Below are 70184 nucleotides of genomic sequence, written 5' to 3'. Positions count from 1 at the left end.
TGCAAAAAAGCAAGCCTTACATACCTTGAAATTTCTATCACATATTCTACTCGGCTCAACTTTACTTAAAACTAGAGAAAGCATATAAAATAATTACATGATTAGCTTTATACTCCACAGTCAAACAATTGAAGAACCTCATAGACAAAGTGGAGGAACCTAGAACTCGCGATCAGGGAAAAGTAAAGGAGCCACAAGGGACCAAACATAGAATGCAGCAGTAACCCATTCTGTGCAGATTCGGACCCAAACCGACGTCCAGCCAACGTCTATCAGGTCTGAGCTCTCTGATGAGTTGGTCCAACCCGAAAGAAGCATTGCTGAATACATGCTAGCCAATGCAAATATCAGGTGGAAAAAAGTATAGGAATAACTAACTGGTTTTGCTTCTTTTTCCTTCTTTTCTTTCCCTTCTTCCAACTCCTTGCCATCAAGAAGAGGTTTCTTTTCAGCTGCCCCTGCGCCACAAAATTTAACAAGTTTGTTAATATGTAATTAACAAGAAGCAAAATAGTAGTTTTCATGAATTGCAAATTTATCTTTGTTATTTTCCACTGAATATAATACAAAAATTTGTTTTGGGTACCTGATCTGGGTGAAGAGGGCGGTGATAAGAAAGTTGTTGAAGATCCAGCACGAAATGCAGAGTACAAAACTGAAAGAACGGTTGTCGCCAGCCCAAGAAAAAGGGTACTTACAGAGACTGCTTTGGAATGGTGAAGACCATTGCAAGCGTAGCCACGAGGTTCACAGGAAAGAGCTGTGTAACACACATATGCACTATAAACAGATATCACAGAAGCAGGAAGGAGGCTGCCATTCACCTGTTTCAAGAGCATCAGCAAGGCATGGGATTCAAAGTTCACACAACTTACATAGCATACAGGAATAAGTATAACGCTTGATAACATATGGGGAATGCTGGACACTTTACATGACACGTGATACAAACCAATGAAGTTGAACATTTTATCCTTACCGTCGGGTGTAGTGCAATAACAGCAAATGCAAATGCGAGAATCATGGTCATGACAATAAAGAAGACATTAAGGCCACAGTCTTCACCAGATGGGTTGAACCAAATGAACAGAATGCCTGAGAACGCAAATGCTACAAGGTAGCATACAATTGATACAGCAAGCAGAGCAATATACCTGAAATATACACATCCATACAGTGAGAACTCAAATTAAACCAGTGAAAGGGAAAATGATATATGAGTACTTAAACCAACCATTTCTGTTCATCTTTCTCTACCCATGCATCATTCCATGAGTGGGTAAAGTCTAGTAAGATAATGACTTGAACAAGTAAAAATAAACCGGCCCCGAATTTTGATAGAATTCCTGCAAGCACATATTATAGAGATTAACTATTCACTTTGGCACCAATTCACAGGGAACAAAATAACAATTTTGCAATTAAAAAGGAGAAATGGTGACAAGATAACCACCATGGGAACTAGATTCATGACTGCCCAAATAGTGTGGTAGTTGGCCTGATTACCTTCTATTTAAAATCTTTATATACATCATATACCACATAAACCCAGCCCTGAAGTTCCAAAGTCCCACTAATTGAATAACTTTTGTAGCTATATTCAACTAACAACATATTTGACTTGATTTCATATAGTAAAAATGAAGCCACGAAAACAGTTTTTCCATACTTTCATGAAATTCATCAACTCAGTGCCTTTAAAATAATGAAATGTTCCCAAGTAACCATGGAAACGGTGGATTCTAACACCCAATCGGTCCTATGTATGTTGCAAATCTCAAAAACAACAATTTCATTCCTCGGAAAACTGCACAAAAATCAGGAATGACAATAAGCATCCAAACTTGTATGAATTTCCAAACACACATATTAAAACGAAGCGTGAGAGGGCGCGAAGAAGGAAACGCCAAACACTTCGGCCTAACGGGAATGAGCAATGACGAAATGACCATATCATAGTGCCAAGAAAATGCTCGCTGAGGAAATTTTAGCTGCTATGAGTAAAAAGTTTATCAACATTCAAATCAATAATTATTAAATCAGGACTAACAAAAACCATTCATATTTCCATAAAGTTTCAAATAATAGAGACCTGTCCTAACCCGTCTAAACCACCTGCACCCGAGCCCATCCTCTTAGTCATATACTGCACATGGGATAAACTCTATCTCAGCTACATAACAACTCTATCCTATCTAAAGTACTCCCATGTTTTGTATTTCGAATATATAGAGTTTTACTTGTGCACATGTACTGCTCTTCTCATAAATACAATGGATTAACCTCAGATTTATGAGGCTTTCAATCACACTTATGTTCACTCTTATATCAAAGACACGTGTTACATATCCTAGTGAAAAGAATGTGTTTCTCCAACAGCACCAGGTTAAAGAAAAGAAGCATGAAATATTGATGGCTAAAGTTAAATATATTGGTTAAAAAAAAAGTACTAACCATAGATTGAGATGACAATGTCCGGAAGGAAAAACACGAGAATGACAAGCAAAAGCCAGATCAGCATCTTGGCAATCCATCCACCATGATGCCAGGAATCTCGTCTGTCATTTTGGTCCTTCACTCCAATCATTATAAGGGCAAGTACAGCAAAAAACAAGAAATTCCCTAAGCTCACGCGAAGAACTGCTTGTATCTGGTACCATTCCTTGGAGTGAGTCTCAGATGAGCTTATCCCTGCAAATGCCAAAGGATATCAAAATCAAATGTACAACAGTGGAAAATAATATGGGGAAATGAAACAGACTTTCCACAGAATCTCGGTTAATTATTAACTTCACTAAGGGTATCATAAAGCTAATTTGGCTTAAATTCTAATTCTGACATTGCCAGTTTTGCCATATCCATGGTATAACCTTTTAAATGCAACCGAGAATTCCCGATTCATTAAGACAATTAGATAGCTCAGATAATATGCATTCTATTCATCATCTTTATAGGGTGATACTAACCCATTTCTTTACACTTGGGCAAGGAATTGCAAACTCCAAAAACATAACAGTAGCTACAACATGCATCCTATGACCAATTGAACAAAACAAACCCAGTTCAGAAAACTCAGAGTCAAATACAAAGAAACCAAAATTCCAAACATTAAAAGCTTCAAAATTCCGATATAATTAACATACCCAATTGAAAATTAGTTCCAAAAACGAAAAGAGTTTGTGAAGAAGGGGACTCACATGGGATTTTCTCCAACAGAGGAGTTCCAACTTCTCTGAGAACCCAAGAAACGACCAAGGAAAGGCCGAAGAGACCACAATAAGCAAGCCTTGCTGATCTCTTGGAAACCCCAGAGGCCACGGACGTGCAGAGACCGCACGTCAAAGCAGCACAGCAGGACATCAAGCACGACATCTCTCTCTCTCTCTCTCTCTCTCTCTCTCTCTCTCTCTCTCTCTGCGCTTAGAAAGCGTTGCAGTAAAAGAGTGTATGACTGACTGACTGGTAGCTGTGGACCGACGAGGTTGGTTGGACTTTTTTTCTCTGGTGAGGTGTTGAATATTCGCCTATTTGCGCTCGTAATTTCAAACTTGATGTTCATGACCGTCGGATCTTTGCGTGATGATATAGATTTGACAAAGAAATAAACGGTAAAATTTGTCTTACTTTCTCAGAGTTTACGATAATTACGTAGACTGACCCTTTTGTTTCCGATTAGTGGTAAGTGGTAACCTCCTCTTTTGAACTTTTCATTTAGCATTTCTTATAAGGCTGTAAAAAATCGACAAAAAAAAAGGCTGTAAAATGGGCTGGGCCACAGCCCAGATCTACTTTTGTTGGCCCAGGCCTGGCCTATTTAAGGTCTTTTTTTTTTTTTTGGCCAAGGCCTATGTAAGGTCGACTTGTGTAGGGATGTGCAAAAATACTGAAAAATTGAGTTTCGAACTGAATCAAACCGACTGGATCGGTTTGGTCTGGTCTCTTTTTTTTGTTTTTTTTGTTTTTTTTTCTGATATCAAACCAAACCAATCCGAATTTTGTGGTTTGGTTTTGATTTTCAATATTGAAATTTTTTATTTTAACCGAACCACTACTAATAATATATATTCATTTTTATATATTAATTGGTTTATATATGATTTTAATACCTATTATAGAGTAAACCAAATTCTCTATTATAGTTTATATGTGTTTGTATATGTTTATTATAGTTTATAATTTATAATTTATAATTTATAGTTTATATTATACGATTTTAATACCTATTATAGAGTAAACTAAATTCTTTATTATAGTTTATAACTTTATATATGTTTATTATATTTTTTAGTATAGTTTATAGATTTATAGTATATGTTTATAGTATAGTTTTTACTTTATAGGATTAGTCTATAATTTATAGTTTGTATATACTATACTACTAAGGTATATATATATATATATATATATATATACTAAAACAATTATAGTTAAAGGTATATATATGGTTTAGGGTATAGATCGAGTATAATAGTATAGGTAATTGGTATAGAGTATACTAGTATAGGGTATATGAGTATATGAAATAAGGTATAAGGCATAGGGTATAGGGTATGAGGTTTAGAGTATACCAGTTTTTATCTGGTTTCTGGATAACAAAACCAACCGAACCGATATTCTCAATTAACCAAACCAGTCAATTTGGCCTAGGCTCCTCGTCAAAGTCAAAGCAAGGAATCAAACCCACAGACACCGGTTATGAACCCAGGTACGTTACCAAAATGAATGAGTAATAAGTGCGTCGATTCGTCGGGAAAACTCACTATATTGGTTTTGGTTCTCGAATTGGCCATTTCGAAAATGTTGATTTGGTTACGGTTATGCCTCTGTGGTTCAGTTTTTTGAACCATGCACACCCCTAGACTTATGTGTGTGCCAATGAACCAAAGCAACATGACCCAATTCTAACTTTTTAAGAAGAAAAAGTTTGATATTTTATGAATGTTATAAACTAGAAAGAAAAATATGGAAAACTAAAGTAACAAAGAGTGTTTCTCAATTAGCTTGTGTATAAATCTTTACAAGTTGATACCTATTTATTGGCTTACAATAAATGACTCTTTAACCACCCATAAATTTGTAGGTTACAAATCATTAATTACCATCATTAGTACATATCGAGTTTGGGTGCATTGTGGGTAATTCTACTGTTCTTCCAACTGAGCTACCTAACAACTGCATGATCATTTACACATTAAACCTTATGATTTATAACAATGAACTCATATTATTTTTATTTTCTAGCTTAAATTTTGTTGAGTGATGTATATTTTATATTGGTATTATAAAGTCTATTTTGGTATTGAAAATCTTTTAATAGAAGGGAAGAGGGTGCTATTGGAAAGTGGTTAAATTAATAAATTTCCTAGTATACTCGGATGATTAATGAAGCTAAAAGATGAATAGTGAAGCATTTCGTAGCCTCAATTTCAAACTTGTCTTAAATGCTGAAATGAAAATTTCAAAACTATTTCATTATGGGATAATTCGGAAATGGAGTACTGTTTATGTTCCAATTTTAGCATTTTAACAAACAAACAGAGGGACTTAGTTTATGATCTTAGTGGCAGTGAACGTTTAGTCCACATCTAAAATAAGTAAGAGTTTGAAACCCTTTTCTTTTGACCTTCTTTGAACTGAAAAAAAAAATACCGCAATATTAATTTTATACGAAGAGTCTATTGTACTGACGGATCCACTTGTATCATTGAGGACCAGGGTTAATTGACCCTATGAAGCTAATTTTTGTTTTTTTCCATTAAATTTAAGTTATTGGTTGTAATTTTCTTAATCAACAGGTAAAACTGTTTGATAAAATGTCTCCAAAAGATAGTTCCGGCCATAAATCATTAAGTAATGAGTCTTTTTCATCACGCTTCCACCAAGACAAATACCTAAAAAAATTGGCCACGAGTCTCTCTCGTACCACTACAAGCGCGCGCGGGCACTAAAAGTAGTTTATGATATGAAATCCTCCAAACCCTTGAAGACATATGATTGCCAAAGGAGAAGCTACACATAAAATGCTCCACAATATCTCTGAGTGCTGCAGTTGAAGAGTCACCTAATAACCTACAGATTGGCACGTACCCTAACTAGCTGCCACCATCTTTTGGTATGAACCCTTCTCTAGCTTTGACAGATTGACACTCTAACGCATCATTTGCGTGATGTTTCTTGAAAGGGAATGTTGTGATTGTGGTGTTTCAGTCGGTCACATCCTGAACTCAAGATATCAAAGGCCCCATCAATTATTCTTCTTCTCAAAGCCTCAACAAAAGAAAGTGATAGAATTAGAGCATCAAATCTAAAATCAATTGACAATGGGTGAAGAGACTCAAGACTTATAAGCACATATGTTAAGCTCTAGTTTTTCGATATAGGACATTGCTCTACATTACTCTCAACACGCCCCCACACGTGTAGCGAGATTTTTGAGCCTTACACGTGAACAAATTGTATTGGGTGACGTGGGAGCACACGTGTGGCCGTTGGACCTTACACGCGGATAACCAAGCTCTGATACCATGATAGAATTAGAGCATCCAACCCAAAACCAATTGGCAATGTGTGAAGAGGTCCAAGACTTATAAGCACATATATTAAGCTCTAGTTTTCTGATGTGGGACATTGTTCCACATTACTCTCAACAGAAAGTACCCCCAAGTCCCACCATGCAGCTTGGAGTTTTTTTTTTTTTTTTTTTTTTCTCTCTCAAAATTGAGCAAAGCACGACACTCATTGGTGTCTCCAAGTTGCTAGCTAACACATTCCTCCTGCCTCTTCTGCAGTGTGTGTACATGACCCTCATTGGTCTGTTCTAGGCCATCCGATGTGGACCCATTATTAGCTGGAGATTAATTAGAGGATCATTTTCACATGCAGGTCCACATGAGATTTAAATGGTAGATTAAAGATCTTATCCCTAATAGCTTAACTGTTTATAGAGATAAGGTTTGGGTCTTGGGAAGCATTTTCATTGCCACTCTTTTACATGGCAATGAGACATGATTAGACACGTGGAGTGGAAATATGATTGTGATGTTCTTGGCAAAACTAGTACTCTGTCGCAATCTTAGCCTTGTAATTGGAGCTAGCTAATATAATGGTCCAATACTCCAATTAATTGAGTATTGATAATAATGAGAACTCAGTTGAGGTTCTCATAAAAATCACAATACTGGGTCAGTTAATCCAACATCTCAAGATATTGGTACTGATAAAGATGATCATTATAAAGTTGATGTTTAGTACTTGGATCTACTTGTAACTTGCAAGAAGCTAGAGCGGAACAATTATGAATGGCAGACAAAAGTTATCTGATAAAGACGTTTAAGTTGGTATTTAGGGAGAGAGTTGGAGGAGTGCCACGTGACATGGGTGTGGTTTGAATAGGTACAAGTGGACCCTAGGACTAAGCATTGAAGGGTTGGAACTCAAGTCAATGTGGATTATATATCGATCATCTGGCTTCCAAAATGCCAAGACATGCAGTACCTCCTCCCCTTATATATTTTGATGTCAATAAATTTGGGTTAATTTAGTTGAAGGCAAAGGGTTTACATGTGAGATAGTGTAGACTGATATATTCATCATGGGAAACATAGGTAGGAGACTTTCTAAGTGGAAAAGAATGGTGAGACAACAGAGAGGGAAGCTCTATATTATGAGGGTCTGCATCTCTATGCTTCTTGGTTGCCACAAGTAGTACTCTTGATCATGATAATTAATTAGAAGCTAGCACATGCAATTAGCTAGCCAGCAAGCTAGTGTTGGTTTATAAGGAGTATTTGAGTCATTTAATTTGTGCAAGCATATGTTCCACTTCTCATCCCCTAATTCCTTGGTTTTATTTGCTAGCTAGCTAGCTTTTTCTGTGACTTGCATTTGCTTAATTTGCTTTGTACAATCAATTACTCTAAGAAGTAAGTACACACAAATATATAGGAAAATTCTGAATCATACGTAAAAAGTTTGATTTGCAAGATAACAACCATGTATGTACAAGAGACCACTCCGGCCACCTACTGATTGGAGATGGAGCGCGCTAAACTGCTCGTGTTTCTGTCTCGCAGCACGTACCTACGCCCCGGGTGCATCAGAAGATATGTGTATTCAGGTGGTGAAATGAGACCCATGCGGGCCATGCAGATTGTAGTCCCATATATAGGGTATTATAGTGTGAGTATGAGTAGAAATATTTGAGATAGTTAGGTTCTTGTGTGAAGAAGAATGTATGATTGAGGGGTGAGATATGCCCAGTGTACGTAGTGTGATTGTGTAAGGTTAATCTATATTCTTGTGTTAGTGTAACTTAATTAATTGCTAATACTGTGTTTAATTTTGTGTTTGCTGTTATTTTGTTAGTTGTATCTATTAATCTGAGGTATCACTCACCAGTCACCATCCATGTCTAATTAATATGACAATGAGCATCTAACAGATGGATTAACATAATATATCCTCACAAAAAATTAAGAAAACATATTTTGTGGTGCTAGACAGCTAAAATTAGGAAAAATCCAAGTGTGAAGTAGTATTATTTATGTAGGTTCTCATTTCTCACGCGTGCCGTCTTGTTTGTATTTACCTACAAATCTTGAAAATTAATTTGAACTGGAATATGATCCAAAAGCTTCCTGAAATCCAGGCAGCACTGGATTTGTTAAGCTACCCTAAAATACACGGTGGGACAAACTACAGCTCTCTTTGATAGAGACAGAGGGGGGTGAGGGGTGAGCTTGAGATTAGGATACAACTAGGTGATTGAACAGGGAGACAACTCGGACAAGCAGATGTGTCTCTGCTTTGTCATCTTTGATTCACTCGGAACCCCCCTCCCATATATGTAAACAAACCCAGTCACAGACTCATAGCCCCGAGCCAACACATGTCACCCTCCATGTATATAAAAAGCTAGCTAGCTAGCAAGCTCAAGTTCCAGGACCATATATAGTCCTTTGTTGCCTGAACTGGACTAGTCTGGTAACATGAAAGGAGAGTGGTCCAAAGTTCCAACACCAAAGGTGACCAGATCGTGGGACAAATGCTCGAGGCTGGTGCGGGAGCAGAGGACACGGTTTTATATCATATGGAGGTGCACCGTCATTCTTCTGTGCTGGGAGGAGTGAAGCTGTGAAGGAGACAACAGACTCTCTGATTTCATGCAGGGGATAAGCTAATGTAGATATTAGGGGAGTTAGTTGGCTGTTGAGAGGCAAGTATGTGAAATTTGATATGTGTAAAAAGGGGTCTACTGTGGCTGGGATGGCCAGACTGTGTAAAAGATAAGAGTGTAATGCTACATTTTTGTGTTGCAGAGTAAGATGATTCTATTCAAACAAAGCAAACTGCATGCCAAGGCAGTGTGTAACAGTTGAAATATACAATGAACATAGCAGTACCAACAAGCTGCACAAATGAAAGCAAGTTTACAGACCACTATCCTATAGAAACTTTAAAGAGATACATGCAGGTAAATAAGATGTCTGCTGCCCACTTTGATCCTAACAGAAGCCTCTGACCGAACCACTTTGCTCCGGCATTCGTTCTTTTCTCTGCAAATGTCATAAACAAGTCCTGTCCAGAATATAAATAGCTAATTAGCTTAGTCACTGTGCCAGAAAAACTCTTTCATTACAAGTTGGATGCCAGTAGAGTAGACCTCTTAGACTGTTGAGTTGTAGAAGATACAAGTCCTAACATTGTGAATTCATGTGGCCAGTGGGTTCCTCATCAATAGGGAATACAAAATTGAAGGAATCCTCAGAAGGGCATACATGTTCTTTCTTGTTCTTGAAACAATCTCACCGGTTAAGCTAAACTAGAACAAAATACAAATTCAAGCCGACAACAAGGAACAAATTCTCTTCATTTATTATTTCTCTTTTCCATAGTTGATAAGGGCAAAACTTAATTATTTGAACCGAGAAAGTTATATGGGCCATGGCATCAACCATAATAACCCTTACATTTCAATATTTTAGACTTTCAGTCAAATTCGTAAATAAAAAGTGTCAGATACAATTTTTCAACAAAACAAAAAGTAGTGCAAGCCCAAGAGGCAGCTCGAACCTAACACTTAATATGAACCAAAAAAAGGGTTTATATTAACGAAAAGCAAAACTACTCAATAAGTTACCAACGTACAATCATATCCTGTGCATCTACGTAGAACCCCATCTCTCCAGCTTCCCCACCCCTCCCCCCGGCGCCAAAAAAAAAAAAAGAGAAGAAGGAAAGAAAGAAATTTTTTTCCACATGCCAGTCAAGGCCACTTCCCTGAGGAGCAAAGGGATCATGATATGAAAATGAACCAGATGAATCATCTCTTATCGACAGAAGTCCCTTGCAACCTTGAGGTGGACGAATCATCATCACCAGATTTCTTTGGTGTCGTTCCTTGCTTACCTTGGCCTCCCTAGGGCATCATAACAAGAAGAGAAAACACTATTAAGCTTCAACCATTAGACATAACTTGAGCATAAAAAAATGCCTAAATGTTGGACCGGATAACAGCAGCCCAAGCCTCATAGTTAGAAGCCCGGAATGGGAAAAGAAAAGATTCCAACGAGGATACAAGCCAGTCACAAAGTGGAATCATAATCAGGATATTGACATGTTATATCAATTTAAATCATTAAGTTCAGTGAAAAGGAATGTTGTTCCAAAGTAGGAATGCATCATGATAATGGCCCACTGCCAATTATACACTATGCATGACATGACATGAATGAGGTGGCTATCAAATATCTCATTTTTCGTAAATTTTTCATTCCCAGCACTTCCTTGTAAAATCAATTGCACCACCATTGTCATATTGTGAACTAGGATTTTAATTTTGAGCAATTTAAATAATATGCAATTATATAAAATAAAAAATAAAAAACACATCCTGCATGGAAACTTAATTCTGGACACAGATGGTGCTTGCATGACTGCCCCCTCCCCACCCCGTCAATTTTTGCTATGCAGGTAAATGAAAAATCACAGACTGAAAATGGGTGATTCGTTGTGTTCACTCACTGGTCCCTTGTTGGCATTTAACCTCCGCATTGATGGAGCCCGTGCCACTGATGAAGCAGCTGCAGCTGCAGCAACACGTATTCTGCACACACAAAAAAAAAAAAAAAGATTAATCCACTTTCATATAATAGGTTTCTCTCATACATAATATTAACCAACTATTTACAGTTGTCACTCTATGATACCTTTTATGTACATCAACATATTCATCTGTTTCATCCACAATCTCCTCCTGTATTTTTCAAGAAAATCATCACTATAATATAAAGTGTGCTGTCAATTAAACAATCATAAACTGAAAGGAAGAGAATATAAATTGCATGTACTTTACCTGCAGGAGTTCTTCAAATACATCTTCCAGGGTGATGATACCAATGACTTCACCATCCTCGATATCCTCTGAAAACTGGTGCATTCCATTTGTAGCTCCATCATTATGGGCCAAAAAATTTTCCCTATTTACATTAGGGGGCCTTGGTGCCTTGTGTATGTCAACAACGACACTGTCCAGCTTTTCAGTCTTCTTGGATAGCAAAGGAGTAGTCAGTTCGGAGTCCATCCCAGTGACTTTGTTTCCTTCAGCATTCTGCCCATCAATCGTTGGTGGAAGAGCCTTACATTTCCCTTTAGCCTTCACCACAGCAGCCATATGACTGCTGCCCTTTTGAAACTCATTCAATATATCATACAGTGGCATATCTGCAGGAACTCTGGGAATATGACCCACAGATGAACACTTGGTATATCAAACTTACTAATGAAATTGAAGAAACATTAGCATATTTAAAGATGTTGAAGCATACCGTGGTATTCTACGGATGGAAACAGCACTGACTGGGGTCTCTGTTTCAGGTCGTACAGTGAGAAGACTTTTCACCTAATCCCCAAACAAAAATGGAGAAGAGGGTAAAAACATGAGAATTACCACATAAAGATTTAGTGAGTGTTTAAAATCTAGAATGGATACGTAATATAAAACTCCTAAAGATTTGAGTTTTATCACTCACCAGCAAAAGTCCAATAACATTCTTTGGATTACCAGAATAGACAGGAACTCGACTATGGCCCCGAGCAAGAACTTTCCCCATTGCTTCCCTGAGGTATTAATTTGAGATGAAGGTAAATATAATTAGATATATTGCACACGTTCTGCAAATTCTGCTGCAAATTAACTTAAAAAACAAATAGATGGAACAGTTTAAAAAAAACTAACAGAAAGGCACCATAGGATATGCATGTCTAGCATGTTGTATATGAAACGAAACTTATATAGATTTTTTTAAATCGAATTTTCTAGTAGAAATTGACAGACTGAACTGAAATGTCAAGTTTGTGCAAAGGGGTGTTTGATGCATAATCCAAATGTGATTCTTACTGAAAGCAATGGGACAGTTAAATTGAAAACGGGAAAGAAAAATTATTCCAGAGAACTTACCAGTCCAACTTCGAATTGACATCTAAGGAAAAGGTTGATTCAATAGGCGTCATTGCCTCCTCAGCAGTCTGTTGATAGGTAATAACAGAATAAATAGGTTGACTTTGAGTTTCTGACTTACATGATATCAAGTGTTTCAAGCTTTATATCACTTTGATACATTGAGTGGCTATATTGATACCAAAAAAAAAACTATAACAGTTATACATCAAAAGCACGCCAGTTTCATTATAATGTGTACCTTTTCAGTTAAATCTAGTGCTCCACTAATTATTGTTGTCTCGTCGTGTGTAAGTTCACCACCCTTGCCAGCCTGGATATGAAAATAACAGAATGCAATTTTAAGAAGAGAAAACAAAGAAATATTATCAGATGTTAGTATTTTTAGCTTCCTACACATTTAAATGGTTTTACCAAGTGATAACTTATTGATTCTATACGGATTCACTTTACCTCCTGGCTGTGGATGGAGACAAGGGCTTTTAACTGAGCTCGCCTAAATAATGCTTCATTATGTCCCAGTACACAGTCCAAGATCTGGAACACATAAATTTCTTAGTGCCAACAAGTAGATGCCAAATCAAGCAGCATCAGCAGTAACTCGTTATCTAAATGACAAGGAGCAGAATGACGTCAAAGAGAATATCCACTTTCTAGTGTTTTAGATTCTTTTATTTTATTTTGATTCCTTTAGCAAGGCCTTTTTCAGATTATGTGAGTGAACTAATATGAAATTAAAGCTTCATTGCATAACAGCTGAGTTTATTAAACTTTATAGAGGTACAAGGAGAAGAGAGATGACAAGAACAAAAACCAGGTTCAAAGGGAAAAATTTCAACGGGTAGATTAAAAAATTACACCATTTGGATGAAGAACATGATAAGCAATATGCCTCTCTCTGTGTTCCCATCCCGATCAATAAAAAATATACGCAATTCTGTTTTTTCAGTTTTTCTCTACCAAAAATATATATGCAGGAGTGCTATTTGATCAAAATTCATGATTCCTGACTATTTAAAGCAAGGAACATGACAGAGCAAGCAGAAGCATTAACTGACGAAACTTCACAATTAACTGAATAGCCTGTAGTAAAAGGGGAAAGAATAGCCACAACATTACAAAATCAACGCCCGAAGCAGGCATCACATCAAATTTAATGAAAATATCAACTACCCATCTGAGAATATACCTTGCCAATTGGAAAAGCAATGGGATAGCAAATAATCATTAAAATTCGCACAAGGCATACAAAGTTGGCACCTACGGCGAGTCCATATCTGGTACATATTGCTTGGGGTATAACCTGACAGATTAAAAGAAACGAGCAAATCAAATTCCAATCCAAGCCAGTCGTGTGCAATAAAGGTTAAAAGTTAAAACCAAAGAATTAAATCATGAAAAAAATTAGAAAATAACATACCTCCCCGAAAAATAGGACAAAAGTCACAGAGAGAATTATAGCAACATACTGATTGAATAGTTTATCCAAATATATAGGAAGAGCCTGCAGATTGTAAATATCAAAGTTAATAGCTGACATTTAAATCACCCAAACAAACACATTTAACCTTTCCACTTGTACATTTTATACATTTAGGCAAGCAAGCAGTGTGCTTTGGCATTCAATAACATGGAGATTCTTGTATCCAGAATTAAATTTTATTATTAAAAGGCCAAAACCAATCCAATAATAAAAGGCACTGGGAAGCAGCAGAGAGACCCCAATTCATCAAATTACTTACTTCCATAGCCACCGCATTACACAGAAGCAAAGTGACCAGCAGCTGGTGCTGCTTCTGAACCACCGGAAGTATAGCAGCTAATCAAACACACAAACACAAATTTCCATTACAAAAGGAATCAAATTAATCAGATAATTCGGTGATTGAAAACCGGCGAGAAATTGAACGGAACCTGCTTGCTTTTTCTCGGCGGGAGTGCCGCTACGTTGCAAAATCTCGAGGTCTACGAGGCCGAGGGACATGAGGCCTAGGGTTAGGCCGGACATTATTCCGGCGAAGAGCACCAAAAAGCACGAGATGCCGGCATAGATGAACCACGTGATCGTTCCGAAGGCGATATTTCCTTCCACCGAGTTCATGCCCCCCGAGTTCCGAATCAGCATCCGAGTTGCCATTACTGCATTTAACGGAAGCATCGCTGCTGTTATTGCTTCTTCTTCTTCTTCTTCTTTGTGATCGTGCTGTTTCTAACAGCGTCGATCTCTTCCAGAATGCTAGAATCTGAGTCCGTGTCACAGGGATTGTTGGACTTGAAGTTTGGGAGTGTGGTTTTAATTGAACCGACACGTGGCGGAATCGCAAGAGGTTCGGTTAAGATACTGATCTGGTAATAGGTTTTTTTTCGCCAAAGAAAATAAATTACTTTTGAGTTTCTAGATCGTAGATAGGAGATACCTTAGTTTTTTGTGGTAGAAGAAGAGGAACAAGAATGTTATGTATTTTAAGCTTTATGGAAAGCATACTATGTATAGTTCTATTATTACATTGACTATTGTGACATTGTATCACATATAAGACTAATATCAAAGAGATTAAGCCCTGAATTGCGGTGGAGGAGCCAAAAGCTGCTGTGGATGACAATTCTCAATCACCTACAGCAGTTTTGGTGTTTGGTAAAAAAATAAAAAACTATTTTTCCCCACAATTCTCAACTCCCCATAGCAAAAACAGAAAGCAGGTTTCTATGTGCTTTTGAAAGATGCAGTGACTCACAGCAACAATAAATATTTTATTTTACCCATAATACCCTCATTGATTTCTATAATTTTATTTGTTTATTTTAAATTAAAAAATATGTCCATTGTTAGTTATATTTTATATTGTGATAATTAATTATGATATTTTATTTATACGATTAAAATTATAATATACCTAGGAATAGACATACTTATTTAATAATGTTGTTCTTAGAAAAATTAATGCTAATAAAAATTTGTAGTCAAAAATTTCAAAAATAAGTAAAAAAAACATTTTATTTTTACCAAACAAATAAATGAAATGCACTTTCAGCATCATGTCTATTTTAGTAATTATACACAGTCACAGCATTTTTATATAAACATTTACCAAACACCTTGATACTGTTTTTTTCACTCACAGCACTTTTGAAAACATAGTTTACCAAATACTTAACTGCTTTACTTTACAGCTGATTTTACTTCACAGCTGTTTTACTTCACAACTGTTTTTTCTCACAGCAATACCAAACTGACTCTAAAGCTAATTGTCTTTGCTCAATGTTGCTACTAGGGTTAAGTTAAGCCTACTATAGTTAAGGCCTTCCTTGGTCTCCTCACTCTGTAGGAGAAATTCTTTTGTGTACGGTCTTCACACTTCAGGAGCGAAGTCATGTCCAAAGTTTAGGTGGGCTAAACTTTCGAAGGTGGGAATGTGGATTGTGAGCTAAATAAAAAAAATGAGAAGTTGGTTTAAGATAGAAGCTTAAATGAGCTAGAAATAGAGGTTGTTGTGGCTTAAGATAGAAGCTAGAGATAGAAGCTTTTGTGAACTGAGGTCTTTTGGCTATAGACTAGCTAGGTTAGCCAACTAGTCGCTTCACCACTGACAGTCTTTTTAGATGCAGGGTGAGACTCTAACATGATCGAGTCATATCCCTCTTTATGAGAAGTAGTCGTGCTCGAATCGCCCAATACAAAATTTGTTTTCTTTGTAAACATCGTTATATTAAAAAAGTAAATTAACAAAAAGTTACAAAAAAATTGTAAATTTTATTTATAAATTCATTTAAAAAATTTATTTATTTTTAAATCATAAAAAGTAGCTTAAAACTAAATTCTTGACGTCGTATGTAAATCTCACAGAGTTACACTTTATTTTGTTATGATGAATATGTAAAAAGTTACACTTTATTTTGTTATGATGTAATATGTAATTCTTGTAGAGTTATACTTTATAATTTCGTAAGTTAATTACACTTTGTTGAATAATGTAAAATTGTTTTAAGGCTTAAGCATTTATAATTTAAATTTTATGGCTTTCTATTTAGGATTTTCGCCCTAAATTTTAAAGATTGTACCATAAATTCTGCACTCTCAAAAGAATTCAAAAATTAATTTAACTAAAACTTGAGTATACTTGAATACCTTATTTGGGTATGCTTGAGCTTGAATATTAAATGCTCCGTACTTGATTTTTCTTGAATTGTCAATGGACCTTAATAAATTTAAGAGTTCATATTATACTATTCACACTCAACAAATATTAGGAATTCATTTCCAAGCATACGCTGTCGGTGGATTGGTTGCAAAATATCTTAATATAGCAATGCTGTGCTGTAGATAAGGGAACAGGTGGTAACAGTAGCCAAAGTCCAAGCCTTGTTGCTCTTGGACTGAGTCTAAAATGTGAGCCCCATTCGTTTGTACACGGATCCAGTCCATTCTGTGTGCGATGTAGGATTATTATTCGACATTGGCCCGACCCAAAAGAGTCATGACTTGGCTATGAGTTATGGCCCAAAATAAGAATTATGAGAAACCACTTCATATCACCAAAAATACTTTCAAATTGCACCAATCTCTGCGATGCCATTTGGAAGTACATATTTCTTTTGTGATATATATGAAGCTTAATTTCATGAATGCAAACATATGCCTAGAAAGGAAAATGTGATTTCCAGAGCTAAAAATTTTATAGTTAGAGCAAAAACATATAAAAGAAAATGTAGATTCAAATATATCATGACTATATATCTTGCAAATGCGAATATAACATAATAAAATTATAAAAATGTACTCAAAACAATTAATATAGAGTGTTACTATTTGCACACCTTTTTTTTTTTCTTTTTGCACACATTTTTCTCTTACACACCCCTATATTTTTCTAAAATTTAAAATTTCTCTTTTAACACACCCCTCCAATTACCTCAGTGCCCTCATTTTATCCAACACACCCAATCTACTCAAAAAAAAAAAAAAAAAACACACACACACGCACCCAATTCCTCTCTTTCTTTCTCTTTTTTCCTCTCTCTCTCTCCACTCCCTGCAACACCAAAAATTAAGAGTCATTTGGTTAATTTTTTGTATGTTTGAGATAATTTGGAGTGTGGGTTTTTCAGAGTTTAGGATTTAATTTTCGGGTGAAGAATTATTAATGTCGAATGTCGTTCGGCACTGCACTTTCGAAATTTTTCTCTTCATTCGGCAGATCATTGCCGAACATACGTACTGAAAGTGTTCGACACTGTACTTCCGAACGGTTTATTGATGTTCGGCACTATACTTCCGAACCAGTTACAAATATATATATATATATATTTTTGGTTGTTTGCTTGGGCGAGAGAAGAGAGGGGTGGCGTGGTGGCTGATCTTGACGGGGTGGTGCGCGCAGTGGTGCTGCAAGCAGAAGGGGAGAGAAACCATAGAGAAACAGAGAAAGCCAGAAGGGGTGGTGTGGCTGGATTGGGGCGAGCAGAAGGGCGTGCGAGTGGCTTCGACTGCACGCGGTGGCTTCGACGGTGCTGCGCATGGGTGGCTTCGACGATGCTACGCGCATGTGGCTTTTGACGATGCTGCACGCAGTGGCTGGAAGCTGCTGTGGAGGAAGGTGCGATGGCTTCAACGGTGCTGCATGCGGTGGCTGGAAGCTGCTGCGCGCGGTGGTGCTGCAAGCAGAAAATGGAGAAAAGCCAGGGAGAGGGGAGAGAGAGAGAGAGAGAGAGAGAGAGAGAGAGAGAGGCTGGGCTGGGTGGTCGCAGACAGAGATTGCAAGGCAGAGAGGGTCGGGCAAGGCACAGTTAATTGGGAGGGAAGGAAGAAAGAAGATGGGGTATGTTGGGGAGGGCTTTAAGGTATTTTTCCAATGGGATAAATTTGTAAAATCACTAATTAAGTGATGACGGGTGTGCAAAAAGAAAAAAAAGGATGTGTAAATAGCAACACTCTTAATATATTATATCCACACACTTCGAATCGAACATGTACTTCTATCCTATATGAGCTCGATCAATTAAGTTTATAATTGAAACATCGACAGTTTTTTGGGAACATAATTTGCTTAATTTACATTTACTTATTACAACATTCTCACCAACTTAATTTGAGAATAAAGATAATAAATAATATCAACTATGAAAAACCAAATTTCATATATGCTCAATAGAAAAGTCTACTGACTGTGTGGTAGCATGTGGGGAGAGAGACTACACTACAAGAAAAACAAGCAAAGGCAACCAATTTTTTTTGGTAGGCATAGAGGCAACTGCCACTTTTGTTTGTTTGTAATGTCTCTTGCCACACTGCAGTCACCATATATCATGTTGGAGGTTGGTGTTGGGGTGGCAAGGGAGTTAAGGCCACCCACATGTAAGCATGGTGGAAGCTTCTGCCAAAACCTGCAGTGTCAGTCTGACAGGTCCGGTCCTCACCAATGCTGCAGTTAGTGGGTTTCACTTGTTCACCATCTCTATTGGGGTTGCTAAATTGGTGGAGGATTGATATTATTAATTAATGTAATGCCATGGTTTCTTCTACTATCTTATTAACAGTGGGTATGAATGCTCACTAATAACAACCATTGCTTACTGCACTCCCACCTTATTGGTATTAGTTTCTGATTTGGTTTCAGAAATTAAATATCCTCCACCATGCAAGAACTTTGGTGACTATTTATATGAGATTGAGAATGCATTTTCCCACCAAAACGATTGCTGCAGTGGGATTGAATATACTGCAGTGTCCAATTAATCTTTCATTTGCAACAGTCCGAATATGCATTTTTCAGTTCTAGATGCTTGCAATTGTTGTTACACCATATTATTCATAAAATGTGGAAAGCCTACACTAATATTGGAGCAAGCAGGCTTAACTTTCAGTCCAGAAATCCCATTAATAGGAGGGGTATGTAGCAGAACCTCAATGCCATATCAGAAAAATAAAAAACCAAATAATTGACAACTCAAGTTACACAGTTGAACCCACACAGCCTTTCTTCATTGATGCAAATACGACTTGCTATATACATTGAAATTGCATGTTTAATTCAAGTAGTGGTTCAAGTGCATAGTTACAACCATTCTAATTAATTACCCCATACTTTTCAGAATTTCTAAAACAGAATGAAACTTAGATACCAAAAACAACAAAAGCATAATCACTAGCTGCGCAACACTTAGTCATATAATCCCAACAGAATATCCACACTTCCAAACTTGGTGATATATATCATAGTCTAAACCATAATATAACCCACCAAGTTTATAGTTCTATGACAAAAGCTGTTCAAAATACCAGCAGTATATTACTCAAAACAACAAAAAGTATTCTTACTGGTAGCCATGATTTCTTTTGCTATGTCGATCAGTTGTGTTGTGACCTTCCAACCCCGCTTCTTGAAGCGCCTGCATCTCTCACAGCATCATCCTCTGCTCCCATGTCATTCCTAACATGCTGTTGCGCCAATTGTTGAGGACCAGCCAGTCCTGCTCTAGAAAATGGCGTAATCACACCTGTCATCTGTGGAAGGTGGAAGGAATTTGTGCCAGTCTGAACTGGGGGCAGTGGGGGTGCCAAGTATGGAGTGTTTCCAGTGCTTGTGCCAATGTTGCCCCTTAAGTAGTTGTCTACAGCTGTGGTAAGCCTCCCATTCAAGTTGAAATCCATGTGGGACTGCTGCCTTTGAATGTTCAATATCTCTTGAGTGTTTACCATTGCAATCCTCTCCAATTCAACCCGATATTGCTCTAGATCACTGCCAAATAGGATTTCTATTATGAAAAAAAGTGATGTAGGACAAGAAAAAGTTTTGAAGAATGAAGACCGGACCGCCCCATTGAGGTCCGGTCCTCTAGAACCTCACCTAGTGAAAATAGAGCTCAAGTGTAATTTTCCCTGCTGGAGGTCCGGTCTTCCAAAGAGAGGTCTGGACCTCCCTGCATGAAATCTCCATTTCAAGCTGCGTCGTCTATGGAGGTCAGGTTCTCCCAAGCAACGTCCGGACCTCCCTTCGTGCAAATTCCATTTCACTGCTGCTACCTTCACTAGAGGTCCGGTCCTCCAGTGTAGGGTCCGGACCTTCTTCCCTCATAATTTTGGTTCTCTGTTTTTTTTCTTTTCCTTTCTTGAGCCAAAAATGCCTAACTTGGTGATCTGAAGCTTTTTCTCCTTATATATATATATTGATTAGGAAGATTAATTAAACTTCTTATATCTTTGAGTTTTTTTTTCTAATGTGTTGCTTCTTAATATATTCTAGAGCAAAGACAAATTATTGAAGGCATACAATCAATTAATCTTCAGAATATGTCATAAGTGCAGGGAATATGTCATACCTTACAATGTAAAGCTTCACAACCTATTCACAAAAGCCAGGATGATTTCCAGCTCCATTCCCTCCTTCACTTCAACTTCAGGTCGACAAAGGAAGATTTCATTACTTGATCATTGAGAACTCATGCGCTACCTGCTCTTTTCTCTGGTTTAACCAAATACAGTTGGTTTCCCAGTCAAAATCTGAGCTCACTAGGTGCTTTCGAGCTTTGATCTCTCTTCTGATCTATCCATAAATCAAAGTGTGCTTTTTCCATCTCTTGCTTAGCTTGGATCTGCACTTAATGGCTGGCTCTCCTCAGTACCAATGTGTAGAGCAGTAGAGCAGTAGATGCAGATGATATTCTCTCTGCAAAGTCTCTTGAGTGTAGCAGTAGGTCTACCTGCTTCACTGCAGCATTGTGAATGCTCTGCTAAATATCTTAAACACTTTATGGAGGATTTCCTTACTGTATATAATATCCCTTGAAGCCTGTCAGCAGCCACAAGTAGTTGACACCTTATCAAGTCAGTCATGGGTAACTGTGATTCCAACCTACTAGGCACCATTAGAAGGAGGGAAAATATTGAGCATGGGCGGGAGATGGGTTTTTAAGTTTGTCTCACTGACTGGACTTGCTTTATGATAAAAAATGGAAAAAATGGTTATTGTTTTGCACAATTTGGGTTGGTTATAGTACAACCCCAAGTAAATTGGTGGTGGTGTCTTTGTGTGCTGGCCCTGTTTTTAGTCCCTAAATTAACTAAACCTCTTTTTTTAGTTTAAATTATAGGGGTGCCACAATTTAATCAACTAATTAGAACCATTAGTTGCATATATCATCACTATTCATGTCTGACTTAATATGATGATCACTAATAATTAACATTAGTGAACAGCCACATTAGCAATTGGCACCCCCCCAACTTTAGTGGAAATTATTGGAGGCCTTAGGCCAAAATTGTTGTAGTGCTAATTTAGTAATAATATACATAGTCTTGCCGCTACGAGAGGCAGAAAAAAAATATATATGTATTTATAAATAATAATGTAACAACGTTTATGTATATAAAGTCAAAATATTAGAGTCAAATTATAATTCCCAAATTTAATGAAAATCAGATCTGTCCAATCTAATACCCAAAAATCTATCACACTGTGATGTACGTATTAAGGATACGATGATCGAAGAAACCCAACTCAAATCCCAAAAATATTGGGGCCAAATCTATTTGAGATTTCACTTACCAAACTAATGATACTCCTTGAAGATCTTATATAGTTTAATATGGATCAATCTAGTCTAAACTTATATATGATCTCAAACCCCATAAATATGGGGTATCATATCTATTTGAGATTTCAAATGGCAAACTCATAGTCCTCAAGAATCACATGACTATTAATATGAAATCTAGTGTAAACTTAAATCAAATCTATTTGGTGTGCACAAGCAAAAGATTAGATTGTATCTATTTGAATCAAACGTGGTGTGCGCTTTCTCCATCAGAGGCTCAGAGTTAATTAAGCTTTCCAGATAACTATACCCTGGCCCAGTCCCCACTTACAAGAATCTTAACCCCCACCCTCCATATATAGGATTAAGCAAATATGCATGCAGCAATAATTAGTTGACTTCATTCTCATTATATTCGGTTAATTACTCCCTCCTCACATGTGAGCGAGGGGTTAAAGCTAGCTTAATTAGAATCATTTTTCACTTTGACTCTTTGTTACGTTTAATTAAGAATATATCTCAACAAAATGTAATTTAGAGTAAACCTTATATATATATTGTAATGTAAAACTTAACGTGAGTATCAAAACTTGAGCTAATTAAACACTTGATGAATGACTTATATTAGGTAAGGTAAAACACATGTGACCCACTAGTACTAGTGAGCCTAACATGTAATAAAGGATAGACATGCATCTAATCCGGTACCAATTGTCAACAAGTAGAAATTAATATATAGCCATCAAGCAATGAATGAAGTATGCAAAGATTAAGATATTATAGATCATAAAATTAAGTTGTAATATATGAATTAGTTCCGACATTCCTTGCCAAAACCGTGTTTTGCTCTCTCTCATTCGATCGTGCCAACGCGTTTGTGAGTTGTCCACAAGGCTTGCACATCATCACCTGCTAACGACAACAATGAGGCCAACCCAAACCGAATGAAACATGCATACATAGAAAGAAAGAGTACAAAACTTGGTGCATCAAAAACAAATACCACCACCGCCAGCAGACAACATGAAGACCAAACAAATTGGACTAAATTTCCAGGAAACTACCCTTTGAAAAGAAGTAGAAACAAGTTGCCAAGAGGGGATTAAAAGAGTACAAGCTAGGTACGTGGGATCTGAGAGTTTTTTGGAATAGGGTTTGAAATGAGGCCTGGGTTGATGGAATATTCAAGCTGACCAAGACATGCATTAATGTTGACAGCTCTTAATTGCCACGAAGAACCAGCGCTGTCGACGTCGTCTTTGCTTTGAAGCTTTTAATTTTTGTTTGCATGTGAGGCTTTATCTTTGACTTTGCAGGTGTCCATAGAACTTGTGTGGTTAGCATGCATTTTCAATCTAAAAACATTAAGGCAATTTCATTGCATGTGCTTTGCTTAGAGATATATAGGATTATGCATGCATGGTACTTTATCGTTTGCATATTAGAAATAACTGCGGATACATGCATCTATATAATTGGAATTGTGTAGATCGAAAGATATCCCATACATATGTGATATATCATATCATTACATAGGTGATAATTCTCATGGATAGATTCAGATAAAATTAACTTAATTAATTATTTAATTCTATAGTTTGACTTTGACAACATATATAACTATTTTGCGTTGCCCGATTGCCTAACTATTTTATATTGTTAGATTGTTGATAACACAAGGATCGTATATTATATTATATACATATATACAATATGTTATATATATATATATATATGAACTTCTAAAACGGACGTCTTGAATCTAGATACTGAAATATCATTTGAATGCTCAAATATTGGCGTTTGAACACTCTCTCGCTATTCGAATTCTTGATGCCCACTTTAAAAGTTGTGCATATCTGTTATCAGATTTTTACATATACATACAAAAACACACGAAAACTACTTTTAGGTGCTGACGCTTGCACTTGGGAACATTAGTGTGCCTTAAAAAATAATTGTTTCTTTCCTCTCACGTAATGTTCACAAATAAGAAGGTGTGCATTTAAAGTTGTTTGGCCAAATCGGTAATTGTTTGGTGATCTAAACTGTGCAGACAATTACAGTCCGTCGAATAAAATTAAAATGATGTTGACTGTAATAAACTGACTAAACAGTTTCTGATTTGGCTAATTTTTTATAAAGGTAATTTTTTAACGATGTTCTAGAATATAAACAATTCTGATCATTCAATTGTAAGTCCGAAGATGATGTCCTTATTTTTCTTTACTTGAAAATTTTCATATATATATATATATATACATATATTAATTAATTATGGTTGTAACTTACAACTTCAATCAGCTTGTACGTACTTAGAATCTAAAATGTTCAGAGAGTCTTTGAATGGAGAAAACAAAACAAAACAAAACAAAACCAAACCCTTAAATATATATATGCATACCATCAAAAGATAATGGTGATCCATAGCGATAGCTATTATAAGGACTTTGATAGAAACAACTCCCACGTACTCTACCATAGAGTAGACTGTCCTTTCATGCGTACCCGATCGACTATGGGACAACCTAAGGTTCTAAGTAACTAGCGAGCTACATTCACAACCTAATTAAACAAGTACGTGCATGTACGTTGGATCTTTCTGCTGTCTTTGCTTGGCACAAACCATTGGTCCAACAGCTAATGGACGGTGCTACGCATCGTTCAAGACAATATTGGACAATTATAACTTCCATTCCAAATTAATATCCAAACCTAACTTTTTCTTCCATTCGAAATCAGTTAATCAGGGATAACAAGACAGAGAAATGACAAGGAATACCACACTCACAATCTCTCGCTTTGGATCTTGTGGCTATGCCTACGTCGGATCTCATTTTCATAATCGGACGTGGTACCCCTTCGACAAAGAGATATATATATATATATAGTGCTTGTAAGCAAAAATTAAAGACAGTTAGTTTGTGTACCATGTATTTAATTAAGGTCTACCTAGTTACCATAAAGTAAAGCTTTTGTGTCGACAATGCATGTGTGCCTATCGGAGCTAGCTGTTAGCTTGACATACATTTTTTGTCAATTCTCTAATCATTTAAAGTTTAGAGTCTAAGTTGTCTAATATATATGAGATTAGAGTTCTAAATCCAAGAGGCTCTGGGTTCAAAACCTTCAACCCGGACCCTCCACTTACTTCCACAATTTCAATAGAGTTATATTATAATACCTGCATCTGTTTGTTGACGTACACATTCTCTAACAACTTATACATGATCGAATCGAATTTAACAAATTCTGCTTACAAACACATACAACCAAGACTAGATTGGCCTGGCTAGGCTTGCTTCCCATTCCTATCTCTCAATCAACCAATAAGCGTGAAACATTTGCCGCTTTGGCTGTTGGCTCCATCTCATATGAAAATTAATAATTTCGATCCAATTCTCCTTTTGTAAAGGAGATTTTGACCCTGAATGTAACGTTTCCTAGAAAAGCCATGAAGCTTAAGAACAAAAGACGTTTTTTTTCTAGTGTTGGTCCACATGCCTTTTAAGATGGGGTGGTGAGTGGGGTATAAAGGCCACCCCATATAATTATACATAAACTAAATATAGTTGGAACTTGGAATCATTTGGCATATAGACCCCACCAATTACAGCAGCTTTCCTTTGCCTCCTTTTAATTTCCAAGATTCCCATTGTAATTTAGGAATAGGATAGTTTCGAAATCTAATCAGAGCCTCACATCTAGCTGTTAAAAAGTTAAAACCCATGTCAAATTATCAATCACAGCATATTCACTTCCCCATCAAATCAGGGGGCTTCTGGGTCGTTCCCCCGTTGCAGGTTCCTTCACCTTTGGATGTAGTCCAAGAGTGTGATTGATCATGATTGGAATTAACTTCGCGATGGTGAATGTCAAAAATTTAAAATACCATTCACGTGAATGTTAAAGTACAGTCCTTTATGTTAATGTATACGAATAATAATCTTTTACTATTATAATATTGATATTCTTATTTACTTGTGACTTCACGCACTTCAAAAAAGTATTACAAATTTACTATTTTTGTGTGTTTAAACAAAAATAACAGAACTGATATAGTTGCTTATATCTTACAATTTTCTCATTAATGTCTACAAATCTTTCAGTAGATCCTACACAGTACACACATAAGAGCATATATAAAGTTGTTTTGGAAGGAAGCACCAAATGCAAGCCTGCATAAATTCTCAAAATTCCAATCATGTGTACATCATAGTAAAATTAGCAATATACATGTGAATAAAAGTAAAAGATCTCATGACTCATGATGTCAAAAAGACGGCACGCACACAAGGAAAAAGACCAAAACGCCACTCTCCGCTCGCTCGCTCGCTCACTGACTGGGTGGGGTCCAGGGGGTTATTGGGACGACTCTCACATCACAAATCACCATGGACCCCACAGCGTAATTGCATCACTTCCAAATTTCCAATTCATGATTGATGATTGATTTCATTGCAGGCGCGCACCGCACAGCGCCGGTACGGAAACACACAAAGCTCAAAGTGCGTTCGAGCGAGCGTGCACAAAGTCACCAACCTTCCCACTTTTTAAGTTTTTATTTATTTATTTAATTTTTAGGAGCCAGTATGGATTTCTAAAATGCTTCCAACTGTACGGCCCCAATGTAAGGTACTTTACTTAACCACCTGACAGCAACGTCGTCTCCCCTCAGAGCAAAGACTCCAAAAACAGTAACAATCTTTTTTGTTTTCAGTTCTTTGTAAGATTTTTTTTTTTTTTTTTTTTTTTTTACGGTAGTCATATATTAGTCTCACAATGAAGGAAGAAAACCGCAGTAGCCTGCCATGTATCATCATGTCAAATGGAGATTGTGTAGGCCCAACTTCCCCTAGCTAGCTAGCTAGCGTGTTGCGGCGGCAATGGCCGGCATAGATACTTGTCCGGCTAAAACGGTGGCAGTGGCAGCGGCGGCGGCGGTGGTGACAGTATCAGGCGGAAGAATTGTGGGTATTGAGTCTACCAAGAAGTTTTCAACAATTCTGGTGGCGGGTCTGGCCACGAGTTTTTGCCATGCTTGGTCCCCGTCGCCACGGTGCTTCAAGAAAGCGTCCGTGGCGTCGAGGCGGTGCATGTTCCAATTCCACTTGCTTTGCAGGCGGCGGATTTTTTGGCGTTGGCGACGCGCCAAGATGCAAGTATTTTCCTTAATGCTCGAAACGGCTGCTTTAAAAAGCCTCTCTTGGGTTTCATGATCGTTTCCACTGGCTTGGGCACGCAAATACTGATCCATTTCAGGAACCCCAATCGCTCGTCTGATCCCGCGCGTGTACTCAACCTCAGAAGTAGTAGGATCGAAGATTCTCTTGACCTCATCGACCAACCCCACCTTCACCATCTTATCGACGCGGTCGGATACAAAGGAGTTGAGCACCGGCAGAGACACATCAACCCAAAGAAAACAACACTCGTACTTGATCTGAAACTCCGCGTGGTCGTCCACCAAAGCTTCGATGTAGGAATTGGAGCCGCCAGCAATAATTGGGAGGCGGTCTCGCTCCAAAACGGATTCAATGGCCAAAGATGCATAATGTTTGAAATCATTGGATGTGAAGTTGGAATTGGGGTCAACTTCGCCTAACAAGTGATGGGGTACGCCGCGACACTCCTCCTCAGTGACCTTGTTGGTGACGATATCAAGGCCTTTGTACACTTGCATTTTGTCGGAGTTTATGATCTCCGCCGGATAATGGGTGGCGAGGTCGATGGCCAGCCGGGACTTTCCGGTCCCGGTGGCGCCCATCACGATCACAACCTTGTCTTTGCGGCGGAAGAAGGGGTGGTCCATGGTCAGCTGCCCCGGCGGCCCTTGGAAGCTCACCATGGGCTGCATCACTTGTTTGCAGGCACACATGGGAATAATTCTCATTGTTAATTGAAATTAACCTGCCAAACACAAATTTTAATGCAAATTAATTATCCAAAATACTCATGTAACAAACGTAAGCCTCAAGAAATTGAAAATACCCCACATAATTATTAATTCTTGGACCACTGTACCTTAATTTTGTGACAACAAAAAAACGCGCCCACTTGTCGCTAAAAAAAATGGCCTGCAAAAATTTCTTGCTGGCTGCAGAAAAAAGAGAGACGGAGAGAAACAGAGAGACACAGAAGCTTTCTGTTTTTTTGCTGGCTACAAGAGGTATATATGCAAATTTAAGCTAGCGAGCTAGCTTCTTCTATTGGCTTCCTATTTTGAGCACCACAAAACCAGTATAATATCCTCAATATATAAACACAGATATATATTTATACTTAATTGGGAGCGAAAAAAATTGTGGGTTTTTTTTCTGAGAAAGTGATTTATGATGTCAGGTAGCTAGCTATATTTGTTTTCTCTGTTGTCTTGAAGCTGATGATGAATATTATCAGTGCCTAAGCACAAGAGAGGTGAGCTTGGGTATTTATAGTGGTGGGAAAACACTAAGGCCACCCAGGGTTGCATAGAAAGAGAGACACGTACATGTATGTCCAGTAGTGATGCGTTTTGTATGCAGAATCAATGTCTTATAGTGCGGGGCTAGGGTTAGGTCAGAGGACTGAAATGGCCCAAATGCTGATCTAATTAATTAATTAACTAGGGTTTGTTTAATCCTCAGTTGAAAAAAAATAAGAAAAGAAAGCATTTAGTAGAGGGGCTGTAAAGTTGCCCCATACGTACTCAAGTTCGATTTCATTTTCTCTAACAAAAAAATAATTAAGAAAAAAAAAAGTAATACATGCCCAGAGGCCAGACATTGGAAAGTATTAAACACCATATATGTTTACATTGGGCTTCTCTTTCTAAGAGGCCAGGCATGACCTGTTTCACAAAATCAACATTTTAATGTATTAAGGAGGTGCCTATATAATATAATTAAAAGTGGGTATATAATTCATTTTAGTCAACTCGAAGTTGGAAGAAATTAAATATAATTAGTGACCATATAAATTTTCTTAATTGTGTTTAGGCTATGTCCTTATTCCCCATAAAAAAAAAATTAGAGAAAAACATGCATCACCAAACGATATGTAATTTGGGTGGGAATAGGATAGTTGTTTTTGAGAAAGCAGTGGGCAAAAAGAATTTTTCTTTTCGGTTTTGATACCTATATAAATATAATATATATATATATATATGGTGAAGGGACAAGCTGGCCGGGGTACAGTGTAGCCCATATGTTTGTGATAATTCACTCTTTAATTAATTAATGGCCTTTGATGACCAGTAAAATTAAATTATTCATTCAAGAAACATCACAAAAACAAAAATAATGAATCATTAAATAACTCTTTGAGATGACATGTTTCACTAAAATATATAATTAAACTTTAAATATCTTATGAATACATAATTTAATCTATCCATATTAACAATAAAAAGTAATTGATTATTATAAATTAATTAAAATTTGAGAGCTAAGAAAAGAGAGGGAAAAGAGCATGGAGAAAAATTGACTAAATTACATACGAAGTTGAGAGAAAAAATGTACGTACGATCACATATGAGTGAAAAAATGTTGTCCGCCGCATGTTTAGCGTTGTATGATTTAGGTGTTGGTTTGGATTTTGATATATAACTACATGTATTTCTTACTTTTTTTTTTCTCTGTCAAAATATTATGTTTCCTGTTAAATTCAAGAAATTGGGGAAATTTGGTGGTTGAAAATCACTTTGACTATTTGTTCATGCCTATACATTTTTATTTTTAATCAATCACAAATTAATATGTCAAATATGTAACTTGAGTGTTGATCGAGTCTATTGACGTACAATATACAAACCGAGCTCGACATATGGCATATACCCTTCTAAGTTTCTAACTCATGCAACTCATGTAAATTAATAACTATAGTAAGCATAGATACACTTATTCCTCATTTAGTACTTATTTTGGGACCCTTGCTTTTTTAGTGGAGCACCATCTGGGTTTCTCTCTTCTCTGGTGGAGTATTTATTTAATTATATTTGTCAAAATATGTTCCCTACAGGCATTTAATATATATAAATATTTTAGCGTTAACGAGTTAGTAAGATAATACGATACTAACCACTCTTTTGGGCTCATTACATAATGTAATCTCATGATCCAAATTGTTCATATTTTAGGTTCCCTTCAAATATCAACCTTACAAAAAATCAACCAAATCAGAAATCGATCATTTAGTCATTTGATTATCATTCCAATTATTTCATGTTTTATTGAAAAACTTGTGTTCTTCCATTTACATGAGCACAATTAGCTTACTAATAGTTGACTATATAAACGATTTTCGATTTTGTTGATTTTTTTTGTAAGGGTTATCTTTGAATGAGAATTTAATTAAAAAACAAATGGTTTGGATCATGAGATTACATTGTGTAGTGAGTTAAAAATGATAGTTACCGTCGTATTATCTTACTAACTAGTTACCTTATAATATATATATATATACACCTCATCTTAAACATAATGAGACACACTATGCATTGTAATTCGATGATTGAAGCGTCTATTTTCTAAGTCTCTATACAAGAATCATCCTTACAAAAAATTAAGTACGTAAATCGGAAACCATTAAGACATCTAATTGTAATAGAAAAAATAGACAAATATATGGATTTAATTAACACTTGAAATGATGGCCCTTTAATCAAATGATTAAACGATTTCCGATTTATCTAATTTTTTGCAAAGATGATCCTTTTATAGAGACTTAGAAAATAAACGGTTTCGATCATCGAATTACAATGCAAAATGAATCTCATTAGTCATACCTCATTATGTTTAATATGAAATATATCTCAACGAAAGAGGCCTATATATATGCACACACAGTTGAACTACCCCAGTACGATTAACCGCATAAATGGATGATATATGTTCAAAACTTAAATTGTATATTTTAACTGTTAAAATTTAAATAATGATAATCAACTTTGCAGGAAAATTAGATAAGAAACGTATAAATTTTTACAAGTATGGATTGTGAATCGATTCGCAATCACATTGATATATCAGTAGGGATCAATAGGCAAATCATATGCACGTTTTTCTTCGAATTGGAGAGAAATTAGGCTATATAATATTTTCTTAGACTATCGATATAAATTATTAATTAAGTGTATTTTTAGTTTAGATCGATAACATTTTAAATATCTTACCTTAGAAAAGCATTACCCTATATATATAAGTGTGTCAGTGTGTGAGAGAAACAACATATATATATAATGGCTACAGAAATTGGCCTTGTTACACGTGTTTCCACGTAATCTCTATCGTGTAGTAAAATCCAGAAATTCTCTATGTAAAACGAAAAAATTATTGGCACTCAAAAATCAAGATCAGGGACATGATACCACATTAATAATCATAAGCAAGAGAATAATCAACATTATCTGTAGTACCAACTTGTCATATAATTAAATGTTAAAGGCTGCAAAACAAATAATTGTATAAGCTTCAATCTCGATGAGAACTGAAGTCTAGAGCATGAGAGATATAGCTATTTTTTTGTTGCTCATGATCAGTTGATATGATGGGCTTAGTGTTCGTGGGCACAAAGCTGCTTTAAAATAATAAATTCAAATGGTGGTGGCACACTACTACACTAGCTATATAAATATTATACATATACAATGAGGACGAGATAAAAAGGATCGACTTCACAATCATTACTTTTCCTCTGAGCCAAAACCTTTTGATTGTCTTCCATTTGTACGAATATTCAAACTCATCAACATTACCAAGTTACTCATTAATATTCATAGACTTAATTTATTGAAGCGTGACTAGTGAAAAGCTAGTATTAGCCTTTTTATTTGTTAGTTGGGATCTTCTATTTAAATTTTTTTATGTTAGACTTCATCTGTTGTCGAAAGAATTATCTTATAAATATGAAAAATGAAAGCATACATAAGTATGAGAATGATGAGTTATTAGATTATAAAACACATGTTTTTTCAGTTAAATAACTTAAATCTTACAATCCAATAACATACATTTCTCATCACCTTATTCATGCTTATAATTAATAGAATTCTGCTAGCTACCACATTGATATCATCTCTCTAATAAGTTTATAGGTAGTGAAATTCACCTAGTACAAATGGCCGGTATTTTCATTTTTATGGGGACTATAATATAACTCTTAAATGCTAAAAACAATGTCGTTTTGATCATAAATATAATATCAACATAAAAAATATATAGTGAATCTTATTTATGTATGAAAATAGGATTGTATGGTATGACGCTTATGTTATTATTATATAATGAATGACATCACACTTCTCGAAATAAGTATAATATTAACACAAAACTCATATGTAAATGATCTGAACTTTTATAATCTGTTGAATATTTTCACTTAAAAGATAACTATTTGTTTATTGTCTCCCTCCACGTATATGATCGAGAGGGAGAAAGCAAGAGGGCGTGAGAGAGACAAAGATAGAGAGAGAGAGCACTACAAATGACTATCTATCCTTCCTTGCACATCCAATCAAAAGAAATATTGGTCATGTTGATTTAACTTTTGATTTTGAGTAGCTTCTATCCTTTGAAGGATCACGCTAGCTAGCTCTTGTACACTAGAGAGCCTCGATCGAAAGCAATCATAAGCAAGTCAATAATGGCTTTACAGTACACTTTATATAATAGAATCCACATAACTACAATATCATATGCTTAAATTAAAGGACCCCCGTGCGCAGAAAACCCACAATGTCATTATGATATGGTCAAGAGTCAAGACTTTAAGAGGGCATATATAAATATTCATGATATGGAATGTCAATTTACTAATGTATTAATCTAGGGTCGTTTCTTTTTTTGAGCCCACCTTTCAATTCTTTTGATTCCAATTGACCCTACTAATTCCATTCAATGCACTAGTGACCAGTAGTCCCAAAATTCCAATGAGTGCCACTATTAATTGTATGCTTTCGGAGCTTAATATGAACATTAAAAAAATTAGGCCAAATGATATTTTTGGTTCTATACTTTTAAAATTTTTTCACTTTGGTTCGATTTTTTTATTTTTATTTTGACAATTTCAGTCATGTACTTTTAATAAGATAGCAATTAAGTTTAACTTGTTAATCTTGTTTAAATTGATGATGAAAAATCCAATATGTTTTGCACGTTAGTGCTAAGCATCGGAGTCCTTCCACACGAACTGTCATGGTCGCTGCACCTTACATATTTGTCGGGCAAGGGGGCGGGGCCGGGAATGCGTTGGGTGGGGGTGGAGGTGGTCGGGAAAGGCTTGGGGTTGGGAAGAGGTTTTTGGTTTTGTTTTTATTTTTATTTTTTTATTTGTTTTGTTTTTATTTTATAATTTCTTATGAAAAAATTACATATTTGTTCCTTAAATTAACAGCATCCATTCAAAATAGACGAAATGGACCAAAACCGAACATGTTAGATAATAAGTGAACTAAAATCGAACTTAAAAAAGATCATAGACCAAAAATGAACTAGCTATGAAGTAAGTGGACCAAATATGTAATTTCCTCATAATATATTATAAGGTGGTAATAATTATATGGGTAGTTGAGTGGGACTTGCTCCCAACTTGACTTGAGCTTGAAAACCATATTAATTAAAGCAAGTTATATTAAGTGTCATATGACTCATATCGAGCGATTTTTGTGTATGTTGAATACCATTAAAGTCTCCATCTACACAAGTTGGTGGGTTTGGATTTCATGGTCAATCATTTAACCTATTTCTGTGATCAATATGTACCTAGATATCCATATGGCATCACAGCACAATCCTACAAATTTTGGAAACAATTATTTTCAAATTTACATAATTACGTTTGCCATATTAGTAGGAAAACTTTTAAGGCCTTTATTTGAAAATGCAAGGTGTCATTGACCTTATATCTTACATATAATTGTCAAAATCAATTAATTAAGTTGTGAAAAATAAGTTGACAAACTCTAAGGTGTTGGAGGAGTTGGTTCGGAGGTGTAGTTATAAACCCAGACACCCGAATTCGAGTCTCCAGTTCGACCCTTAGAGACAGGAAGCAAGGGAGGTAAAATCTCTTGTGAATCCCTTAGGCCCAGCGTGGATTGTCTGCCTTTGACCGGCCCAAAGGACTAGTCTAGTGCGTGAAAGTTGTTCTAGAACACCCTTGGTTACAAAAAAAATAAATAAATAAGTTAACAAGATTGAAGCAACTAGTTAAGCCCAATACTAGTAGTACCTATTGGATTATGTGTTTAATCCATATCTATATATTTCTTGGAAATTTAAATCCTAAAGATATTAAAAATTTTCTAGAAGAAAAACACTCAGGTAAATGGCCGTAAATCTATATAAAAAATAGAACGGTTTTTGAATTATCTTCAGGCCCGAATGACAAAGATCATTTCGGCTAAAATCCAATGGTCGGTTATCTATTTATTTCCCAAATTTACTTTCCCGCCCATGAGAATTGGTTTGCCGCCTCTCTCTCCTTAATTAATTTTTCCAAATTTACTTTCCGTTATCTATTAAATTGATTACGCTTGTCAAAATATCAATGTTTGCACAATACAAAGAGCCGCTTTGCACTCGTGGGAGCAAATGCGGGATGCTAGTGCTATATATAGTAAAATGATTAGAAAATTACATTTAAATCAATAAAACATTTCAATATTACATAATTGTCAATGTAAATTTTTTTTTTCTCATAAAAGTCAATAGTTTTGAAATTATATCCCATTTTAGTCACTAAGCCAAATCCACTTAATGATGTCATGCATTTTAGTGCATTGGAAAATACTAATTTATCCATCCCTGTTTTTCATTACTCATAGGTGTAAAATTATGATGTTGCTCTTTTTAGTTTAGGGTATAGAAATGAGGTGTACGGTATATAAATAAGGTTTATGGTTTAGAATTAGGGTTCCAGAGCTTATGGCTTAGGATTCGTTTGGTTCAAGTTTTAGAGGATTGAGAATGAGAAATCAATTTCATTCGCATGTTTGGTAAGTATAGGGAAGAAAAATCAATTCATGGCCTAAGGGAATCTGATGCCCTTATTGGGAGGAAAATGAAACCCTTGCTCCAGCTTGGGTTTTGTTTTCCCCCCTTTTGGGAAAACATTTATTACTTCTTTTTGAACAAAATTAACTCTGATATTATTTCAAAATAAATAATAAATGAGGGTATAATTGAAAAACTGACTTAATTCCTAATTTACTTTGGGTTTTGTTTTTCCCCCTTTTGGAAAAACATTTATTGCTTCTTTTTGGACAAAACTAACCATACTATTATTTCAAAATAAATAATAAATGAGGGTATAATTGAAAAACTGACTTAATTCCTAATTTACTTTTTCAAACTTACCAAACACATGAAATAGAATTTAACATTTCCTTCCCCTAAAAAATTCAAAGGAATTGATTTCCCAAGAAATCAATTAAATGAACCATCTTAGGGTTTAGGTCTAGGCCGAGGGCTAAACCCTAAGTCGTTTTGTTGCGTAGCAGTTAAATACAAACCTAATACAAATCTAAATATGAATAATAATGTATGTTTATTAATTTATTGTAATTCATTTTTTTTTTCATTCTGGTCAATAGTGACTAAAATGAAATTCTAAAAAAGTGCATTGATTAAAATGTAATTTTGAAAAGTTTTATTGATTTATTTGTAATTAGCCCTAAAATTAAAATGATTAAACCTCTTCCATGTCAAACAACTATTAAATTTAAACATTTATGTTATAGACAGTATATGTGCAATCTCATTCTATAGGATGGAGATTGAAGGTTTCAAATTGTAGACACATTAATTTTGGTGATTAAAAAAATCACTAACAATTGTTGGGTGGTCAATAAATCAAATTTTGACCGGTTAAAATTAAGTCTACATGGATTACGTGGCCTATTAAATTATGACACGTGGCGTGTGACTACTCCAACAAAATGGGCCCGAAGATAGCACATGACAATATTCTGAGGGCCTTGCCAATTAAACTAAATCGATGAGCTTTGATCTAAATTAGTCCAATTAGTTTGTAAACTTCTGAATCATGGGAATTAAATTTTATTGGGTCACTTTAAGGATTAAATTACACGGGCTCAGATCAAAAGCCCAAATCAAAATCTAGAGTCTATCAAGGACCCTAAAGTGCCTATAAATACACGGCTTCACAACAGAAGAATGAGACAATCTTTTGACAAAGAAAACATCCAAAAGACTCAGAAATTCTCTCTACACATTTCATCAAGTTTGTGAAACAGCCATCATGCCCAATACAGCGCCAACTCTTTCACCACTTTTCTTATTCAAGATTAAGTGTTCATCACCCTTGAATCAAGATCAAAACCTTGGAGATTGAATCAGAGGAGTCTTTTTCTTGTGAAAAGCAAAAATCAGAAATTGTAACCCTAAATCATAAATACAATACATTTATTTTGTACACGTGTTCTTGTTCATTTAATTTTGCAGGAATCATGTTTACACAAATCTAGTACCTCGTGGGGATATTCCTTCTTAAGTGAAGCTGTGGGGTGGCCGATGGGGGGGTCTGTGATGGATTTGGTGCAATTTGGTCTGCAGGTGCTTACTAAGGAAGACATGACTATCTCTGCTTTCCTATGCTGGGGTATTTGGAATCTCCAGAATGATTTGGTTCATAACAATGCGAGGGGGGATCTTGAGATTTCTTATTGTCATTTGGTTCACTACGTGAATGAATACAGAGAGGCAACTGCCAGACCATTGGGTACCATTCCGGTGTGGCATGGGCCTGGTTCTTGGGAAAAAACCGCCTTATAGGGTGGTTAAAATCAACGTGGATGACATTGTCTCAAGTGTGCAGCGCCACTGTGGATTGGGGGCGGTGCTCCGTGACAATACTGGTTGTGTTTTGGTTGCAGCGACAAAACAAATTTCGGGCTCCTTTTCGCCTTATGTTACTGAATTATTGGCTGCGGTGTTGGGGTTAACCTTGGCGACCGATTTGGGCTTTCAACATGTTATTCTTAAAATGGATGCTGAGCTTGCTGTTCGCTGCATTATGGATGAAGCTCCCAAGTCTGCATGCTGATGGTGTCTTGGTGGAGGAGGTGAGATTACGGATGGCGTCTTTTATGGAGGCCACTTGTCAGTTTAGACGCCGGGTGACAAACCGGGTGGCTCACTAGTTAGCTCACTATGCTAAATCTCACGTAGGTGTGTCCTTTTGGACTGATGTAATGCCTTCATGGCTTCTTGAAGCAATGTACACTGATATTTGATTTAATAAAATCACAGCTTCTTCTAAATAAAAAAATAAAAAATCTAGTACCTCGTGAAACCAAAATTTTGATACGTACCATGTCATATAATCTTTATCTCATGGGTGTATTTTAGTGGTACAACATTTTTATGTGCTATCATTTTCTTGGGCCAACCCTTGACAAAAGGAAATCCAGATACTCCTTTGTAATGCTGGCCCATTCCAGTCAGTCTGTAATTGGAGAGGTATTGCTTCCCCAACCTTGGGCCAAATGGTTGACTCTGAAGCCCAACCACGTGGGTGTCCATCACTTGCCACGTCAGCTGTGACAGTTAGTACAGAGACGAAGAGACCAGAGAGCTCGACAGTCTCCTGGTCCTGGGTGGTGAACTGGTGATGCAGATTGCAGACTAATCTAAAATCCGAACCCGAACCCGAACCGTAAACGTAGAAATTGGCAAAATGATGGTTTGAAATCGGTCACTGTCTATGTCTTCTTCGTCTTCTCCTTCATCGACTTCGACCGGTTCGTGGTTCTCCGGCGTTGTCCGGGGCCGGTCGGACCGGTTCGGAACCGTCAAGATGGGCACCGACTCCGCTTCGGGTGGTGCCGGTGACTCTTCCGGTTCCGTTGTACGGAAGAATCGGTTCCGAGGTGTGCTCTTCAAGTACGGCCCCAAACCTATTCAGGTCCGTTAGTTCTTTTGAAACTTGAATAAAAAAAATTGCAAATTTATGTTACTTTTTGTCTGCAATGTGGTGCATTTGATTCGAATTTGAGTGGGTGATGGAGTTTGGTAGCTCGATCTCTGTTTGGAAGCTGGTGATTCTTTGTTATCTGAAAAACGCATTTTTTGTGTGTTGAATTTGAATGTGTTGGATAAATTTATGTCAAGCATTTGATTTTTAGCTACCAATTACTGATATCAGAATTTGAGTTGAAATTTTGAAACTTGGGTGACAGGGTTAAGATGGGTTATGGCATCGTACAAAATATATGTGAAGTAGTTCACTGGTAACTATGTGAGAGCCGCATCATAAGAATGATAGCAATCTCAATCACTGTGATTGTGCTCACCTTTAGCAGTTTAGCTTGTGTGCTTATACATTTAATTTTTTGAATGATGTGTTGATGATAATTATCCTTACCATGCAGGTTGCATTTAAAACTGGTGATTATAGACAGCAAGTCATTTTTATTGGTGGACTGACTGATGGTTTTCTGGCAACAGAGTATGTGACATTACATTTCTAACTTTTTTTGAAGGGACATTGTCTTCCATCATCAATGTTAGTTTGTGTTACTAGATTACATCTTATGCATGACTTTAACTGAGAGTGGCTTTCTTCATTTAAGAAGAGAGATTCACTGTACAATATTGTTGGGTGCTTAAAGCAGTTCTTTAAAAATTTTGTTATTCCTATCTTATCTTATTATTATTTTTTTAATGTGCTTTACAGATACTTGGAACCTCTTGCAATCGCTTTGGAAAAGGAGAAATGGTCACTTGTTCAACTACTCATGTCATCTTCATACAGTGGATATGGCACTTCCAGCTTGAAACAAGTAACTTGTTTTAAGCTATCGGATGCTTATTCTTTATAGGTTTTTGATTCATGCATTGTTTTCTATGTTTTTAAGTGCTGTATAGTATTCTTCCAAGACCGTTGGGTTCACTTGTATCTATATTCTTTAAAAGATCCATGGTGACTGGTCTGGACCTTTTCATCAAGTTTTTATTAGTTTTAGATTCTTCATTTTTTAAGCTTTCTTTTTTCAATTGGGATAAGTTGGGCTGGAAGATATGAACTTTGATCGCTTTTTTATCTTCTCTCTTTCTCTTTGGGGCTTGGGTATTGAAGTTACGAATTTTGCTACTTTTACTTACAAGATACCGTTGCCTTATGTATTGAAGGACGCAATGGAACTTGATCAGTTGATCAGTCATTTTATAAACAAAGAAGATTCTGAGGGTGTGGTACTGCTTGGCCATAGTACTGGCTGTCAGGTTTGTGCTGATTGCATCTTAGACTTCAGCTTCTTAAGTTAATTGGAGCACTCATCTTTATTACTTTTTTAGGAGTATAATTAGAATTCATGTTTTTGGTTATGACTCTAGGATATTGTACACTATATACGCACAGGTGCTGCATGCTCCCGAGCAGTCCGTGCTGCCATTCTGCAGGTAGTGTACTTTCCATACTTTGATTCTTTATATATAAAAGTTTCACATGCATTTCCCTAATAGTAAACCATTTCTTGCATCTTGATGCTTACAATGTATTAGTTTCTGCAATGGATTAACATGCGACAGTGACAGATTATCAAGGTTTATCCTTATGAGTTATGAACTATTTGATATGAGTATCTAATCAACTATGACCTAGTTTTGGTCTAGATGGTTTGCATAGATAAAACATTCCTTTATAGTTGTATCAGCGACCCACAACAGAAAGACATCTTAGCTGCACGGATTCATTGCTAATCATTGACCCACAGTTTCCAGAATTGTGTGGTTTTTTAGGGTTTACAGTGTGAGCGGAATGCAATACTCTCCTGTGCCTGGTACAGTGTAGGCTGGGGGTCTACTTGGTATCGCTATTTGGAGTTTGTGGTTTACATACTGAGTTGCTTGTGCATAACTTGAAGCGCATCCTTACGTGTAAACATAATGCATAAACACATACAAGCACACCAAATTAGTAGATTGCAAGAAATTAAGGGTAAAATAATTGTATTCGCACAGATGTTGCCTTAATTTCTAAATGTGAAAGTTCCAGCATTTGATGTCTGATGATTGATGTGAAAGTTTTATTCTTTGCTTGTCGCAACATCTTCTGTCCTTGATGTCTACATGTTGCACCTTTACTTGAATCTTTGGTCATAGTGCCAATTAAAATGTTCAGGCTCCAGTCAGTGATCGGGAGTACAGAGCAACACTTCCTGAAACAGCTGCTATGATTGACTTGGCTTCTACCATGATAAGTGAAGGCCGTGGGTCTGAATTAATGCCAAGTGAAGCAGATGCAGGAGCCCCAATAACAGCCTATCGGTGGGTATACAACCGTTTATTATTATCTGAAGTAATAAGATAAAAATGGAATTAATTATTACCAGTATTGGGGTGATATTTGTTGGAAAGAATAGGTTTGAAAATGTCACATTTATAGGTTTGCATTTGATTGCACAATATTAATGGAACTGACAATGTTGATATGGAAAAATATAGAAACATACATTATCATTAGTTTTTAGAAGAGCCACTATAAAGATTCTTGATTTTGATTATGTGGATATGGTACTCCTGATACTGTCACTATGAAGCAATTGGTATATGGTGGCTTGGAACCATCTTCCACCATTGTTTTGGTAAACCACCATTTTGGCACAGTCTGTATATAACTGAAGATTCGAACTGGCTAATAAGTGAAATCATATGGATGCATTCTTAAGTAATCCTATTAATTTGTTGTGGTGACAATGTTAACTGATTGCATTTATCTGCTCTTGATTGTTATACCAACTCCGAGGCCCTGAATCTGCAGATTAGACACTAACTGGTGACCTCTCTGGCTCTCTATTTCAATCATTTAAATCTACTAGTTATAAATTATTGTGGATATATATAATAGGGAAAGCAGTTATACACAGGCTCCCCATCATGGGTGTTGAGGATCATAATTCTCATTTTCTTTATAAAATAATCACATATATTCTTAGTTCTTATTATAGGGCACTGTAATTGTAAGTAAAACTGTTAAAAGTTTGGTCTTTTGGGAGAGCTGATCTATATGAATGTTTTGTTCCCTTCTACTTATAGGCTATGTGAGCTTTGTTGCCGCTGTGAATAAGTTAGTTAAGATCTCTTTGATCTCATTCCAATCTTTTCTTCTAAAACTGGAAATTGTTATTAGGTGTCATTGTGATGTGTCAACATAATTTGCACCACCTCATTAAGACATTGTCTTGCTACGCAGCCACTGAATACTGTATTGTAATTCTTTTATGCTACTCTTCCTTGTCTAAAGAACCAAATGCCTTGCAGGTATCACTCCCTTTGTGCATACAATGGGGATGATGACATGTTTAGTTCTGACCTTACTGATGACCAGCTGAGGTTAAGACTTGGGCACATGGCTAACACACCTTGCCAGGTAGTGTATCCCTTATTTAATTTTCTTATTTGCTAGGAAGAGTGTTTGTAATGTATCATACTTTGAAGTAAATCATTAGCCGAGATGTTCATGAATTTAAAAGAGGAAGTAATTTTTAATATTTGGGATAAAACAATTACTATATTTGTTGTTGGGAAAGTTATTAATAATACATTTTTTAAGGGAAAAAAATGGAAAAAGAATACAACACAGGAAGACAAAGGTATAAAAATATTGCTTAAAGATTCAGCTAAGTACTAAGTAAACATAACCAATATATTATCAGCCTCTTGGTACTTATCTCTATTGGCAAGCATGTGTTTTGTTTAGCTTTTGTACTGAAGGATGCTACTTTTCTGGTTTGGTGCATTGCAACATCAAAAAGTACAAATTAAGTCGTCATATTTTCCTGCAGGTTATTTATTCCATGGCCGACGAATATGTGCCAGACTATGTTGACAAGAAAGCATTGGTCCAAAGGTAAGAAACAAAAACTATTGCTTTTTTTTTTTCTTTTCTTTTTTACATTTAATTCATGTTGTTTAAGAACCTCATGTACAGACAATAAATATTTATCTTGGTTATTAATGCCTTTAAAACAGCATGCAAACGTTTTTTCCTGTGTTGCTTGTGTACACTGTGTGTGCCTGTGCAAGGGTTTAATCTACGATTTGATTAAATAATCGTGTTGGTATTTTTGAAACTCATGCAGATTGTGCAGAGCAATGGGTGGTGCGGAAAAGGTTGAAATTGAATATGGGAATCACTCCCTTTCTAACAGAGTTGATGAAGCTGTCCAAGCCATAATTGATTTTGTCAAGAGAGAGGGACCTAAAGGCTGGGATGATCCATGGAATTAATGTGGTGCTCTATTGTCCTCCTTTCAATTCTAGATTCTTTCTTTTTGTTCCATTCTTATTTATCTTTCTCAGTTATTTCATTCCTTTTTTCTTCTATATATTAAAGGTTGAAATTGAATATGGGAACATGGTCGTTTTGTTAGTTCATCAGGAAAAGAAAGACACGCTTTTCATCATTGTCCGGCTTTAGCATTGTTAAACAAACTTTTGATTTGAGTGTTGGTTTCTTCTTTGAATACCCCAATAGTTTCTTCGTATGAGAAAATGTCTGACATACTGTCCTCTTGGACTATATACATATTCATCCGTACCATCTAATGCAACTTATTTGTCTTATGTGCACTAAATTTTTGGGATTTATCTAAAGATTGGAATTTGGCTGTATCATGAAGAAGTTGGTAATAAAGCTGTTAAAGCTTTGTCTACCATTACTATTAGCCATAACTTATAACCTGTCTTCTATCTTTTGGACTTTGGTTCTTCAGTGGCTGCCTATAAAAGTTGGAAATGGTTTATTGGGGGGTAGAGGGTTGGTGGGGTTGGTACCGACTATTAAGTGTTCACTTATTTCTCTGAAGATGGTCAAATTTCATAATTTTTAAATTACTTTATGCTCGAAGAATCATCGCAAAAAGCCATTTAGAGCTTCACGCAGTTCAGCAGTTCAACATCACTTTTTAAGTTTTTATTCACAGCCCATATCTACCGAGCGAAGATCTGCTGTCACCAGACCACCCAACCCATTTTCTTTGACATTTGGTTGGCCGCCTGTAATTTAATCTATTCCTTAATGGTGCGTTTGGATGAAATAGTTTGAAATTTCTAAAGAATTCACAAATGACGGAATTTAAAACGATGTGATTTAAAATTCTAGAATATGTAGATTCTCTTGTTTGGATAACATGTAAACATAATAGAGTTTAAATACGGAATTTATGGTAGTTTTAATTTTTGATGCATCAATTCAAAAGAGTGATGGTGATGGTGGCAACAATAAAAATGATGTTTATACTGAGTTGACCATATTGGTAGGGGTGATGGCCCACAAGGGTGGGAGAAATGGTGGTGGCTAAAATTGGGGTGGCGACGGTGACGGTGACGGTGACGGTGACGGTGATGGTGGTGGTGGTGGTGACGGTGATGATGGTGGTGGCGGCGGCCGCGGTCTCGGTGTTGGTGGTGGTGGTGGCGGCAGCGGCAGTGGGGGTGGTGGTGTTAGTGGTGATGACGTTGGCGGCAGTGGTGGTAGTGTCGACACGACTTATTTTTCTTTTGTAAAAATTGGAATTTTGAAAATGACACAAATTTAGGTGGAATTTAAAGTTGGAATTTACAGCCTTCAAATCCCAAGTTTTTTTCCACCTAGAATTTACAAAATTCTGTATTTATTGACCCAAACAAGGAAATTAGAGCATATAATTTCTTAAATGCTGAGTTTTTTTCCTCAATCCAAACACACCATAATGGTCTGCCACCAGTTCACCGGTGCATACCATAACATGGTTGCTTCCATAAACCTCACATTTAAAGGGTCAAAATCAAAAGTACCTCATTTGGTTTAGTTTCTCACACCTCTAATGGATAATATATTAATACCTACAAGAAAAGAAAAGAAAAGAAAAATTCAAGCATTTCTTTTTTGGTTGAAAGAATTCTAGTATTCAAGTTTAGGGTTGTGGTGAGGATAGATGAGGTAAGAGAGGTTAGAATTAGATTAGTTACATGTCTTGATTTCTTCTAATGTAACAAAAAAAAAAAAAAATTCTATTTTTCGACTCAAAGGGAAGAGACCCAAAACTGAAACAAGTGATGCAACAGAAAAAATGACCAACATCATCGGCAAAAGGGGGGTTAAAACCAAAAGACAAATTAACTAATTGAGAGAAATTTTCTTTCAACATGGATAACGTTAATTTGTTATCTCAATCCAATAATATAATGATACTTATACTTTTAAATTTTATCACATAAAGATTTTTTTTTTTTTTTTTTAACTGGGCATCATATAAAGATTATTTAAATTAAAAAAAAATATTTTTTAGGATGTCAAATAAGCTCTTATCAATATAGGTAAGTTTTTCTCAAAACGACACACCAACTCAGTATAACGCGTCAAAAATTGCTAGCATTATTAAGAGGCAACAACCCAAAACGGAAAGTAAAACAGACGCTGGTCAGCAACTAAACAAGACGAAGGACCAGACTACAAGGAAATTAAGAACAGCATGCAGGCACTCTATTTAAAGAAGACTACAAAAATTGACCAAAAAAAAAAAAGAAGACTACAAAACAACCAAAGAGAGCCAAAGGAGACAAGACGGACAATATTCCAATGAATTGGGAATCAATTAGGCCCCAAGATCGATCTCAGAAGGCTGCAGATGATGGTGTTGGTGATCATGATCGATCTTAAGAACCACATGAGCTAGGTATGTTCTATTTTTTTCCCACCTACACAATGCATTGGTAGTCAACAACATTAGTTTGCACCAACTGGGTTTATAGTTTTCCAAAGGTACCTTTGAGTACGTACTACTTAAAATGAATTCTTTGTTAATTCTTTTTGTTTTAATAGGGATTTTTTTTTTTGGGTACAATAATAGGGAATTGTTTGATTATGTGTATTAATATGAGGCTGGTAATGTTATACAGATTTTAATTCACTCACATTGTCTTCGTTGAAAAGATTAAAAATGTTACAAATTCATCTTTTTATCACACATTTTTCAGACGCTGCATAATATTATACATGACGACTTCCAAAGTTTCTTTCTCATGATCAACCCTCATTATCTCATATTCTCAACAAATGACAGCTTACCAACTCTAACAAACTACTAAACACTTTCTCCATCATTTTTAGTTATGAACCTATGGTACAGAAAATTAAAATAAAATTTTAAAATACTCAAAACGTATTTCTTTTTCACCGAAATTGACCCAAAAAATGACGCGTCGTTTTTTCTCCTAAAATGGTTTTTGCCCAAATGGGTCGGTTTCTCGGTTTTGGCCTTTTCTGTGTTAAGATAAAAAACATCTCCATGTGATTCTAGGTGGCACGATATCCCAACCCACTGTCACCATAAATTTAATAATACAGAAAATGACATAAATACCCCTATCTCCCACGCGGACTCTCCTTCCTTACTATTTGTCACCTTGTCGGTGATCCACCAATAATTCATCTACCTCGCCGCCATTTCAAAAAAACCTTAAGGGTATTTCCGTCCACAGACATTTATAGGATTGCCCTTTTGCTGCTACCAAGGAGTCTATAGGACTCCCAAAATTAGTTAAAAAAATTTTAACTAAATTATTATTAATACGGGTATTAATTGTTTTAGCTTAGTATTTATGTATTTTGCAGAACTTCTAAGTTCTAACAAACCGCCACAACAGTCACAACTAGAGAGAAAATAGAAAAAGTGTCTCTCTAGTCTCTTTCGGTCTTTCCTCTTTCTTTCAGGAGTCTCATCTCAAGCACTGTCCTAGTGTCCTTGAACTCTTGAAGGCATAGGATACCAAAAACATGTATAAAAGAGCTTACTTTTGTTGAAAGCTGCATTATATATTTCTCAGTGATTTTCTGCTCTCAGAAAGAAGCAGAAAAAATCTCTAAAACATTGTATTACACACTCACACCCGAGTAAGTGCAGTCTTTAACTTCTGTTTTTTAGGGCTATTATTATATACACTAATACACTGCCTTGTAAAAATCGAGAAAAACACATCCTTGTCGTCAAAGATAACAGCTTTTTTTTTTTTTGCAACCAAAGAAAGTAAACAGCTTCTGGCATCTGGGTTTGCTTAGTTAGTTTAATTGTTGTTGGTGTTGTTGTTGCAGTCTTTGAGATGCCAGAGAAGGGAGTAAACTGGCCTTCATCACAGCCATGGTCTCCGAGGTCGAGTCCTTTGCTTCAATGGCGTGTTGGGTTGTTCACAGCTCTGGTTCTTGTTGGAATGGTGGTGGTTTGGTGCATCGATGGGAGAACTATGCAGAGCTTCATTGAAGCTACGAGGTCCAACCAAGAGTACCTGACCAGCAAGGTTAGTGATTTAGTTAATAATCTCGCCCAAAACCATGAAAATTTGGACTTTGCTACCTCCCACGTTGTGATGAATCAGACCCAGAACAAAACCAATGTGACCCAGTTCAATACCCACTTTGATTCTTATAACCCAGTTAATCTTAGCCAGTATGAACCACTTTCTGGTCAGAATTCAACTGGGGTTTCTTTAGAGTTTGATAAGAACCAAACACACCCTGTAGTTCCAGCTAGTTTGAGTTGGGTTTCAGCTGGATTAGAGCCTAACTTGACAAAGAACCTTCTAGCTCGATGGTTAGCTCCTGGAGGAGAACCATGCAGAGTTTCTAAGACAGTGGAAATTGCAATTCCTGGTTTAGATGGTAGGGATCTGATTGAATTGTCAGCTGGTGAAACCTATGAGTTTGTTTTTCAAGCATTGGGTGATGATAAGAAGCCTCGCTGTTTTGGTGGGGATTACTTTGAGACTGATCTTTCTGGGGAGTCATGGAAATCTAGGCCTCTTGTGAAAGATTTTGGCAACGGGTCTTATTCTGTTTCGCTTCAGATTCATCCAGAGTTTGTGGGGCTCTACAATCTTACTATAATTCTCCTTTTTAGACATTTTGAGGGTCTAAGATTCTCACCTAGCCGGTTTGTCTATGATCAAGAGCTTCGAAAGATTCCATTCAGGTTTTACAAAGGCTCAGCTCAATTGCCAGAGTTACATACTTGCACAGAGTCTGATTTTGGAAGAGATATTTGGACTGGAAGGTGGACTAGGCATGGCAAGAATGACCATTGTGAAATTAACAATGATGGTCGGTACCGGTGCCTAGCCCCAAATTTTCCTTGCAAAAGTCCATGGTGCAGTGGTTCATTGGGGTCATTGGAGAGTAATGGTTGGGTTTACTCTGCACACTGCTCATTTAGATTGTTTTCAGCTGATTCTGCTTGGAATTGCTTGAAGAACCAGTGGATTTTCTTCTGGGGCGATTCCAATCACGTTGACTCGATACGAAATATTCTCAATTTTATCTTGGATCGGCCTGACATACCTTCAGTTCCTAGACGGTTTGATAGAAAATTTTCAAACCCGAAAGACCATTCACAGACAGTTCGAATTACAAGCATTTTCAATGGTCATTGGAATGAAACAGGAAATTATCAAGGTTTAAACTCTTTGAAAGATGAAGGGTTTAGGAATTTGTTAAAGAAGTACTTCTCAGAAGACACGGTTCCAGATACTATAGTCATGAACTCTGGATTACACGATGGCGTATTTTGGTCTAACATAAGAACATTCACTAATGGGGCAAGCTATGCAGCATCATTTTGGGTGGAAATTATGGAGTCAATAAGAAGGAGAGGATTGGTGGTGCCAAAAGTCTTCTACAGGACCACAATAGCCACCGGTGGGTATGCACGAAGTCTGGCATTTAATCCTAATAAGATGGAGGTATTCAATTGGGTACTCCTAGACAAATTGAAGGAATCTGGGATCCTTTCTGGTGTGATTGATAATTTCGATATGACCTTCCCATGGCATTATGATAATCGGTGCAATGATGGGGTGCACTATGGCCGAGCTCCCGCCAAGATGAAGTGGAGGGATGGCCAAATTGGGCACCAGTATTTTGTGGACCTTATGTTGGATCATATACTGCTGAATGCACTCTGTGCAAGATAGCAAGCTTCTGCAAACATGTGAAGCAATTCAAATTTTGCCTCAATCCTCAGGACAGGAGCACCTATTGTTTTGGTGCTATAATCTGAAATGCAGGCTCTTCCCAGAATGCCAGAATTCATGGTATTCGAAGACGGATTTGCTGGTGCTTGAAGGCAAAAGTAAGAGGTGGTGCATTCACTATTTTGATACATATTGTTTACTAGATTGGATCTGTGATTCTTTTTTTGTTTATATATAGTTACATATGGTGTTAGATTCATGTGGTTGCCACGCTTGTACATCATGAGAGATTCTTGAATTTCAAGAATATAAATTATAGTATCAGTTGTTATCATAAAAGTGGTATTGCAACTGTCATACATCTGATGTGGGCTTTTTTCCCTTTCTCTTGTTCTCCAATCAAAATATTTACTCGAAATAAGTCTAGATTAGCACACAAGCTTGAGTCTTTTTAACTTTTTACATGATTGTTGATAAATCTAAAACATGGCACCAAATGATCTGGAGCTGTTTTGAAATGTATGTCACAGATCAAGAACCATCTATTCATGTTTAGGCCTAAGTTTAGTTGTCATCAAAGATGATGCATTCTTCAATTGCAGGATGTACAACTTACTGTGGACCATGTATAGGTTGTAATTATTTAATAGATTTGGGCTTTTTTTTTTTTTTTTCTATATTTAATTGGGTATCCCATGTTAGGACCCAAGAAAGAAAGGTATCTTTCACTTTTTGGTCAAAGCTTAGAAGAAATGCAATACACTTTTAACTGTAGGCAGTAGGCTGTAGCTCAAGTTTGGGTGGCTTATTTAGTCATTCATCAATGCATCTTTTCTCAATTTCTACTGAGAAAGCCATCTGAGTAATTTTTTGGGTGACAAGGAAACCCTCACTTCTTCATTGGATACAAAATATTAAAATAAACTCTTAAATACGTTCAATCATTTACAAATCACGCCGATAACATTAAAACATGGCAATTGCTAAGCCTTGTCTTTGGGCCCGCCCGATTGGCATATGGTTGTGTCTAAACCACACAGATTACACGTCCTTAAATCATAATTTCCTTTTCCCCGATTGTAATCAAAGAGCCAAATGAAATATCAATAATACAATGAATGTTGAACTTAAATTACAGCAATGATTAACGTGTACCTGCATCATTCAATATGATTAGCTGGCAAGCAAAGGCATCATATTTGGTTCGTCGGTGAGAAAGAAGGCCTCTGTTAAAACTTAAAAGGGTTCGTTTATCTAAATTTGGGCAAAGTAGCTTTAATGCTAACCAAGATGTTGGCCTACGTATAAACTTGAGTAGTTGATGTAGGAACCAATCACTTGCATTGATATGTCCTTATGAGGACACTTTTGGCATCTGCCCTTGTAGGGTCTATTTTTTGAGAAATTATTGTGTAATTGTAATAGTACTTACTACACTGATTTGGTGTAACCAATCTATTTAAATTATAATACGTGTCAATTATTAATATCTAAAATCTTAAACCATAAACACAAAATAATACCGTTGAAAATTGTACATGTGTTATAATTTGAGTAGATTAGTACGGTGACACAATAATTTTTCAGTTTTGTGACACTGAATTGCCAAGAAAAATGTACCCAAAAAAATGTGTAATCCCATCTATAGACAGATTTTTTGTTGTAAATGTAAGCTTCATTAAAGAAAGAGAGAAATACAATGCAAACACAGTACAAGGCAAGGCCCATAATGCAAAGATTGTAAAAAGGGCCAGACAGGCCTAGCAGCCTCAATCCCTACAAAAGTGGACCAGACCAAACTCATAAACAATACAAGAAGATTGAAAAAAAAAGCCCAATACCGAAACAAGAAAGCCCTAGCACACAGATTGGGTTGGTTAACTAGGCAGCAAAACATTGAGCCAGCTTTTGAAGAGTTGTTTGTTCTTCGACGTTTGAAACGCCTACAACAACCCAACCTAAAAGTATAAAGAAGGTTAGCAGAAATTCTATATTGTTGAAAAATTATTTTCATTTTTATTTCTGTTTTCATTGTCAACGGAAAAATTTATGTGGCTATTATAATTGTTTCAAGTTTATTGAATTACAAGTTCATCATTAGTGCACTGCCCAAAATTCCATGATTCTTCCGATTTTTGTTTCCATGGGCTAGTTGCTGTTGAAATTCTGTAGGTTGCAGAATGTTGGAAATTCTGATATAGCATGCAAAATAGTTGTTGAATCTTGATTTGTTTGATTAAGTTGGAGTGATGGAGAGACGCCGCTACAGCAAGAGCTTAGAGTTGATAGACCTCCCCATTGAAATCCTCCTCGACATATTTTCAAGACTGCCCACAAAATCACTTTTCCAGGTCCAATGTGTCTCCAAGACCATGTGTAACCAAATGAATAGCCCGCCATTTGCTGCTGCGCTGCGTTTAGAGACTCGAGTTATGGTTCTTACTAAGAGCAGATTAGGATCCAAATCAATGACCCTGAAAGCACTCAAATATGATAATGATGGCGATGATGATTCAGACAATGATGATGATTCAGATGATGATGATGAACTGGCCACAAATATTTTGTCCATTGAGTGTAGGTTCAAGCCAGAGTTTGTTGCTTGCGGCTTGTTTTGCTTTGTAGACACAGAAACACTGGGAGATCCAGCCCTGCTATTCAACCCTCTTAAGGCACATGTTCTAAGACTCCCACCGAGTAAAGTTGAAGGTCATGACTGCAAGTTTGAGTGGTATGGAATGGGATTTGATGACGTAACTAGCACCTACAAGATTGTTCGTGTTTCTGGGCAGGCAGAGAAGTGCGTGGTGACCCAAATTCTTGTCTTGGGCACAAGCTCCTGGCGACACATACCCTCAGTTCCTCCTTGTGATTTAGGCTTGCACAAGCACAAGGTTTGTGCATATGGAGACATGCATTGGTTGATTGGTGCCTTTGATAGGTCATTGGTTTGTCCCTCTCATGCTGCAGTTGCAACTGACCAAGGACCCCAAATACTTACTTTTGACTTCAAGAAAGAGGAGTTCATATGGACTCCTCATCCCAACTTCCCACCCAATAGTATGCTTCATCTGCTTAATTTACAAGGATCTTTGGCCATGGTTGATGCTTCAGTATCCAAAATTAAGATATGGGTGTTGAAAAATTATGATAACAAAGAGTGGGTGCAAGATTACAGCATAAATGTCAAATTTCCAAGGTCTCGTTTGGATCGTAATTGTCATTTTAAATGGCGGCCTTCTACTTGTTTTATAGGTGCTTGGGAACATGGCATATTTCTTAAAGATGATGAGTGGCTCACAGGTACTGTATTATTTTACGATCTAAGATGTGGCCTAATGAGAGAGAGAGACTTTAGAACTCGAATAGTTAACGAGAACTGGACATATCCTATACCCTTTCCCAACATATTCAGTTATGCTGGAAGCTTAATTTCTCTTAAAGATTATGATAGTTTGAGATTTGCAGGGGAAGGTGAGAGGAATTTCTTTAATGGGGTGAAGAAAATTCGTGCACGGCGAAGTTTTGAACTTCTCTTATGATATTTTGCTTAATTTGTATTCTCTCTCTCTCTCTCTCTCTCTCTCTCTCTCTCTCTCTCTCTCTCTCTCTCTGTTTTGAATTTTTTTAATGGGTTTAGATTTACGTGATTGGCACGCTTGTACATCATGAGAGGTTCTTGAATTTTAAGAACATTTTATTATCAGTTGTGATGGATGTAATTGAGACATACATCTGCTGTGGGCTTTGCCCTTTCTCTTGTTCCTCAATCAAAGTATTTACTTGAACAGTTGAACTATATCTAGAACAGCACACAAGCTTAAGTCTTTTGAACTTTTTACAGCCTTGTTGATAAATCTAAAACAGCGCACTAATTGGTCTGGGTCTGGTTTCCAATGTATGCCACAGATATGTTATCTCCAAAGATGATGCATTCTTCATCTTCTTCAATTTCAGGATTTACAACTAATTTACTGTGGATCATTTACTGGTTGTAACAACAATTGCTAGATTTGGGCCCATTCTATTTTTAGTTAGGTTCTTAAACTCTTAGAACCAAAGAAAGAAAGGTAGTTTCACTTTTTGTTAGAAGATATGCAATACACTTTGTAGTTCAAGTTTGTGTAGCTTATTCCTCAATGCATCTTTTCCTTATCCAAAAGAAATAACATTTACAAAGAAAGAAAGAAAGAACAAAATGAAGAACCAAAGTGTGAACCAACACACCAAAATGAGAAATCTAGAGAAGAGAACTCTCTTCTTTATAAACAAAGCTCTCCAAAAAGAGCATCCAAATTAAAGTATCCTTAAAACCAACATATTAATAGCTAGCTTCATTTGTTCATGCCAGTAGCGTTCTTCACAGATTCAGCAGCTCCTTGGGCCTTGGCCTGCATCTGCTGACCAGCCTACAAGCAACATTATAACATGCAAACATTATGAGTAATAGAGCAAGCATTATGTTATGAGTACTTTTGGGGATTCGAAATTTGTATATCAAATTTAGATCTTAAATGATGTGGCATACTTTGGACCTTATTTCTTTACAACAAGTAAGATACAGACACATCATTTAAGATCCAAATTGATACACAAATTTTAGACCCCTAACATATATGTTCAAAACAAGTCATATATATGAACCTCTTGCACTGATTCCTTGGCAGATTGGGCAGCATTGCCAGCCTTGTCCATCAGATTGCTGGCCTTCTCCTGTGAATTGTGAAACACAAGACACCCACATCAACTCAAAATGCAAAATCAGAATCAGTGGTGTCGTGCATTTTGGAATGAACAATCCATATATGAAAAAACAAATGCTAAATAGATGAGAAGGTGACCTGAGCTTGGCCCTTGGCCTGCCCAGCTTGGAAGCTCATGTTCTGAGAGTTGTCAGCCATTTTCTTGCTTTCTTCTTGGAAATTGGAACACTTAGAATCAATTGAAGCTCAGAATTCTGAATTCAATTCACTGTGTTTTCTTTTGAGGAAAGGGAACTCTATTTATATAGGAAGTAGGAACACAAAACAGTTACAACTGAATCCCCTTGATAGGGGCTTAGGTCAAGATAACATTTTAAGAGAATATGATCCGAAAATGAATGCAACTGAAACAGTAGTCGATTGACAGTTGTAAGCCAAGGAGGCAAGTTGGTTATTTTTATTTGTATTCTTAAAGATTTTCCAAAAAACAATTTCATTTTACACTAATTTCTAAAATTTTATATATTTGCACATCAAACATAACATATTGTCGTCTTCTAAAACGAATACCAATGCTCCTGTCAACCCAGTCCTTTGTGTGAATCTGATGAGGATAACATCACTCACCTTTGTCTCTACTCCATTTACCTGTGTGATTTTATAAATTTAAATAAATATGTTATACACTTTTAAAAAAAAGTGTCTCTACTCTTAATTTTTTTAAAAAAATTTAATGATTGTATAGATAATTGACTTTTTTAAAATTATGTTCAATTTTGCGTGAAAAGAAAAATTACAAAGATAATTGGGCCTTACCAAGTTGGACCTTTCTTTGGAGTTGGGTTAGCATGAGCTGCTTGGCCCCCCAAGTGTATTGAGTCTAAAGTCTGTAAGATGCAGAATTGGCCTCTTAAGTTCCAGGATGGTTAGTTTTAAAAGACAATTATACGTTTGTAGTTGTACAAACAAGACTCTTCTCCCACAACACCCTCATCAACCTTGATGCTGAAGGGTTACAATTAACACTTCTGTCAGCAGTAAAGTCCCCATGCATGATGAATAGTTAGTTCCTTAGCTAGACCTTTTCCCATGTGTTTTGGATCCATCCCACTGAAGCCGAACTGAAAATACACTTTTCACTCATTTGAGGACCCAAAAATTTACGTTTGGGTCCAAAATTTGGGTCATTGCACTGAAGGTGCTCTAAGGAAAATAAGTAGACGGTCATTGGGGGTAGATGGTGACTAGAGACAATATTCTAAAAATCGTCGCACTACACAATCATGGTGAGAAATTATTGATCATAATACTATGTGGTATGTTGACATGGTGTTACCAAATCATTAAATTAGGAAAAATTTTAGTTAAATGACTCTAACTATACCTCATGTCTCTATTCAGGACATGAATTTCATTTTGTATCAACTGACGACTTAAATTTTCATTTTGTGTCAATTAAGGATCTTATTTTTTTTATATATTTTTTTTAAACTTTGGTCCTACGTTGGACCCATTAAACCTCCATCAAATTCAGAAAAATTATACTGGTTTAAAGATATGCATCTCCTCTTTACAACCGTATAAAGATCACCCAATCGGATCTCTACAACTCCATATAATCGGCCACAAACTATGGTACACGAAACTATCAAATTTTCTAGATATTTTCTCAGAGGTTCGATTTGATAGTTTCAGATACCCTACTTTGGGGCTGATTATCTGGAATTGCAGATGTTCGATTTGAGTAATCTTTATATGGTTGTAAAGAGGAGATGCATAGTTTTTTGCTGAATTTGGTGGAGGTTTGATGAGTCTAACGTCTGACCAAAGTTAGATAAAAATTGAAAAAAAAATAAAATAAAAAATAGTCTTTAATTGACACAAAATGAAAGTTTCGGTTCTCAGTTGATACAAAGTGAAATTTATATTTTGTATAGAGATATGAGGTATAATTAGAATCCTTTAGCTAAAATTTTTCCCTTAAATTATAACACGTGTACACTTATTAATATCTAAAATTTGAAATCCTAAACAATTTCCTAGAAAATTACCGTATTATTATTTAAAGTGATAACATGACATCAACTTAACTTACAATCACATACAGTAATTTTTCTCGTAACAACGGATAGACTAGCCAAATATTGGGTTTTATAATTTTTTTATGTACCTCCTCTTATCCTGAGTTTGGTTGTTGAGGCCCAATGTAGTTGTATGGTCTCTGGGCCCTGTAGTTATTTTGCTTTTGTGCCTTTAGCTGACCAGAAAATCAAAAAACAATTACACGCAACCAAAACATGTACCAGGCTACCAGCCTACATCAACATACGAGTTAAGACCGGAAACAACTGCTAGAGTCAGAAGCAACCCCCTTGTGTGATTCACGCTGATCCCACCAAACATTAATTTCCAGAAATAACTGAAAAACACCAACACACACAGATAACGATTAAATTGATCTAACATTTCTTTGAAGGACTTCTCTGCTGATCTGCTCTTTTTCAAGCTTCATCATCCTCATTTTTGTTCCCAATCCGAATTTGAGGCAATCCCAGTTCCCAATTTCTCAACTAATCCGATATAGATAGGATAAGAACACGTCAAAGACAAAGACAAAAACAGCGACACCCAGAAAGATATAATTGTCCAAAACTACAAGGAGACTTGATAGTTTGTGTTCAAACTCAATCTGGCAAACCTTGGGGGCTTGCGGCCTCGCTTGTCTCTGAAGCAAACCGTGTACAACGACGACGACGAGGAGTGTAGGCCTTGGCGTCGCAGGATTTCTATGGCTTTCTCCTGGGGTTCTGCGCTCAGGATCACACTCCTCCTCGTACTTGTGGTCGCTGTTACCACTGCTTGTTTCACTCTTCCTGTTGAAAAGGTTCGGTTTTCTCATCTGGGTCTGTTTAATTTTCCTTTTTTATCGCTCAATTTTTGAGTTTCTTCCTTGGGGTTTTGTTTTTTCTTTAGCTCTTTGATGGGTTTTGCGCATTTGATGATTTGCTTGTGCGTTTTGTTTGATTTTGCGATGTATAGCGTGTTCTTTTGGCGGTTTGTTTGGGTTTTGTATGTTTCTGTTTGTTAATTGGATTATAGGATAGGGGAATTCTTGAATTTCGAGTTGGGCTTTGTGGGTTATTTTGGGATTTGTGAGGTTTTATGGGATTGATTTTCCATTAGGGCTTATGAGTTGGTGCCTTCTCATGTTCTGACATTAAAGTTAGAATGTAAATTGGGGGAAGAGCCCAATTTAATGGGTTGGAAACTTGGGTTACACTTTCAAGCATGCCTATAATGCTGAACTTAATTTGATTAATTGTTCATTTGTTTTGCCTTTTTAAATATGGATATTGCTCGGTTGCCTATAATCTACCCACAATCACAGTTTTCCCTTTAGTTTGAAATGGGACAATACAGTAGGTCCTCTCTTTCTTGATTGCATTAATCTTGTCAAACTACAACAGAAGGTTTTGTTGTGGATTACTTCCTTGAGACCTTTTCAAACCCCAAAATTCTTGCAATAAAGCTGATACCAAATTCTCTTATTTGAATATGGTCATATTTGTTAACTGATAAAATAACTGCTTCCTGCAGATTTTGAAGGACTTCTTATTATGGGTTGAGCAGGATCTTGGCCCTTGGGGTCCATTTGTGCTGTAAGTACATTGTAGCACTTTAATGCATTTGCAAATGTACTATTGTGTTTGTTTTCTTTTTGATTTTTTTACTCTTGACTAATATTAAGGTGCTTGTCTCATCTTGATTGCTGTCATTATTTTGGTGGTGATACTAAAAATTAGTCACAGTAACAAACTGCCTACATGCTAAATTGGTCTCAAAGATGACTTACTGGTGAAACATTGAACTTTGTTTGCCTTTCAACTTATATTTCTTTGGGTAATATGCAGGGCTGTTGCATACATTCCTCTAACAGTCTTGGCAGTACCAGCTTCAGTACTTACGGTAAGCATTTGTCTGATGCCTTAGTGATTGTTGTTACTCCACTGCAATTTCTGGTCGAATAATGATCTATCACTATTTTGCCTACTTCACTTAAATTTTTTCTTTTATTATTATAATCTGAAACATCAAGTCCATGCTCTAAAAAGTGGCTTCTTTTTTTGCCCCCTTTTGCATTATTTTGTTACATTGTGCCTATTCTCCCTGTGGAATCTCCATTACTTAGATAGAATCCCCTCAAAAAAAAAAAAAAGGGGGGGAGAGAGAAAGACAGAATACTTTCAAAAGAATTTTCCAATTTTATTGCAAGTATGCACCCTTATGTGCTTCCTTGTTTTAATGTTTCAGTTAGGTGGTGGTTATCTTTTTGGGCTACCCGTTGGCTTTGTTGCAGACTCAATTGGAGCCACTGTAGGTGCAGGGGCGGCATTCCTTCTTGGCAGAACTGTAAGTTTCTAATCTATTCTTTTATGTTTCATAGTGTTTGAGTTCCTGAAAGAAATACATCGGGCTGAGCAGGGAAGCAGTGAAACAAGCTTACCTCATTGGTGCATTAAGTTCTCATTTCTGTTCTCCTTCATTCATATGTAAATGCATTGTTTGTGTTTTATTCCCTTCCTATTGGTCATTAATGTCATATTTATTTATAATTTATGTGTTGCTATCTGTATCTTATTCTAGAATTCCTGTACAGATTGGGAAATCATTTGTCGTTTCCAGGTTGAAGGATTATCCTCAGTTCCGGGCAGTTGCGATTGCAATTCGGAGATCTGGATTTAAGGTTTGTGTGATTCATATCTGACCTTCAAATTTTGAATTGATATTGTAGTATGTACATTTACTAGTGTTCCCATTTGCAGCTTATAATTTACCCCACTTTATTGTTTCACTAGTTATAGTGTAAAATGAATATTATCTATATTGAGCCAGCTTGATATTTCTTGCTTTATTCTTTCTGCAGATTGTTTTGCTGCTTCGTCTTGTTCCCTTACTCCCATTTAACATGTTAAATTACCTCCTGTCTGTGACTCCTGTTCCAATTGGAGAATACATGCTGGCTTCCTGGTTAGGAATGATGGTATTTTCTTTACCCTTGAGCAATTCTTCTTTGTGATTCTATCCCTTTGTATTTTTTATTCGTTGTGATCACAAGTGATGAATACAAATTAAAGAAAAGGAAAAAATGGAAAAAGAAGATACAAAGTGGAGATTGTCCTAGTTTATCATCTCTTAGGTTAATATATGCTGATCAAGATGGTTGCCTTAGTGTGCCTCTGTAAGAATAGCATCATATGTTTGATTGGAAAGCTTTGTTGATGTTGTGAGGTTTGCAGTTATCCCCTCCAATTACTCTGCGTGCTATACTTTGCGCCTGAAACTTGCTACCCTTTTATCGATCCTGGCTGGTTGTGCATGGATCTTTAGCAGTGTGTAGTAAACATAATTACCATCAATTTCTTTTCTCAGAAACATAATTGCACAAGATTCAACATATTTTTGGATATTGATCGTGACAATTTAAGGTATTAAGGCTATGAAGGGGAGGGTTGCATTGCCCTAAAGGTGGGATGCATATCCATGGAACTTGTCAATGAAATATGTGATGCAATGCGAGCTTCTATCTGTCTCCAGCTGATATTAGTCTCACATTTAGAAAGCGTGTAATTTGTGACTGTAGCATTCATTGCTATGTTTTTATTTCAACTTGTACAATTAAATTTGAATTAGGGATTCCATGTACAAATACAAGTGGTCATCTATATGATTCTGCAAAACTGTAGACTCTGGAATAGATTTTGGTTGAAGAAAAATGCATGTTCTGTTTAGTTAGATGTTATATATTTCAGTTTTTATGCTTCTTAGCTCTACCAGGCTGAATAATTTTTAAATTATTTTGTCACCTGCTAGTTTCTGTTGTTGCATGCAAACAATTGTTGTGCTATCAATCTGTTATGGACAATTTTATGTGTAGAATAAATAATTCCTGCTGTAGTGGGCTTAAAGAACTTCAAATATTATTATTATTATGTTAAAGAGATGTGTGTTCTTCTGTGTATTTAGATCCCAGATATACATTAGAGAGAGATTTCTAGTTTCATTGGTATGCTAATGTGCTCAATATTGGTTTTCTTACAGCCAATAACACTTGCACTAGTGTATGTTGGAACAACTCTCAAGGATATTTCTGATGTGACCCATGGATGGAGTGAATTTTCAAAGACCCGTTGGGTAAGAGCCATCATTATCTGTTCTGGACTGCTTATAATTTTGTAATCTTTCCAATTTGATCTCACCTCGACATATTTTACTGAGACTAAGGACCCATGGACCATGTCGCGGGCCTTATGTTCCAAAGGTTGTGTCATAACAGTTTTGTTATGGACATATAAACTTCTCATAGGGCAAAGTTATAAATTTTGAATAAGGCTTGAGATATGTAGATTAGTATTTCTTCACCATCTTGTTTGCTGATATATGTTCACTTTTTTTTTTTTTATTGTGTATGCAGGCTTTTATCATATTGGGCCTTGTAGTATCTGGTAAGTGCAAGTGGCTACACCTCGACATGCACACACTGCCTTCTTCCTATCATAGCATGATCTCATTTTTCCAGATTAAGATAAGATATCATGTCATTGAAACAAGCAAGAAAGAATAAGCAGAACAGTATATATGGAAACGATGATTCTTGGACTTTTGCACACTCTTTAAGTAGTAATGTCAGTGTTGTTGGATTGATAGGAGGAGAGAGATAGAAATGGAGGTGGGTGGCTGGGTGTGGTGGTTGGAGACGCAGGAGAGAAAGAGAGGAAATAATTTCATTTTAGCATCATTTTGCATGCATCAGTTTTCAGTTTCTTGGAATGAGTCGCTGTTATCACGTGATTTGCACATATACTCGCCATCAGTTTTGACTATCCAAGATAACAGAGGAGGTTATTTAAACAGACCTAAAATATAAAAGGATATTGATTGATTTTGAAGTTAAGGAGACAAAATTCAGGGGTAATCTTTTATGTTTCCCTGAAAGAAAAATTATGTACAAAGTGAAACTGTCAATAATGAGAATGAAAATGTTAATAGCCAAAACTTGGTTAAACATTGCACTTTTAGTTTATACTTATCATAATAGAGACAGTAAATATGTTATAATAACAAAAGTTTCTGTTAACTTTATCAAAGTTTTGAAGTATTCAGTTACCATTTTCTTTTTCTTTTGCTTGTTTGCAGTGATTCTAATGATTTGTGTTACAAGAGTTGCCAAGGCTGCTTTGGATAAAGCTTTGGCTGAAAATGAGGATATTGATAGCATCATGACTCCACCCGAGTTACCTGTTGTCGATGAAACACCTGGGCAGCTCCACCAGCCCCTTATAATCAAGATAGACCCGTCTGGAGACGATCATGAAAAATGAAATTCATCTTCTTTTGTAAATTCTTCTTCCTACCTTCTTTCAAAGGGCCATGCTCTATTTGATACTCCCAGCATCTGGTACTTTTCATTTATGACCTTGTACAGTCTCCCCATCTTTTTAGATTGTAATTTTGGACAAATATCCTATTTTACCATTTATTATTTGAGTGTAGCTTGTCTTTTCAACTTGAAATAAAATATTAAAAGATCATTGAGATTATGTTGCGAGTCTTGTGACTTTACATGTATAAAGATTAATTCATTTACTCTCTAGATAGTGAGAGGTTTAGTCTTGAAAGACTTTGTATCTCACTGACTACTGTAACATGTCAAGTGTCAACAGAAAATTATAAGAAGCATAGGCAGTAGCCAGTACTACAATCCTCCTGTAAAGTTTGCAGCTTTGGACAACCAATCCCAATTTGACACGTATTAACTTACATTGAGGAATTGATCATTAGAGAAAAGAGTAGGATAAAAATTGAATACGTGTCAACTTGTGATTGATGTTCTACCGGCACAAACACAACCAACCCCTACTCCAAAAGACATGAGAGAAGGCCTAATCTGTTTGTGGTCCAAATTAGCAGGGTTCTTTTATGCTTACAGAGATCAGAGTGTGGGAGGGGAGAGGAAAGGTGCTTGCTTCGAAACTTGAATAGGAGTCAATAAAAAGTAATTTGGTATATGACAAAATGGGAAGCAACATCATGCACATGCGACCTCATTATTAGGCTTTGAATGCAGTGTGGGCACCATTTATTTCTTGCTCCCTGCCTCCCTCCTAAACAAAAGAAAAGCCAGTCTTTACCATTTTTATTTATCTATCTGGTTTCCATATCTTAACTTTCCTCAACTTTCCCACTGTCTTTGTGTTGAATTTGGGGACCTTGGAGACCCCACCAATTCCTTAATGGAAGGGCAAACAATATTCTACCATGTTAATTAATTGTCTCTATGTGGTACTAGCACTCCATGCTTATATCAGCTATAAGGTCACACAATCACAACCGCAGAATGTGATGACTACCCTCTTAGACGGGCCAGAGCTAAAAAATCTCAACCATCCATGCAAGACAAATGGACTACAAATGTCAGATATCAGTTAAGTGAATCTTGTGCAACACAACAATGCATGTTGTTGTCTTAAAGTCCAAGGTGAGCAAACACTTGAAGTCTCTCAGAGCAAAAATGCCCAGATTTGGGATTTTTCCAAGTGGGGGCTGTTTTGATGGGTGCAGAGACCACACGGATCAAGCCTCAGGGTTTGGCACAAGGATCTGGAACCTGAGTGACAAGCCTGTGGAGCTGCAAATAAGAGTTGGGTCCATACTGAAAAGGGTTCACACATTGAAGCCAGGTTGCTCCAAGAGGCTGAAATGCAAGAGCATATACAAAGCTCACATGCCTGGTGGGGGAGAGAGTGGCAGAGTTGGCATGAAGAGCTTGCTGTATTACTATGATGAGACCTGCCAACCTTATGTTTGGATTCATGACACTGGTGGTGATACCTTGAGGATGGTTAAGCAACAGTACATTAGTCTTGAGGACCTCAGGGATTACTGTGAGATCAGAATCTTTAGGGATCATCAGAAGGGATGTGTTTCAGTTCGCAAGAAACCCAGGCCAGATTTTTGCTGATGTGATCGATTTTACTGTTTTGTTGCAAGTTTGTATGTTATGTATGTGTTGGTAATGACATTAAATTAAGTATGTTTTCATATCACCTCTTCTTCTTTTTTGGGTTTTATTGTGTGTATTTGAAGAGTTCAGATATGTTATGGTCATGTTACAAAATATGTATGTAACAAAAGAAGTATACCGAATGAAATTACTTGGGCTTGTTGCATATGTTTTGATCTTTATGTGCTGTTTGGTCATCGAGAAAAAAGAGATATATATATATATATATATATGCAAAAAGACTGCATTAATTTGCAGAAACAAAATATTATGTTGTATATATATATATATCTGTTATGAACACTTGCCAAAGACTTTCTTCTTGTTGAATTCAAGGGGGTGCCATGCAATGCAATGTGCTCACATTTTTTTCACATTCAATATATTACATGTTAGTTATTGGACGAATTTTGTGAGTGAAAAATTGTATACAAGAATTTCTTCTTCGCCTGTTACCGGCTTTCCAGTTTGTACCGAAAGTCTTTTTCGGTTGGTCAACCTGTTCATTGATTTTCCAAAGGATTTGTTGCCGTCTTCTTTTTATAAAAATCATATATTTTCTTTTTGAAGAAGTCAACATTAAATAGCTGAAGGAGGTTTTTCTCAATTGCGACACTACAGGGAGATGAATTTTAATTAGAATAGTAATCATGTGTGTCATGTCATGTTCATATCATATTAATTAATTGTAAGTAATAAGAGTACTTATTTCATACTTATAGTAAGAGTTCAATTCTAGTTTTCCCCCTTCTCTGAATGAAAAAATTGGGTATGATGATGACTTCACATATCTGATCTTTTTATATTAATTATGACTTATGTTCATTGAAATTATTTTTTATTTTCTCTTTGCTCTTTTAAATTTTAATTTTCTTACTTTATTCTCTAAATTTTATAAACTTCATATGTCGTCAAATCCGTCAATAATTTTGTTAAAAGATCCGACATGTGGCTTACGTAGATGAATGACACGTTAATTTTTTTGAAGAAGTCATTGACGGATTTGACAAGATATAACTTATTAAAATGATTTGTAAAATTCAAAAGACAAAATGAAAAAATTAAACTTTAAAGGGGTAAAGTGAGAATAAAAATTATTTTCAAATAAATAAACCATTAATTAAGTTGTGTTTGAGTATTTTTTAGCGGCGCACAACACTCGTATATCTCCCATAAAATAAAAATATATGTATTCAGTCCATAAAACTCTCCAATTCTATAAAGAGCCATATAATGCTAGACTAAGAAATTAGAAAAATGAGAGCACAAAAAATAGTAAAAAATGGTGAATTTAATAATTCAAAAAAAGGCGTCGCAAATATTACCTCTTTTGCCGCGAGTTTTACAACCGCTGCAAAATGACATCGTTTTGTAGTCATATACCAACGAAAACGCCCCGACTCTTCTCCACGCGGACAAAACGCGATCTGGTTTCTGGTTTCTTGTTTCTGCTACAGTAGTCTTCTATTGTTCTACTCTTCTACACGACTCGGTCCCCAAACTCCCAAACCCACTTTTCGTTCGCTCCGAGTTGTCGTCTCCTTCAGAGAGCTTTCTCCTTCTTCCCCAATCCTCATCTCAAAAAAATGGGGATTTCTTTGAGCAGCAACAGAAGAAGAAACAACTACTTCCAAAACCCACCACCACATCAACCCCAATACCTCTCGAATTCTCACTATTACTCCTCAGACCCATCTGCCTCTCTCCCTCATCCGCCGCCGCCGCCGCCACCGCCACCTGGTCCTCCTCCTCCTCCTCCGTACACTCCGACCCGAACGCCTTACCCTGCATACCCACCACCTCCTCCTCCACCGCCTCAAACCCATTACTGCTATGGCCATTACAACTCATGCAACCATGGCAGTTCTAATATGATGAGCCGGTTCAGTTACAATTACAATTACCAGCCTCCTTATTATGCCAATCAGGCTAGTGGGTGGCCCGCGGTTCGGCCTCCGGTGGGCCCCTTGCCGCCTCCGCCGCCGTACGTGGAGCACCAGAATGCCAAGAAGGTTAAGAATGATGTCAACGTGCACAAGGACACGTTGAGGGTCGAGATAGATGAGCAGAACCCTGATCAGCATTTGGTCTCTTTCGTTTTCGATGCCTTGTATGATGGGAGGTAAGCAAATTGGGTTTTTTGTTCACTCATTGGTTGCTGCTTGAATTGGTCTTAATGTCAATGTCTGTGTTTGAGGCTTGTGGTTTGTGACAGATTTACTGTATCCCAATTTGGGTTTTGATTGCTGCATATTCCTGCTGAGAAGTTGTGGATAGAAAATGGTGTGGGTTTTGGATCTCAAAATTATGCAAAAAGCTACAACCATGTAACCTTAATTTAAGAGTTTGGTTAGCTTAGTTGGAATTTCCTTAGCATACTAATTAGGGAGAAAAAGAAATGTAATGCATTTGAATTCCAGTATCGATAACCATGAAACTGGGATGTTAGTATTACTGCTGAGACACTGAACCTGAAGAAATAAGGGGAGGTAGGAAAAATTACTGAGATGTGATCAATGAAAAGGGCAATGAGAAAACAACCCGTGAGTTATACAAAACAATTTGCATGGATACTATTATATTGATTAACTAGCTTATGAAAGTATGATAAGAAGTGGGACTTGCGATTTTTACTTAATGTTCGTATTTGAGCCTTTGGGTGATGTAATTTCTGATGGGAGGCCTTAAACAAATGAAGCCCATGCATTTCTCCTTTTAATGTGTTTCCTCTGTTGGGGGATAGCAGTGGTGGACATGACCACAACCAAGAAGTTAGCTACAGCCATTAAAAGTGCATTTTCAACAGAGTTAATCTATGGTTTGCAACTTCACATTAGTATTGGGGGTCATTTGTTTCTTAGAAGGAAAAATTTTGGTGGAAATTTTAGCTCTACACTAGAATTACTAGGTTTTTGTATCTTAAGAAGGTATGGATACCCATCCCTACCTTCTTGTTTGTTTGTTGATCAGTGGTCTTAAGAGGAAGTAGAGATAGGAAGGGGTAGGATTTACTATAATCTAGTGTATGAATTAGCTTATCTATCAGTATTTTCCAGATTACTGTTATTTGTATTAAACTATTGATTAAGAGGTCTTTTTGGATTTCATATATTTTGGTTGTTTCCTATTAAAAACAAAAGAAATCATGCTGGCATGTGCAAACTTTCTCACATTTCAAAGATTTGTGTGATCAAAAACTTATATATCTAAAGCACTAACCATAGGAGCATCTTTGTAGTTATGTTAAAACTGTTGCTTAGAGATGTTGCCGTCATTAAGTATTTGATAGGTTATAAGAATGCAATGTGTGAAGTAATGCTTTTATTTGTAATAGAATCTATATGTGCTTGTGCTTTCATTTGTAAGTGTTCTGTCAGGAATTTGTTGAAGGCTTTTTTTTTTCAAAGTAATTCTTCACGATTATTGTCAATAATATTTGTAGTACCAAGTACTTTAACTGCCATGCCTCCTTCATCCACATTTTTTTAACTCTATAATTACGATTGCAAGTAGAGATTTATTAGTATCACTTATATCTGAACACTGTTAAAAGGAAAGTTAGAAATGCAGTTTGAAGCAGCACTGAGTCTTTGATCCTATATTAAAAGAGTTACGTGAGAAAATGTCTGAGTTATTTATTGGAGTGTTTTTCAAAATATAATTACCTTGCTTTTCAAATAGTGCTTCTATAACAAAAATTTTTTTGGACTAATGCTACTTGCATTTTGTAGAAAGCCATGTTGGCAGGTGCCTAGTTTGTTTGCATTTTTGTCTAAACATTTGATGTGAGATTAGCATTCTTAAGAATATTATTGGCCAATGGCCACAGTTACCACTGTCTAACAGTTAAGGACATGAGTAGCACTCCTCCATAGTCATATGGTAATGATTTCCATTTTCTTGTTCCTAAGTATTATCATTATGTTTATATGTGTGAGTCGTCTTCATTTCTTGTGGGGTATTTCTTATTCTGTTTATCTGATCATGTCTTCTTTTTGTCAGCATTACTATATTCTACTTTGCCAAGGAAGAGCCAGACTGTAGGTTTGTTCCACTATTTCCTGAAGCGTTTATGCCGGTGAAAGTCCCCTTTCAGAAAGGAATTGGACAGAAATTTTGCCAGCCCTCAGGAACAGGCATTGATCTAGGGTTCTTTGAGTTGGATGATCTTTCAAAACCATCACCTGGAGAAGATGTATTTCCGCTTGTAATATCTGCCGAAACATGTTTGCCACCTCATTCAACAGATGATCATATTGGTGAGTCTGTCCCAGATACATCCCTTCATATGCAGATTACTCAAGCTGTGTTAGAAAAGAACAACAGTGACCCTTTCCAAGTGAGAGTAATTAAGCAGATACTGTGGGTGGACGAAGTTCGCTATGAGCTACGTGAGATATATGGAATAGGAAGCTCGGCAGTGGAAGACTTTGATGATAATGACCTTGGGAAGGAGTGTGTAATATGCATGACTGAACCTAAGGACACTGCTGTGTTACCTTGTCGGCATATGGTGAGAGTTCATCTAAGATTACATATTTATATTGAGAGATGAGAGCAAATTATGATAGGCTATGCTGGTGAATCTGCACTTGTACTATATGGTCGAAATGCTGTTTAAGGATGATGGTCACGAAGGCTCAAGCCCATTGTGCTCGGGCACATGTCTCTTGTGAATTTACTGATCCGGGCACATGGGCTTGACTCATCTGATCACCCATCTACCATTTTTTTGTCCCAAAGGAGATTGCTGCTAACCTTCAAGTTTTCTTGTTTTCTTTTTAGTAGATGGTAAAGTATTCTTGTTATAAATAGGAATGACAGGATTGGATGGTTGGGTCACTGGCATGGTACCCTGGTTTTTGTTGTCTCCTTTTCAAGTTTCTTTTGAACTGCCCTAGATGTATTTTCTCTAGATGATGGGAAATCAACTTTTTGATTAAATCATAGGATTGTGTTTGACAATGCAGGCTAGGATAAATACTTCTCTTCCTTTTCTTTGCTTTTTCTCTTTTTAAGACTTCAGTTGCTTATTTCATTTCATTTGTATTTTCCAGTGTATGTGCAGTGAGTGTGCAAAAGAATTGAGGCTTCAATCCAATAAATGCCCCATCTGCCGTCAACCCATTGAGGAACTTATAGAGATAAAGATAAATAAGGGTGATCTATGAAGATACTTGTTTGCTCATGCTATGTGGATTTTATGGTACGACTGTCGAGTTCTTCTATTTGTGTGTTTTTACCTGCTGTATAAATGAATTCTTTTGTTTTTTTTTTGTATATTATAATTGATGTGTTGCTTTTCTAATATTCACGTGATATCTTACATAGATGACTCAAATTTAATCCTCAAAGAGTGAACTTTTCTTAACCTTTATATACATGTGGTGTGTGTGAACAACAAGCTTTCTTCAACAGTTCGGCCGTAGGCAGCTTGTTTAGAGCTTCAAAAAATAAATGAATAAGTAAGCGTGGTTTCGATTTCCTTGGTTGTTTTGTAAGCTTGTATATTAATTACATATATCAAAGAGGTGGATGAAAATCTTTCCACTAGACCTCCTGTTCCCCTTTGTTACCGGGTGTTATTTGAAGTTTTCGAGGTTTATAGCTTTAATTAAAAGTTTTCAATTTCCATGCTTTTTCTTTATACTCTTCACCCTTTTCTTTTTATAGGAGATAGAGATGGGGGGACATGTATTCTTAACTTCCCTTCCCCTCTTTGGTTGAGTCTTTTTAATATCTACACATAATATTTGTATTTGTGTGTGTAATGTATATGGGTTAGCCAGGAGTATGGTGACTCATATAGCAAGGAAGAGTATAAAGAACATTCTAGGTCTTGGGGCAATCTAGAATCTAGATAGGACGAACATTCTGGGTCATGGAGAAGTACTTTTATCACTTTGGGTTACAGCCAAAAACAGAGTCTGGGAGGGAATATTTTCCATTGAATTTAACTTTTAAAGGGACAAACTAAGAATCTACAAAGCTTGGTGGGCCGTGAGAGGATGTTATTTGCATCCTATTGAACACCCTTTCTGTATTTGGTCTCAATCCTTTATTGAATGCTGACATGGGTGATAAAAATGTATCTTCTCAAATTGCTTATTTGTGTGTGTGTTCGTGTGTATTAGACTTTTGTTTTTGGCCCTCTGTGTATTTGACTCTTTATAGAATTACATCTTGTTCATCCTGTTCATCTTGTTGGACTACAATGATGTATTAGCTTTAGTAATCTTTTTAACATTGTATTTATTTACAATTTAGTGTTAGCCAAAAATGAAAACCTGATCGCATCACATTACTGGTTGGTATGTTAGCCACTGACCCCAACCCCACTGTGAATCACCATGGCCAACATTCCTGAGTAGTTCAGACTTGTACAGAACTGAATTTGTATTGTAAGTGTGGTTTCTGACTAGAAGGCAAAAGATTAAAATAACATTATATGTGGCCAGTTGGGAGATGTAGTTTATCATGTTGATCGGATCATGTAGCCATTGACTTTATTTGGTTTCTTCACATGGTGAAAATTCTTGGGGAAACAAATTTTAGGCCAAAGCTTTTATAATGCTCTTCCTGTTTCACTTCATTCAACTATATTGTTGATTGATGGTAGAATCCTAGTATCCTACTATGATTGTCTAGGTGGTGTTTTTGTAATTACCAGCTGTTATGGTGTTACCACACAAAACTATAAGCTTTGCCTTATCACTTTGTTCGACAAAAAAAAATAAAAATACTTTGTCACTTTGTATTCTACATTCAAGGCAAGGGTATCTCCCAAACTCTCAAAGCTAATTGCCTGCACTAAATGTTAGCGATAAAATACCATTTCATCACCCACTTTTCTCTGCATAATCTGTAGTCTTTCCTAATGTTGTCTGTCCAGTCCATTAAACACTGTATACACTTTGTTCTTTTGCTAACAATTGATTTCTGGAGATGTGCATTCTTTGTATGTCTCAGACAATATTAAAACAACTAACAGTAACAAGTTTTCTGGTTGTGAAGCAGATGAAGTTTATCAGTACATGTATTGCAAACAAGCACTTAGAAAACCCTGCTTTAAAACTAATTACTACCATATTCATTTTGTATGGACTTGAGATTAAATTTGACATGGGATGGGAGAAAATCAGAAAAGGGTGGATTATGTTTATGGAGGCTCCTCTACTTGGGCCTGTTCCTATGTTACAATCGTTTTGGTTTTATTCGTACTTATTACATGCACATGGTCCACCACAAACTCACAAAGACATGTATTATTCTAGAAAGTGTTGAATTATAGATGAATACTTGCTAGCATAAGGAAGAAAGCGAAGAAATAAAATTGCACAAAAATAAAGGCTTTCCTTGGTAGTCAGAAGTCAGTTTCTCAGATCTATACCTCCATTATTATTCATACGGACAAAAATCTAGAGTTAAAACAAGGAAATATTGCAGAAACCATGTGGGTATGCAAGCATTCTTAGTTTGCAGGTAAATATCTAATAAATGACCTCAAATCTGAACCCTCACTTTCTCTTATCAATCACTATCCAAAGGCCATGTGGTGCTTCATGTGACACTCCTCTGCAAAAACGGCAATGGGATTGCATGGCTGCCCAAGTCATTCCTTTTAAAACCCTTTGAGACAATGAAAGATGTAATATCAAGTCCTAAATATAGCCACAGCCACTTGACATCATTCAATAAAACCCCATGCAATTTTAGTTGTCAAAGTCACAAACACCCAGTACACCACCATATTCTGCTATTAATTGTTGCCGTGTTGCTGTTGCTGTTTCTGTATGTAATGGGAAGGCCAAATGAAAGCATAGCTTCCAACCTCTTTGTTTTTGGGACTCACTTTTTGTGAATATGATATTTCAACAAGCTATAGACCATGGTTTTGCTTAAACCTTTTACCTAACCCATCAGTTTATGATTGAAAACCATGTTCTCTTTGCTTGAATTAGAGCATGAATGCCATTTGGTTGAGGCCCTTTGTCACCGTTCAAACCTCTTTTTACAGTTAAAGTTACCCTGTTCAAAAGGGATAAAAAGAAAACAAAAGGGACAAAAGCCACAAGGGTTTTGTTTTATTATCACTGTTTAGGCTTTTAAGAAGGACAATAATGATTTTGCAGGCTCAGGAAGGATCAAAGAAGTGACCAAACTCATGAAGAAATCTCCCCTTAAGCGTGATTCATCTGCATCAAGAGGCTTGCTTGAGCCCCTGTTGTTAGCTTTATTAACCTAATTGCTGTTAAAGCAGGGCATGATCAAACCAAAGGAGCTTTATTAGTTTCATAACCTGAGCTACAGCTATTCTCTTTCTAAAAAGCTCATAAGACAATCAATGCTCAGAATTTTCATGCCATGGGGCACTGCTTTAATGGAAAATACCAAACATCTTCAGTAGTTTATACCAAATACCTTCTGTAGTTCATAAAGCGTTTTTCACTTTTCCTTTTTCCAAATCTTCCCAGATTCATCATAAATAA

General features: G+C 36.4%; 10 protein-coding genes across 10 annotated transcripts in view; 6 read left to right on the top strand and 4 right to left on the bottom strand.

The window, feature by feature from the left end:
- LOC147294176 (Serinc-domain containing serine and sphingolipid biosynthesis protein) overlaps positions 1–3399 on the bottom strand; it is a 3457-nt gene extending 58 nt beyond the window's left edge. Inside the window, exons 1-6 of the mRNA XM_086230314.1 lie at positions 3198–3399; positions 2455–2691; positions 1235–1346; positions 980–1154; positions 587–824; positions 1–458 (exon numbers count right to left, since the gene is read on the bottom strand). The exon at positions 1–458 is cut by the window's left edge and continues 58 nt beyond it. Of these exons, the coding sequence (XP_086086440.1) occupies positions 160–458; positions 587–824; positions 980–1154; positions 1235–1346; positions 2455–2691; positions 3198–3372 (1236 nt within the window). The 5' untranslated portion in view covers positions 3373–3399 and the 3' untranslated portion in view covers positions 1–159. The remainder of the gene's footprint in view (positions 459–586; positions 825–979; positions 1155–1234; positions 1347–2454; positions 2692–3197) is intronic.
- Positions 3400–9837: 6438 nt separating this feature from the next.
- On the bottom strand, positions 9838–14770 carry LOC147294175 (DUF21 domain-containing protein At4g14240-like). The gene is made up of 13 exons (XM_086230313.1): positions 14372–14770; positions 14200–14276; positions 13878–13961; positions 13647–13760; positions 12911–12994; positions 12699–12770; positions 12458–12525; positions 12030–12117; positions 11826–11899; positions 11354–11732; positions 11208–11254; positions 11023–11104; positions 9838–10417 (listed from the first exon to the last, which is right to left on the bottom strand). Exons 1-13 carry the CDS (start codon positions 14613–14615, stop codon positions 10322–10324), a joined length of 1509 nt encoding a protein of 502 aa, XP_086086439.1. The 5' UTR covers positions 14616–14770; the 3' UTR covers positions 9838–10321.
- Positions 14771–26131: 11361 nt separating this feature from the next.
- Positions 26132–28347, bottom strand: IPT5 (isopentenyltransferase 5). The gene is made up of 2 exons (XM_086232049.1): positions 28013–28347; positions 26132–27898 (listed from the first exon to the last, which is right to left on the bottom strand). The coding sequence occupies exon 2, from the start codon at positions 27879–27881 to the stop codon at positions 26856–26858; it is 1026 nt and encodes a 341-aa protein (XP_086088175.1). The 5' UTR covers positions 27882–27898; positions 28013–28347; the 3' UTR covers positions 26132–26855.
- A 9225-nt stretch (positions 28348–37572) lies between these two features.
- On the top strand, positions 37573–42552 carry LOC147294173 (alpha/beta-Hydrolases superfamily protein). Its single transcript, XM_086232388.1, has 9 exons — positions 37573–37891; positions 38358–38434; positions 38663–38768; positions 39118–39210; positions 39322–39387; positions 40109–40254; positions 41248–41356; positions 41772–41836; positions 42069–42552. Exons 1-9 carry the CDS (start codon positions 37691–37693, stop codon positions 42214–42216), a joined length of 1011 nt encoding a protein of 336 aa, XP_086088514.1. The 5' UTR covers positions 37573–37690; the 3' UTR covers positions 42217–42552.
- Positions 42553–45624: 3072 nt separating this feature from the next.
- On the top strand, positions 45625–48190 carry LOC147294172 (cytochrome P450 family protein). Its single transcript, XM_086232637.1, has 2 exons — positions 45625–45862; positions 46061–48190. Exon 2 carries the CDS (start codon positions 46069–46071, stop codon positions 47929–47931), a length of 1863 nt encoding a protein of 620 aa, XP_086088763.1. The 5' UTR covers positions 45625–45862; positions 46061–46068; the 3' UTR covers positions 47932–48190.
- A 1464-nt stretch (positions 48191–49654) lies between these two features.
- On the top strand, positions 49655–51917 carry LOC147294171 (F-box family protein). Its single transcript, XM_086230554.1, has 2 exons — positions 49655–49906; positions 50173–51917. Exon 2 carries the CDS (start codon positions 50181–50183, stop codon positions 51471–51473), a length of 1293 nt encoding a protein of 430 aa, XP_086086680.1. The 5' UTR covers positions 49655–49906; positions 50173–50180; the 3' UTR covers positions 51474–51917.
- A 143-nt stretch (positions 51918–52060) lies between these two features.
- LOC147294170 (uncharacterized) lies at positions 52061–52943 on the bottom strand. Its single transcript, XM_086230556.1, has 3 exons — positions 52773–52943; positions 52576–52644; positions 52061–52340 (listed from the first exon to the last, which is right to left on the bottom strand). The coding sequence occupies exons 1-3, from the start codon at positions 52830–52832 to the stop codon at positions 52266–52268; spliced, it is 204 nt and encodes a 67-aa protein (XP_086086682.1). The 5' UTR covers positions 52833–52943; the 3' UTR covers positions 52061–52265.
- Positions 52944–55284: 2341 nt separating this feature from the next.
- On the top strand, positions 55285–60232 carry LOC147294169 (SNARE associated Golgi protein family). Its single transcript, XM_086231802.1, has 9 exons — positions 55285–55518; positions 56232–56293; positions 56546–56600; positions 56946–57044; positions 57292–57378; positions 57559–57675; positions 58734–58826; positions 59107–59137; positions 59829–60232. The coding sequence occupies exons 1-9, from the start codon at positions 55423–55425 to the stop codon at positions 60011–60013; spliced, it is 825 nt and encodes a 274-aa protein (XP_086087928.1). The 5' UTR covers positions 55285–55422; the 3' UTR covers positions 60014–60232.
- Positions 60233–61143: 911 nt separating this feature from the next.
- LOC147294168 (RING zinc finger protein) lies at positions 61144–61839 on the top strand. The gene has a single exon (XM_086234109.1). The coding sequence runs from the start codon at positions 61144–61146 to the stop codon at positions 61651–61653; it is 510 nt and encodes a 169-aa protein (XP_086090235.1). The 3' UTR covers positions 61654–61839.
- A 1256-nt stretch (positions 61840–63095) lies between these two features.
- LOC147294167 (putative E3 ubiquitin-protein ligase LUL4) lies at positions 63096–67248 on the top strand. Its single transcript, XM_086234108.1, has 3 exons — positions 63096–63817; positions 65698–66208; positions 66753–67248. Exons 1-3 carry the CDS (start codon positions 63282–63284, stop codon positions 66864–66866), a joined length of 1161 nt encoding a protein of 386 aa, XP_086090234.1. The 5' UTR covers positions 63096–63281; the 3' UTR covers positions 66867–67248.
- Positions 67249–70184: the final 2936 nt, after the last annotated feature.

Source organism: Dryas octopetala, chromosome 2 (assembly GCF_963921425.1).
Source record: "Dryas octopetala chromosome 2, drDryOcto1.1, whole genome shotgun sequence".
NCBI classification, from domain to species: Eukaryota; Viridiplantae; Streptophyta; class Magnoliopsida; order Rosales; family Rosaceae; genus Dryas; species Dryas octopetala.
The sequence above is the reverse complement of the archived record's forward strand: the minus strand, read 5'-3'. Positions and strand labels throughout refer to the sequence as shown.

Excerpts from the sequence above, each read along its gene's own strand:
- LOC147294171 (XM_086230554.1), top strand. The coding sequence starts at position 50,181 with ATGGAGAGACGCCGCTACAGCAAGAGCTTAGAGTTGATAGACCTCCCC.
- IPT5 (XM_086232049.1), bottom strand. The coding sequence starts at position 27,881 with ATGAGAATTATTCCCATGTGTGCCTGCAAACAAGTGATGCAGCCCATG.
- LOC147294167 (XM_086234108.1), top strand. The coding sequence starts at position 63,282 with ATGGGGATTTCTTTGAGCAGCAACAGAAGAAGAAACAACTACTTCCAA. Across the intron at positions 63,818-65,697 it reads GATGCCTTGTATGATGGGAG|CATTACTATATTCTACTTTG; the intron begins GTAAGCAAATTG and ends TCTTTTTGTCAG. Across the intron at positions 66,209-66,752 it reads TGTTACCTTGTCGGCATATG|TGTATGTGCAGTGAGTGTGC; the intron begins GTGAGAGTTCAT and ends TGTATTTTCCAG.
- LOC147294168 (XM_086234109.1), top strand. The coding sequence starts at position 61,144 with ATGCATGTTGTTGTCTTAAAGTCCAAGGTGAGCAAACACTTGAAGTCT.
- LOC147294175 (XM_086230313.1), bottom strand. The coding sequence starts at position 14,615 with ATGCTTCCGTTAAATGCAGTAATGGCAACTCGGATGCTGATTCGGAAC. Across the intron at positions 14,277-14,371 it reads CGCCGAGAAAAAGCAAGCAG|CTGCTATACTTCCGGTGGTT; the intron begins GTTCCGTTCAAT and ends GTGTTTGATTAG. Across the intron at positions 11,105-11,207 it reads TATGTTGATGTACATAAAAG|AATACGTGTTGCTGCAGCTG; the intron begins GTATCATAGAGT and ends TTGTGTGTGCAG.
- LOC147294169 (XM_086231802.1), top strand. The coding sequence starts at position 55,423 with ATGGCTTTCTCCTGGGGTTCTGCGCTCAGGATCACACTCCTCCTCGTA. Across the intron at positions 57,045-57,291 it reads CATTCCTTCTTGGCAGAACT|ATTGGGAAATCATTTGTCGT; the intron begins GTAAGTTTCTAA and ends ATTCCTGTACAG. Across the intron at positions 59,138-59,828 it reads ATTGGGCCTTGTAGTATCTG|TGATTCTAATGATTTGTGTT; the intron begins GTAAGTGCAAGT and ends GCTTGTTTGCAG.
- LOC147294170 (XM_086230556.1), bottom strand. The coding sequence starts at position 52,832 with ATGGCTGACAACTCTCAGAACATGAGCTTCCAAGCTGGGCAGGCCAAG. Across the intron at positions 52,645-52,772 it reads AGGCCAAGGGCCAAGCTCAG|GAGAAGGCCAGCAATCTGAT; the intron begins GTCACCTTCTCA and ends CACAATTCACAG. Across the intron at positions 52,341-52,575 it reads CCAAGGAATCAGTGCAAGAG|GCTGGTCAGCAGATGCAGGC; the intron begins GTTCATATATAT and ends TGTTGCTTGTAG.
- LOC147294173 (XM_086232388.1), top strand. The coding sequence starts at position 37,691 with ATGTCTTCTTCGTCTTCTCCTTCATCGACTTCGACCGGTTCGTGGTTC. Across the intron at positions 39,211-39,321 it reads GCCATAGTACTGGCTGTCAG|GATATTGTACACTATATACG; the intron begins GTTTGTGCTGAT and ends TTATGACTCTAG. Across the intron at positions 39,388-40,108 it reads TCCGTGCTGCCATTCTGCAG|GCTCCAGTCAGTGATCGGGA; the intron begins GTAGTGTACTTT and ends TAAAATGTTCAG.
- LOC147294172 (XM_086232637.1), top strand. The coding sequence starts at position 46,069 with ATGCCAGAGAAGGGAGTAAACTGGCCTTCATCACAGCCATGGTCTCCG.